Here is a 72089-nt window from a genome sequence, read left to right as displayed (position 1 = left end):
ACTTTGATAATATCGACTCCAATATTCTCAAAAGTTAATATTTTTATTTAAAGTTTAGCACACACTGCTACTGCCTATGCATGTTGCTATATTCAATACGAATATTTAGGTTCTGTTATAGGAACGTCTGTAGCGCAACGTTATATGCTGTGTATAAGTGCATGCATCACGAAGACTGCCTGTTCTGCTGCAGAGAATGATAAGAAAACAAATGTATCTACAATGAAAGATGAAGGCATGTAATATTTTTCCCAGTCAACAACAAAGATGTATTATTCATTTAATAGAAAATTAGACGGTGTCCAAGTTCGTATTCTTTTATCGTTAAAATTTATAAAATTCTAAAACAAATCAAGAAAGTACAAGACTGGTTCAACTTTAGGTTGTTGTAACACTAATCTTAGACAATACATGCTGTACCAAGCAAATTATATGTCAGTCAGTGTTGTAAAAAAACATTTGCTGAAATAATCAAACCTGATCCGTCAAATCGTTGTCTTTCTGTGTGTTTTTCAATCTAAGTTTAGCACACATACTCATAAACAAATAATGTCTTCATTGTCAAATTGTCGAAGATCTTAAATCTGTTTTTATATCATATTGAACCTTCGTTTTCCCCTAAGTGTTGATCAGTCTTTATTTTGAACTCTCCCTTCTACAAATATAAATGTCTTGCAAATAATTTATCTCCGCTTTTAGCCTTATCATCTATTTATTGTTTATTTCTGTCAATGTATTGACATCAACAGTTTTGACATTCTGTGGGTGGAATTTACTTGATTTTCGGTTGTTTTTCTGTTATCTGATGAAAATATAGCTTAGAAAAAATTTAGACTATCACACAAGCTGTTTTTAATGGAATACTTCTGAAATTTACTCCCACTTAGTTTTGAGTCCTAAAATAGTCAAAGCCATGTTGTACGGAAGGCAACTCTTGATATTCATATCACTATAGACATCGTTTTTTTTAAACTGACGCATGGGAATGCACAAAAAACAAAACTTTAAGAAAATTCCCATGTTTCACTTTCCATTAACATTTAAGCTATGCTTGAGAAAGTTATCGTGAGTGTAAAAGATTCAAAAATTTGAGAATTTGTTTTAATCTGTCCAGTAAAAAATAAAGTAATGGTTTTTCTTTTTTAAATATGTCAAGTGGTGCAACAGTTATAGCCAAAATATACGCTTCTATTCTGTTCAAAATTAACACCACGTAGAAACATTTTATTCCACATTTCATCACATTGTATTTGCTAACCTAAGAGTAAAATCTGTCATTTAAAACGTTTTTGGTGAATATGAAGTTTGATTTCTTGAAAAGGTATTTCAGTTTAGTCACATTTATCTGGTACATGAAGTAGTGACCAAATTTTCAGTATCTCAGTTAAATTTATTTTTGGGAAAACCACGAAAAACGTCGAAGCTATTTGGGCTACATATTTATCCCTTTCCAAACTAAGCATATATCAATAATTTAAATTCATTCTGATGGTTACATACCATTTCCAACGTGGCACGAAAAATATACAATTACAGTAAATAACATTAAGGTCAAGTTACAGTAAATGAACGCCGTATAGCGGATTCCGCGAAATATTGCGACGTTTTGTACGAGTTACGTCCCTTAGACAAGATTTTGCAATGTTGCAACCAGCGATTTCTGACGAGACAACGGTAAATTTGTTGGGAAGTATGCATCTTATCAGAGAAATAACTGGTTTGCTTAAATTAAAGATGAAGAAATGTTAGAGGATTTTGAAAATGAGTACGAAAATAATCATGAAGACGATCTTCAAATTGAAAATCGGGAACCCGACTGGCGTCAGGAACTTAACCAGGATAATGAATTAAAGACTTAGGGTGCTAGAACTTTGATATCTAGCTATAGCCGACCAGTTGGAAAAGTATAAAAACTGTAACTCCACACTATTTCTTCATAATTGTGTAGAGGAAAAGCAGTGTGGTCTCGGGAGTATACTTTATTTAGTATGCCAAAACTGTCCCTACAGAAACCCTATATTCACTGGGAAAGGATATTGTCCTGCAGAAAATAAGAAGTGGATGCTAGTTTGGGACATTAATACTAAACTTAGTCTTGGGAAAATTACCACACTTTTTGGAACAAGTAAACATATTCTAAAGTTAAAGAAAAGAAAATGAACCACATAAAATTCTCAGCTGCGTCAGTCAGTGAACAAAAGACACAAAACCATTTTATATTTACGTTAACCTTCTTCACGGTTTCAACAATCATTTAATATTTTTACACCACAATTTTTTAGATTATAACACATAAATAATAAATAAAAGTGATGTTTTACAATCATTGGGATCATCTCTACATTTAGTATTTTAACGTTTTTTGTAATGGAGTTTTCTTTCACGTCCGCAGTTTTGTGGAAAGTTTTGAAGCTAAAAATAGAACAAAAATACTTAAATAGACACATGTATAAATAGTATATAGTTTGAAGAGTTATACATGATATATTTTTTAATAAAACAACATTCAGCGGATCCCAAAAGGATTTTCCTAGTGTTGGTTCCTATGGTTGTCTTCTCAAAGGAAAATGTTATATATATGATTAAAACATTAACTTAAAAAATCATATACCCTCAAAGTTGCATGTCAAATATGGAATAGAACTGTTCTCAATTCAATTTAACTCATAAAACTTCAAAGGTCGAAAATAAGATTATATCGATCATGTCGATATCATACGGAAGCCTATAGGGGACCTACAAAAAATAATATTATATCGTTATCTCAATGTATTTATCGTTATTTCGATATAATTAAATCGTTATCTCGATATATTTATATCGTTATCTCGATATATTTATTTCGTTATCTCGATATAATTATATCGTTATCTCCATATATTTATTTCGTTATCGTTATCTCGATATAATTATATCGTTATCTCGATAATTATATCGTTATCTCAATATTAATATCGTTATATCGATATAATTATATCGTTATCTCTATATATTTATTTCGTTATCTCTATATAATTATGTCATCTTTATCTCGATATTTATATAATTAAGGTGGGGTGGGGTTATTGCACCTTTTTTGCAAATAACTCAAAAACTTATACATATATCAAAACTCTAGCAGAGAGTAAAATTGATTAGTACATAATTGTCTGTATCTGCCAAAATTTAAGTTTAGGTTGATCGGAAAACTTATTAAAGAGCTATGGGCCTTTAATTGCAATTTTTTTCAAATCTTCATCTTAGTTTTGACAATATCTTGAAAGTCGTTAAAGCTAGAGCCTTTTTTAGTTTTTCATCAATATTCCAAAGTATTTCCAGTTTACAATTATCTTACTCCTCTAGGTCACAGACTAAGGTTCCCTGTTTACAGAAATGTCATCTATCCAGGAGCAAAAGAAAGCTATCAAAGTCCTCTTTAACCTTTATTTAACATTGAGTTTAAAAGAAATACATAGTTCCCTATGCATAATGATAAGTGCATACAATATCAAAAAAATATAAATGCATGATAATTACATAAAGGCTTTCATTGGTAGTAGATATGGAAATATAGAAGCAGTAATTTTGAAAATTTAGGCAAAATGTATTTCTTATTCTTACAGAAGTATATAAATATATGCAGTGTTGTATATGTATATATATTTTAAAATACGTCTAATCATCAGCCCAACAATGTTAGGTCTGTTAATTTGCTCTCGCTAATTTTTTGTTCTTCCCTCGCCAGGATTCGAACTCATGCTCCTGAGATATCGTGGCACCAAATCGCCTTGCACTATACCCGACGCGCTAGACCACCCGGCCACCTAGGCTCTACAATAATAAAGCTTTCGGTGGCCGGATGTTACTTTTCCTCGTCGTATATTTTAAAATATATATACATATACAACACTGCATATATCTATATGCTTCTTGTAGAGTTAGAAATACATTTCGCCTAACTATTCAAAATTACTGTTTCTAATTTGTTTATATCGATCAAATCAAATCCATTCAATTCAAATTTTTAGATTAAAAGCAAGAGTCTTAGTTTAAATTGGAAATTGTTCATATCATTGAGAGCTACAATAAAGTCTTGTCGGCAAAACTTTCAGATTTTGCTTCTCTTAAAATACCCAAATTTGCAGATTTTCGCTTATTTTTGCTTATTTATTGAAAACTAAAGGCCCCAGGTTTGCTTGAACACTTTTTTTATTTTATAATATACACAAGGTCAGTAACTCGACAAATCAAGAATATGGTCTTCGTTTTCTCGTTGTATTTTATTATTGTATAATTAAATTGAGAATGGAAATGGGGAATGTGTCAAAGAGATAACAACCCGACCAAAGAGCAGTAAACAACTGAAGGCCACCAATGTGTCTTCAATACAGCGAGAAAATCCCGCACCCGGAGGAGTGTATCAGGTGGCCCCTAAAAAAAATGTATACTAGTTCAGTGATAATGGACGTCATACTAAACTCCGAAATATATAAAAGAAACTTAAATTAAAAATCATACAAGACTAGCAAAGGCCAGAAGCTCCTGAATTGGGACAGGCGCAAAAATGAGGCGGGATTAAACGATGTTTTGTGAGTTCTCAACCCTCCCCCTATACCTTTAGCCAATGTAGAAAAAACAAACACACAGCAATACACACAGTAAAACACAGTTTAAAAGAAGTCCGAGTCCGATGTCAGAATAGGTAACAAAAAAAACTAAACAAAATGACAATGATACATAAACTAACAAAGGAATACTAGCAGTTACTGACATGCCAGCTCCAGACCTCAATTAAATTGTCTGGATCAATATCTTAAAATTTTCAAAGGTGTATATCATTTTCTTTAAAACGAGCCATAAACCGACATTTTACATGTAATAATAAAAAAGTTATGCAATGAAATATTTCATAATTTGAACCTATTTACCGAGGTCGGATAACTATCGGTCAGCGCCGGCTAACACATCTGGGGGATTAGTCGAACATTCTTCATTTTGCGCGCCTCAGATGGATGCCAAACTTTGAAAGACATTTAACAGGCTTATTGTTTTTTTTTGCGCTGGCAGTTTGATCCGCTTGCTTGATATGTCAATTTCTGTTTACATTGATTGATGTTTGCTTAACGTCCAGTCGCAAATACTTCATGCATCATCAGGACGAAAAGAAGAAAGCGACAGACCAGGGAAGCCGATCGAACTGCCGGTGCAAAAATGTAATGTCGTTAAAGTTTTGTATCAATCTGTAGCTGACGCGAAAATGCGTAGAACTGTCGATTTTCAATATAGGTCTCAGACACGCTTGAAATAGTATATATATCTGTAATATACACGAGGTCGGACAACTATCGGGGAGCGTTTGCTAACCTACTGGAGGATCAATCGACAGTTACAGTAACTCCTAACGACAAAACTATTGTATTTATATTTTCCTGTGTACATTTTTTTTATTACAAAAACGCCAACGTCCCAGGAAAGAGTTGTCTTATTAATTCACTTACTACATCTCATTTATTACGACCTCGTGTATATTAAAGATATATATGTAATGTTAAATAAAGGTTAGAATGGACTTTGTTAGCTTTCTATTGCCCCTGTATAGATGGGATTTTTGTAAACCGGGAACCTTAATTTGTTACCTGGACGACTAAGTTAATTGTAAACAGGAAATATTTTGTAATAATAATAATAAAAAAGAGGCTCTAGCTTTTCAAAATATTGTCAAAATTATAAAAAAATGAGGAAAATTGCAAATAAAGGGCCATAGCTCTGAAACGAATTTTCCGATCAACTTGAACTTAAATTTCGACAGAGGCAGATCATAATGTACTGATCAATTTTACTCTCTGCTAGATTTTGATATCTGTATAAGTTTTTGAATTATTTGCAAAAAGGTGCCATAACCCCACCTTAACTATATAATTATATCGAGATAACGAAATAAATATATCAATATAACGATATTATTATATCGAGATAACGAAATAAATATATCGATATAACGATATAAATAATGAGGTAACGATATACATATATCGAGATAATGATTTATTTATATCGAAATAACGATATATATATATTGAGATAACGATATAATACTATTTTTTTGTAGGTCCTCTATGGGCTTCCGTAATATCATACTACTATAGTATTCTACTATAAAAATAAATATAAGAACAAGACGATGTGATATGAATGCCAATGAGACAACTCTCCACAAGAGACCAATATACACAGAAATTAACAACCGGTCACCGTACGGCCTTCATGCACATACACTTTCAGTACACAAAGTGAAATGAAAGTCACGTGGGGATTCGGTGCTTCAATAAGACAGCAACCAAACATCAACATCAGGCCACACAAAGGAAAGGGAAAAGACATCTGGTGATATACGTTTGTGCATACGTACTTTAACAACAAACAAGTGTTCTTGTCATGTCTCAGCCTTCGTATGATTGGTTTTTTTTTAACTATTTTGGTAGGCATATAAAATATATATATGTACAGTGGAGATCACTTCTAACCTCTCATTAGAACTGTCAGAATAATCTGTCATAGAACTGTTCTAAACTGTCCTAGAACAGTTCTAGGTAGAACTGACTAAATCAGTTCTAGGTAGAACTGTCAGGATCAGTTCTAGGGTAGAACTGTCTAAAACTGTTCTAGGTAGAACTGTCCAAATCAGTTCTAACCGTAGAACTGTCAGCAGAACTGACTAAATCAGTCAGGACTGTAGAACAGTTCTAAATGACGTCACTGCAGTACGGGCATCTTAGAATTTAGAAAAAAATCAGTTCCAATATTACTTTACTGTATAATAGCCGATTTTCTATATTTTTACTGATCAAACGTTACATGTAACATTACAAATATCGAAGCGGATAGAAAGGTTATCCAACTCATCGGAGAAATATTTTTATATGATTGCATATAAACATCATGGTTTACCTTACTTCGTTCCCCGTTTTTAACAGTCTCTTCCTAAATATAACTCTGCATTAAATAGGAATCATTCACGACTTTTCACGCGTGGCGGCGCTGCGGTTCCATAAGTGGTTACTTGAACTCTTCAATCACGTAAAACGCTTGCATCTGTATTTACAACGTAAACAATGGCATCCGATGATTACATCACCTTGTCTGTTCCAGAACTAACGTTACGTGGAGCTGTCACAAGAGACAGAATTATAGATCTTATAGAAAGGTAAACGATGTATTTAAAAAATATTGAGATTTCTTCTATTATATAAAGCGGAAACGCCGCTACAGTACATGGCCAAAAAGATTTCGTCACCTACATTTTTGGGCTATATATTTCATATAAAAACACGTTTATTGGAGGCATTTATGGTTGTATTTTTACAAATAATGTGTTGAAAAACGCTGAATTGTATATAAAGAGTATTTGTTTGTTTTGTCATAGCTCTGTCGTCAGTTGTTTTTATTTTCTCCTGATGTGAACACACGTACTATTTTTTACAATTCAATTTGGTTGAAATATAAATATATAGCAAGATTGTTTATACTAGACAATAATATTTATGTTTATCTCAGAAGATAAAGGAAAATAAACAAATAATTATTCTGCTGTTGGTACCAAGTTGCATAAAATCAAATCAGAAATGTCCCCTAAATAATCTTTTGAAATGCAATTTTATATGAAATATTTAGTGTGAAATACCAAGTGACAAATACATGTACACCAAGTTAGAAAAAAAAAACAAAAAAAAACCCACTGAACTTATAAATAGTCATGAATGTATAATTAAACTTTCTAGGATACATTTAAATGATTTTGTATAATAATAATTAAAAATAGGGGTTCTATACAGATATTACATGAAATGTGATATAGACCATGCAGACTGGGCAAGGGAAAATTAAATTTAAGTTGTTATACACTGGGACTATTATACTAGTAGTATAATAGTCCCAGTTATATATAAACAATTTATTACTTTTAAAAATGGGACAATTACACAAGGAAAGTATTAAATCCTCCCAATACCACTTTTAAACAAGACATGATTCTACATTTTTAAGCTTTAAATCTTTTAATATGTCTCAGCTTCATCAACTTAAAAAAAAAAACACTGTAAAAAAAATATAAAGGCCCTTCTCTGCAAACTTTTTACATATAACATGATGGGGCCATTTTTGGAAATTTTAAAAGATATGTACATCTATAGTGAAGTTTTATTTGTAATTCAAGTTCAAACAAGGAATTATTTAAATATGGAATAATTTCAAATTCTGCAAAATTGATTAGAAAATAATTATGAAAACTAACCCAATTAAATATTTTTAAAACTTAGAAATGTGGTCCCTATAGTTCTACGTCCTTTTTTGAATCCTATCTGTTCTTGGCAGATAATCTTATAAGATTCTAAATAGTTTTCTAAACTATCATACTCTAGAAAAAAATGTTCCTAAACTAGTAAAAAGGGTTATACCTCTGTTGTTTGAAGGGCTATTAAAACATCTTCCTTTGAATATGGGTTAAATAAATTTTCTCCCCAATAAGACCTTCTTGCTAGAGAGAAAATTTTATTAATTTTTAAGAAAAAAGTAGTGTTTCATATACATTCAGCATACAAGAATTTTTCAAAATTTTATTATTTATACCATTAAATCCACTTGATATCTTGTTTTTCAAATATTTCATGGCAAGCAGAAACCTCCTTTGTAATCCTAACATTTTGATCTATGTAATAGTACTTTAAAAAATCTTTACCTACATGTTTAAAAAAAATTCAAACCATTCCTTAGCTTGTTTAATTAAACTTTGGCTGGAACATGCATTAAATATTTGTCACTGGACATTAAGATTCCAACAATCCATCAATATATTTGAACTTGAATTATTGATTTCTTTCCTTTTTGTCTTGCCTTGACAGAGTCCAAAAGCAAGACAAAGCATATATTAGGTATGCTGTTTTCAGCGTCATCAACAATGTATAAATTAGTAAAGTAATATAAAATAGTGAAATATTGCAGACATTTTCTACTGGTAGATATTTGTAACCATGAAAGACAATATATTCATTATACAGTTTTCATGATTAATCGCACAGGCACTTGTCTCAGAAAAAAATTCCTTATACCTTAATATAACACGTGTTATATTAAGGCATATAGGAAATTTTTTTCTGTGACAAGTGCCTGTGATTAATCGCTAGCCCTTCAGGCCAGGCCAGATACATTTTTTGTAAGTATAGATAATTGTTAATGTGTCAATCCTAGTCAGGAGCCTTTAATCTAGTAGTTATAGTTGGTTAATTTCTGATATACAATGTATATACATATATATTTGTTTTTTTATTGTCTTATTTTATAATTTAAAATCAAGCCATTAGTTTTCTTGTTTGAATTTTCTTTCATTTTTGAATGTTGTGACCTTTGTAGCTGACTAATACAATGTGATTTTTTCTTGACTGTATTTTATTTGATATTTTGTCTTTTTTTTATCTTTTGTAGAATCAATTAGAAGAGCCAAAATGTATAAGCTTAGGTTCAAAACATTCTGGAGGAGCAGATTGTGTGAAGGTATTTATCCTTTTATAGCCTCAATCTATATCACAAAAATGTATTTGTGTTAAGACCAAGTAAAGGTTACAGGACCTAATCTCAGTTGGGAAAATGGTACTGTACAGTTTTATTTTAGTACTGGTGAACTCTACCGTTACAGACTCGTATGATAATAATACACCTGAAACTCCACAGATGTACGTGCATATCGAATAGCTATGAATATTCCTTCCGAATCCAGCCACACTGATTAGATTTCGCTTTTCAATATAAATTTGTATGAAACCAGCCTGGATTAAAATAAAATTTTCTTGTGTAATTTGGTGAAATTTAAATTATCTCCACTAGTTTACTCACTAAACAACAGGACTAATTTGTTAACATTTTCTTTACAGAAGCCAGCAGAAGTAAAGAGAAATAAAAAGAATGGAACAAAAGAAAAATTGAAAAATAACAGTGAAATGACAAAATTAAATAAAATTTTTGCATTTCTTATTGTTGTTATCTTGTGTATTGTTGACCAAGACAGCAAAGAAAACTATCGAAAAGCTGTTCAGACAGAAAATGACAGATGCTACACATGATCAAACAAAAGATAAAAAAACACTTCTAAGAAAAAAATTTGTTCAATGCTGGACCAAATGAAATGCATGAGGATATTTATAATCTGAAAAAATTAATACCTCTATGTAAGTGAAACAAATTATGCGGTATGGGCTTTGCTCATTGTTGAAGGCTGTACGGTGACCTATAGTTGTAATTATTTCTGTGTCATTTGGTCTCTTGTGGGGAGTTGTCTCATTGGCAATCATACCACATCTTCTTTTTCATATGTGTTCAGTGCAAAATACAAAAAAATGGACTATTCAATAAAATTGATATCTAAGACAGGAAATATTGGGGTTTGTCAATGAGACATCAACCCGACAAAAATAGCCAAAATATATGTAGATTAAGCCGGCATCAACAGCATGCAGAAAAATGTAAAAGGAGATGTGGGGTAAAGATCAGTATGATGGCAGTTGTTTTCTCAAATGTGGATCCAGGATTTTGAATCTAGATAAAGTGATCCCCCCCCCCACTCCACTCTGAAGTAACTGTATTAAAACAAAGTCAATGTAGGACTTTCTTTGAGATATTATTGTGTCTGGGAGACACAATTGATGCCCCCGTAGATGCAAAGTGTTATTTTAAAATAACTATAACATTTAACCGCTTATACCCCAAAAATGACAAAGTTCAACTACATTGTATCTCCCAAAAGACCAAATATTAATAAAAATCAAAACCCTGACCACATGCACATCTTCAATATATGTACAAACAGACAGCAAAGTGAAAACTTCCTAGAATTCTAACTGTAGGAGGAGTTATGCTGAATAACTATATACCCATAATGGGACGGACGGACAAACAGACAGAAGGACAGACAGGTGTAAAATAATATACCCCCTCCCAAGACTTTCAGTTGCGGGGGCATAAAAAGGGGTCATCATACCCCAAACTAGACAAAGTTTTGAGAGTAATAAAAAAATCTGGATTAACCATAAATGTAGCTCCATAAGGGCCATAAAGGCACCCCACTCCTAAATCTGTCTCTGATATTAAACATTGTTTATGCGTACTGTTGTACGTTTGTTTTTGCTACATTGGCTAGAGGTATAGGGGGAGGGTTGAGATCTCAAAAAACATGTTTAACCCCGCCGCATTTTTGCGCCTGTCCCAAGTCAGGAGCATCTGGCCTTTGTTAGTCTTGTATCATTTTTAATTTTAGTTTCTTGTGTATAATTTGGAGTTTAGTATGACGTCCATTATCACTGAAATAATATACATCTTTGTTTAGGTGCCAGCTGAAGGACGCGGGAGTTTCTCGCTGCATTGAAGACCCATTGGTGCATGGCCTTCGGCTGTTGCCTGCCTTATGGTCGGGTTGTTGTCTCTTTGACACATTCCCCATTTCCATTCTCAATTATATTCTGAATTTTTATAAAAGTACTTGAAAGATTATGTTAGAAAACATTTTTATAAAGATATTTCGTATAACATTTAAATGATTTTTTTTAACGATTTTTTGAGAATATGAAGATGATTAAAACATTTTGTTAAAAAATATTTTTTGAACTTTTTCAAAACATTTTATCCTGCAGAAATGAATTTTTATATCTTTTTAAAATGTTTCAGGGATATTTGATTACCAAACACATTCAAATCATTTATAAGACATTTTACAAACATTGTCGTCAAAATTTAGTAACATTTTAATGATGTTTTAAAAGTATCATGAAAATGTTTTGAAAATATTTTTAACGCCATACATTTTTGCATGAGTTTGATATTTTTCTACAATATTTTTTCAACATTTTCTTTTTTTTTTGGTGCTAACTGGGAAAGCAGTGGTGAAACACCCCCCATTAGAACAAATAATAAAATCAATTGCATGTAAATCCATTTCATCTTTTATGCATATTTATTTACAATGTATTTTTATGAGATTAGAAAGAACACAGCAAACATAGATAATTCTGGAACCAAGTTGAATTATAAGTTTCCACGTGGAATTACATGTTTCAGATTTTTTATTTCCCTGCCACAGCGAAGGAGGGGCATTAAGTTTTACCCTTGTGTAACTTTTAGACAATACAAGGACTATTTTAATGTGAATTCGGTTGGACGACACTTTTCTATCACAAACTACTTTCTTCTGATCTAGTTGGAATTTCATCAAAATTCAGTAACATTTTAATGATGTTTTAAAAGTATCATGAAAATGTTTTGAAAATATTTTTAACGCCATACATTTTTGCATGAGTTTGATATTTTTCTACAATATTTTTTCAACATTTTCTATTGTTTTTTTTGTGCTAACTGGGAAAGCAGTGGTGAAACAGCACCACATTAGAACAAATAATAAAATCAATTGCATGTAAATCCATTTCATCTTTTATGCATATTTATTTACAATGTATTTTTATGAGATTAGAAAGAACACAGCAAACATAGATAATTCTGGAACCAAGTTGAATTAGAAGTTTCCACGTGGAATTACATGTTTCAGATTTTTTATTCTCCTGCCACAGCGAAGGAGGGGCATTAAGTTTTACCCTTGTGTAACTTTAACACAATACAAGGACTCTTTTAATGTGAATTCGGTTGGACGACACTTTTCTATCACAAACTACTTTCTTCTGATCTAGTTGGAATTTCCCTTTCAGAAAAGTTTGTGTGTTAATATAAGGAACTTTCTTGGCTAGTAAATAAATCCTGTTCCATAATTCCACTATTTGCCATTTGTTGTTACCTTTGTCAAATTTTTTTTTAACATCTGGTTCTGACAGAAGTATTGATCCTCGCACTTGCAGCCACTTGGATTTTAACCATGAATTCATTTCAAACATAAAGATGTATCCCATCCATCACTTCATGGTTGGGTAAAAAGTCTGTTATCCATAATGGCTTCTGAAATATTAAAACAGGAAACCACAAAGCATCATGTTATTTAATAAACTGCAGGTTCAGAAATTTTTCTTATCATTCATAAAGGACAAGCGTTTAATGCGGGTATGTGTGTGATGTTTTTTTTCTCACAAAAATACTCTTGATTTCCAACTTTGAAGAATTAAAAAAAATTGTTCACACAGCTTTTGCCATAAGTTAAATGTAAATTTCTTAGAAAATTCAGACTTTATTGCGACAAACAAATAAAAAAATTATGCCCATGTGTAAAATGGTTTTTTTTAGAATGCAATATAGGAATTGTCATATTTCCCAATATATGTAGTTCTCTTCCTTTCATGCATTGTTTTGTCAGGGAAATATGTGATAGCCTCTTTATTTTGTGTAGATTTTAATTGTAAAATAAAGATGTATAATTATGTAAATGTTAAATAAAACTACAAAACATATTGTCTTTTCTAAATTTTGATTACATTGAAACGTTTCCATACATTATTGACGTATTGTTGAATATTCATGATTATTTGGAATTCAAATAATCTGATTGGTTGGTTTGAAGTTTTAGCGCTAAGTAGTGAGTTTCTTTGTTTGAGTAAGAAGGACTAATGGATTCGAAATGGACAGACGTTTATGTCCAGTAGCCATTGAAATAGTTTGAGAATTGATATTGAACAGTCAGAATTGTATTAAATGACAGACTTGACATTTTGACAATTTGTAAGCTGTTGTATAGAAATTCACTGTATGATTTACCAGTATGAACGCTTGAAATGGTTTGTGCCATAACAGTAACTACCTTGCTCCACAAGTTGGTAAGGATTAGTAATATGCTATTAGAATTATAATGTATTTTTGTTTAAATGGGTTGAATTAACTACGAAGTATGTTAAGCACATAGTTTTGGTATAGAGTTATTTCCCTTGTTTTAGGATGCTTTTAATATTCGCTTAAAATATCAATGTTGTTAATCTGAACATTTGAATATTACATGAAAAGACATTAATACTATGATTTGATGATTGAACATAATATTTGTTCTCATTATGTTCATAACTTAATTGTATTTTTGAAGTGCAATGTTTTGTATAATACCATTAAATGTAATGTTAGAATATTATACTTATAATGTGTATTACAGTATTATTGTTCTGTAAAATTCTTATAACTTTATCATTGATATTACAGGGTGTTTTACGTTACTGATAAATAAATATCCTGAACCCTAGCAAGCGACTTGAGTCTTATTTAAAGCCCAAAAGTCAGCTATTACAAATATATTTCACTTGCTATAATTAAGTGCACAACATAATTATTATTTCTTATTTACAATGCAAACAAAGGTAAAAGGGTGAAAAAATGTGAAGACTAGTAAAAAACTTACAAAGTGTGAGGACTAGGAAAAAACTTACAAAGTGTGAGGACTAGGAAAAAACTTACAAAGTGTGAGGACTAGGAAAAAACTTACAAAGTGTGAGGGTATATTTGAAGAATAAAATACATCCCTGTGTCATCCCCCTATTTTAATAAATAATAACCTGTCAAATTATTGGGCTGTTTAATCGAGAAAAAATAAAACAAAGAGGTTTAATAATGTACTAAATATAAGAAAAATATAAATACATAATAACCTAATCCTGTTGTTATATAATCTCCTGGCATGACATGGTTATCAGCTGGTTATGGCAAACTTGGTCGACTTTTACGCCGGGTTTCCCTAGAAGGCTAGATATTTTTGATGGGTGGATCAACTCTCTTGATGCCTTCTCTCCATTTCAAAAGAATTTCATGGTCTTTTGGGAATCTGTGGTCCCCCTTCAGAATAATTGCAGCCGGGGACACAACAATTTTGAAGCTTAGTTTGGTGAAATTAGCGAGTGTCGATTGTGGTTACTAGAGGGTGGTAAAGGGTTATTTTCGTGCAACGTGATCGCCGTTTTTTATTTCACGTTCAACGTGTTTTTACTTTTTTATTTAACGTTCAGTCGTGCAAGACAGGTGCCTCGTTCAACGTGTTCTGCTTATTTAATTTAACGTGCATCGTGGTTTTCAAATGCTTATTTTGCGTGCTCGGTATTTTTCAAATAAAATTTAAATACTTGGCAGGGATCGTCAAGAAATACTTTTTTAAAAGCCGTAAACCATTTACATCATAAATGTGTATACTAAATCGGGGAAAACATGTAAAACAGAGAGTTAATATATACAAGAAGGCAGTGACTCAGTCAAATAAGGTTCACAACAGTCTTTATTTTTCGTGCAACGTTCATGACAGAAATTATTTTACGTTCAACGTGAAACTATGTCTTATTTCACGTTTTTTCCGTTCAAAGCACCCCCCCCCCCCCCTTTTACCACCCTCTTACTAATGTAAACATGTGCAACGTAATGCGATTCAAGCGTCCAAGTGATTAAAACGTTTCCGACAACCACTTATGGAACACCAGCAACGTCTACAGGAAGAAATATTACGAATGATCCCTATTCATGGAATTTTAATCGTAATTTACCTTAATTTTGTTTGCCTTGGATTTACATTCATGATTTAAGATTCTTTTTTGACAAATGTTCAAACGAAAATTGTACAGTGGATGAATTATGGGATATTAATGAAATACGTGTTGTATAAGTATGTACATTTGCACCATCTCGTCAATTTAGACAGACTTATCCATATTAAACGATTATAAATGATATCTTGGAGTCTGGGACGTCAGAAAAATATACTCGATCTGAACATGAATGAATCATTTGCCCCTGGACGAAAATAGGCTACACACAAAATCAATCATTCTTCTTTGCCTTCTTCAAAATATATTAACAGTATACCATTCCAAGAGGAAAACTTCTCATACATGTACTTTTCATTTTAAAGTATATGAATCAGTCATGCAGGAAAATATATACTGTTCCCAGAGTCATGTGAGTGTTGGATGATGCTGTTAAATAGTTTTGTTTAAAACAACAAACCATCACGAACCACTGACTTTAGTGACAGTTCATTATTATGGATACAGCATGTACAGAGAGGAAATAATGGCACTCTAAATTAATGTGGACAAACTTTTGTAGTCATGGTAGTCATTGTGTTCCAAAGTTGGTGTCATCTTTATCATACGATCCGTCCTGACATAGAAATATTTTTGGTTTACAATGAGGCCATATGTATTTACATGATAAAGTGTAAACATGTTCAGTTTTGGTTGATGCGGTCAAATACTTTTGTTAAAACGACTCAGTCTGATATATCGAAAGTACTGAAATTTGTTTACGATTCAATATTTTGAATAAAAAGAGGACATGCTGGTACTCTAAATTGATGTGGAATTTTTTTTGTAGTCAATGTGTTCCAATATTGCTGTCATTTGAATCATACAATCCATCGTGATATGAAACTATAAGTGATTTACTATGCGGCTATATATATATATTAAGATTTACATAATAAAGTGCAAATATGGTCAGTTTTGGTTGATGCTGTCACATGTGGTCAGTTTTGGTTGATGCTGTCAAATATGGTCAGTTTTGGTTGATGCGGACAAATAATTTTGTTATATGAGTCAGTCTGAGATATCAAAATTACTGAAATTAGTTTACGATTCAAAATTTTGAATAAAAAGAGGACATGCTGGCACTATAAACTGATGCGAGCATAATTTTGTAGTCAGTGTTTTCCAATATTGCTGTCATTTGTATTATACAATCCATCCTGATATAAAAAAAAATAGGTGATTTACTTTGCGGCTATTAAGATTTACATAATAAAGTGTAAATATGGTCAGTTTTGGTTGATGCGGACAAATAATTTTGTTATACCAGTCTGTCTGAGGTATGAAAATTACTGATATTTGTTTATGATGCAATATTTTGAATAAAAAGAGGACATGCTGGCACTCTCAATTGATGCAAACAAAATTTGGCAGTCATTGTGTTCCAATATTGCTATCATTTGTATTATACAATCCATCCTTGCATAAAAATATCACATAAAAAAGAGCAAATATGGTCAGTTTTGGTTGATGCGGTTAAATATGGTCAGTTTTGTTTGATGCTGTCAAATATGGTCAGTTTTGGTTGATGCGGACAAATAATTTTGTTACATGAGTCAGTCTGAGGTATAAAAACTACTGGTATTTGTTTCCAATGCAATATTTTGAATAAAAAGAGGAAATGCTGGCACTCTCAATTGATGCGAAAAAAAATTTGTGGTCATTGATTTCCAATATTGCGGTTATTTGTATACTACAGTCCCTCTTGACCTAATATTATAACTGAATTACTGTGCAGCTATATAGATTTACATAAAAAGCAAATATGATCAGTTTTGGTTGATGCGGACAAAAAATTTTGTTACACGAGTCAGTCTGAGGTATGAAAACTACTGATATTTGTTTCTGATGCAATATTTTGAATAAAAAGAGGAAATGCTGGCACTCGCAATTGATGCGAAAAAAAATTGTGGTCATTGATTTCCAATAGTGTTGTTATTTGTATACTACAGTCCCTCTTGACATAAAATTATAACTGAATTACTGTGCAGCTACATAGATTTACATAAAAAAAAGCAAATATGGTCAGTTTTGGTTGATGCGGTCAAAAGATTTTATTACACGAGTCAGTCTGAGGTATGAAAACTACTGATATTTGTTTACGATTCAATATTTTGAATAAAAAGAGGACATGCTGGCACTATAAATTTATGCAAACAAAATTTTGTGGTCATTGTTTTCCAATATTGCTGTAACTTGTATATTACAGTCCCTCTTGACCTAAAATTATAACTGAATTACTGTGCAGCTATATAGATTTGCAGAAAAAAAGAGCAAATAATGTCAGTTTAGGTTGATGCGGTCAAAAGATTTTTGTTAAACGGGTCCGTCCAAGGTATGAAAACTACTCGTAAACAGATATCATATTTGTTTACGATTCAATATTTTGAATAAAAAGAGGACATGCTGGTACTATAAATTGATGCAAACAAAATTTGAAGTCATTGTTTTCCAATATAATTGCTGTCATTTGTACAATCCATCCTTGCCTAAAAATATAACTGTATCTCTGCAGTGTGCGGCTACATGTATATATATTTACATAATGAAGAGCAAATATGGTCAGTTTAAGTTTAATTTAAAAACATATTTATTTATAATAGTGGATTGGGAAAGAAGTTATTACATTTGGTTAATGAGGTCAAATAATTTTGTTATACGAGTCATCCTGACTCCCGGAATGACAAATGTAAAACAATTCAAATGATAAAACTAACGACCTAATTTATGTACAAAAAATGAACGAAAAACAAATAATTTATGTAACACATCAACAAAAGAAAATCACTGAATTACAGGCTCCTGACTTGGAACAGGCACATTCATGCAGAATATGGCGGGGTTAAACATGTTGTCTTGATTAAAAATCTGAAATAAGACCGGCAAAATAGCAAAACTCTATATAAATCGCTATTTTGCCGAAGCCTTATATTTAAGACAAAGAGTTCTTAAAACTTATAAATCAATTCTAGCCGTAGAATTTATAAATCAATTCTAGCCGTAGAATTTATAAATCAATTCTAACCGTAGAACTGTTCTAGTCGTAGAACTGTTCAAGAAGTAGAACTGACCAAAGATTTGGTCAGTTCTAGGTAGAACTGTCTAAAACTGTTCTAGGGTAGAACTGTCAGGATCAGTTCTAGGTAGAACTGACCAAATCAGTTCTAGGTTAGAACTGTTCTAGCTAGAACTGTCTAAAAGGTGTCAGGCTGACAGTTCTACTTACTGTCCTAGAACAGTTCTCCTGACAGATTCTGACAGATTTAATGAGAGGTTAGAAGTGATCTCCACTGTACCTCTGTACCTACGGACTTCAATAGTAGACAAGTGTTTATGTCATGTCTCAACCTCCGTATGTTTTGTCTCCTTGGAATTTTTGTACGCATATACAAATATAAAAACTCACTGTGTATTCCATTTCTCTATAGTTGAAATAAAATTTGTTCTTTGGGGAAGATTTAAGAAAGTGTTAATGTTGATCTTTAATGGCTATCCTAGTTAAAAGCGAAATCGGGGAAATAAACGGGCAAAAGATATAACCAGGAGAGTCTAGTATTTGATTTCTTGGTGTCAAATACGACGCACATAATGCCGTTGGGGATGCTCAATCATTACAGCGATTAGTAGAATATCAGTCTCGCTTGCCGCTGAGAAAATAGCACCACAATCATTCTCAATGGAATATGTTTCACAGTCCGTCAGACAGTAGAATTCGACTAATAAGTGAATGACTTCGTTCACTTTACTGGCGTCAGTTTTATCAAAAGAAATGGTACGAAACATGGTTAAATCTGGACTGGATCAGCGTCACTTAACATTGGCATTTGCACGTGAAGGGTCTGATGGTGTTGCCAATCTCCTCTCTGAACTTTTTTTTGGTAAAACCCAGAGTCACAAAAGACGGAAAAATTATAGCTTCAATTGCATCTTTTATTGAATCAGGATATAAGAATGATTTCGTTTTGATGTTATTACTATCTTTGGATTCGTATACTTACAAAGTTCTTTCGTCTGAAATAAGTAATTAGTTTATACATGTATATTTATATTGAACATAGCGTATTTTTTACAACTGTTATAATTTCATTTAAAATACGCGTCCATAAAAGAGGCTATGATTGTGGTTTACAAAATACAGAATAATGGGCAAAAAGTGCCGAATAAAAGACAAAAACAATACTGAAAATTGAGAAAAATAGGCTAAAAAATAAAGAATAGAAAATAATGGGGTCACCGTGCTAAAATATAAAGAATAGAGAATAATGGTAATACAAAATAAAGAATTAATAAATGAAGGATCCTTATGATAAAAAGAACCTACCAAAATGTTTGCTTGAAGTTTAAACACATCACGCATAATTAATACCAAGCACGTTGGAAATTTATACCATGATAATTTGACGTTATGTAATATATATGACGACGTCACGATTTTTTATGTTTCTTTTTTGCCCAAATGTTGAGGTTGCGTCGCTTCTACAGGGAAAACGAAGTCCGTGACCATATCTTTTTTTTACATCATTTAATCATTTAATTTGTTAGACAAAGAGGAAGAAAATATTAGATGTACTGAGTTACATGATTTATGCAGGAAACCGAAAAGTGTAGAAGAAAAATAAGGATTTTCCCTATATATCAATGTAATTTAGTACCCTCTAGGACCATTTTAAACATGGCTTTTTCTCGAAAACGAAGTCGGTGACATATACTTTTTTTTTTAACATTTTTCTATGTACATTTTCAATATCTAATCGAGTACTAAATTAAAAAAAAATCTATGTACTGGTCATTTACTGATCCTTGACCTTAAATATGAAGCATATGCTTCTGTTTTCGATAAACATATAAATACCCTATAAGTTCACATCAAACGCCAGGTAAAAAAATTCACATACAGTATCTATTGGAACGCCTGGAGTGTACAACTGACTAAATTTTACCAGTCTTTAATGTAACCCTTAAAATTGTTTTTCTGACCTTGGATATTCTATAATTGATCAAATATTAATGCTTAAAACGTCAGAAAAAAAATGATGTGGCAGGATATACATGTGCATTCCCCCACTGATTTTTTATGAACCTGCACAACATTTCAAAACTATAGTCTTTGACTATAATAATGTCAATGTCAGTTTTTCAATTAGTGTTCTTTTACGCTTTTTGTCTAAGGCATTACTAAGAATCAAGTACAAGTTTTGTTATCATGTGTTCCAAATCATAAGTGTTAAGGTCAAGTTACAGTAAATTGGCTATGTCACAGATTTGGCTTAAATTTTGCATACAACTTTGACTCGTTGTTTCATTTAATTATGAATATTGTATTTAATAGCTGGAAGTACGTCATTCTGGATTTACCTGCATAGCTATCTATGATGAGTTTTGGTTTCACTTTTTTATCTGTCGATGCTGATTTTTTTCTCTTTCAACATTCATTAAATAGTAGTACTTTCCCAATTTTGTTTCTGATATCGTTTAAGTGTATTGAATTCTTTCGCGGTTAATTTCATACCGCAGAAATTTTTTTTACAGTGAAATAATATTGCCTTTTTATTTTAACCAGTTAGATAATTCAGTTGTGAATAATTTTATTTACTTTGTAAAATAAGTTTTGCCTTAAACTAAAACCTTGTGATTCCAAGCTACATTTTCCATTTTAGGTTTGGTAGGACCGTGTCTCTTCTGACCTAATCACAAAATTCTCTACCTAATCTGTAGTTCAAGAAATCGAGATCATACATCGCACTTGAATTCACTCCCGTAAACAATATATCAATACTTTGTTACAGAAGTGCAAAACTATATAGCTGCAAGTAAAATTTCGCCACTGGTATACATATATGTGTATCTGGATGTTAAACCAAGTAAGGTAAGGGGAGTGTTAAACGCAGGCTACCATGTTCAACTCCACAACATTCTATATATGCATCTCCGAAATTAACGCAGTGTTGATTTACTGATAATCAAATATCATATATCGATTATGAAGACAAATTAAAGTAACAAACAAAACTGAGAGAATTGCATGAACTACAATAAGAGCGAGACCGGATGCTTCAACAGCTTCGATTGCATTGCATACATTCCTGTAAGATACCTATACTACAAATACTGCTGTCTTTACATTGTTACATAAGAATCGACAATATTACAAAATTTTACAATTACAGGTAAAATGTTACCGATTATTCACATGTGTATAACACCGAAATAAAGACACAAGTTCTTTACAGATATTCAAATTTCATCAATCGATAAAGAAGACAAATACAAGTGACAAACAAAAACTGAGGGAATTGCATAAACTCCAATATGAGCTGCACGGAATGCATCGACAAGGTAAGCGTCTCTTGCTTTTCATGCATTCTTTTAAGAAACCTATACACCACATGCTGCTGTCTTTACATTTTTACAATAGAATTGACAATCCATAACGGTTACCCAAACCATGATGGCGTCCGTAAAACCAAGATGATAATCAATCAAAATCATGATTTGATTTTGTTTTTATTGATACATACTATTAAACACCCCAGCATTTGTATCGGAAAAAGGCATTCTTATTTTGTTGAACATCAGGATGAAAATTCCTCTTTTCATAAAAATGCGAAGCTACAGGTAAATTTCGGATTGATTGTTCGACAAGATCTTTTTAACTTACAAGGTCAAACTTTAAAAGTTGTCTAACACTACTAGAAATTGAAAGTTAAAGAGTCCAAATCGTATATTCTTAGAATATTTTGTAAAAATTGTAACTTCGTGCATAAGAATAAAATACAATTCAGCGCTACATGATTTTGCATCGATGAACGTCGTTATAATTAACCAAAAAGAATTAATCTGTTACATGTACCAAATGAAAAATACAGTTTTACAACCAACTGATTTTTTATTTTGGTTGACGATGTCCTCCTCAAACATTTTTTTGGGAAATACATGTTTACTTCAATTTCAAAATCTGTCAAAATTGCGGTTTTGGGCTATTTTCTGGAGTTAATAATTTTGTGATCTCTTTAGAAATAAGCCATACTATTTAAAGAACCTTTAAGTACAAATATTCGGCTGTAATATGATAGGACTGAAGGATTTTTTGAAAATTGCCCAACTGTGTAATAAATGCTGCATGTTCTGGGGAAACTGATCCTAGATCGTTCCTTACAAATACAAAATCATTTAAAAATTGGATCATTAAACACAATATTCAGTTTAAAACTAGCTTAGACACTACACTCATCGGAATTAACTGCTATTAAACCTATGATTTGAAGAAATTAAGTAATTGTTACGAATTGTATAGTCCCCATCGCTCCTCCGAGTCCTACCCATATATATGGAAAGAGAAAAAGATACCTATTCTGTGACAATGAATACACAGAAAAATTAAACAAAAAGAGTAAATATAAACATATAGAAAAGGTAGACATCAAAAACAAAAATAAGGTAAACATCCAACAACAGAAAAAGTTAACATCTAAAAACAGAAAAGGTAAACATCAAAATACAAAAAAGGTAAACATCAAAATACAGAAAAACATGGAAAAGGTAAACATCAAAATACAGGAAGGGTGAGCATCAAAATACAAAGAAGGTAATCATTAAAATACAGGAAGGGTGAACATCAAAATACAAAGACGGTAATCATCAAAATACAGGAAGGGTGAACATCAAAATACAAAGAAGGTAATCATCAAAATACGAAACAGGTAAACATAGTTAACAATAAAATATGAAAAGGTAAACCACATTATACAGAAAAGGTTAGTTATACATATGTATAGATTTACATAAATACATGTATACAAAATAAATACAGAGACAATTTAAATGAATATACAAATAGCGTAAATATAGATAGTATTTACATTAATGAAAAGAGAGAGTTAACATATTTAAAAGAACATAAATATAATACAAAGGTTAACATAGATATAGAGCGGACGTAAACATCAATACACTGAGAAGGTTAACATAAGTATACAATTATACAAGTGAGCAAACATACATACATTAAGTGAACAAAGATTGGCAAAAACAGATGGATAAAAAAGATTACAGAAAACATATGATATTATATCCATGCGTCCATTTGTTTCTGGAAAAATTTTCATCACATATGCTCGAGAAAAAATGATGGAAGCAAAAGCACTTAAAGTCAGAGAACTATTATAATGACATACATTATGTATTTGTTGTGTCATGTTTGGTTTCTGTTTATGTTAAATGGCAACTGTAACATGAATATAAAGGATATTCGATCGTATAAGATAAAGAAATTGAAATGTTGAGTGATATTGAAAAAGGGTAGTTATCAGACAAAATTCACAATAAAACACCGACCATTCATCTTTTGTTTGTGTACTTTTAGTATTTTTTTAAGACACATGATTTTAAGATTCTAAATATGTTGTTGTCTTTCGTTCCACTTTAGGCCATCATTTATTGATTTTGAAACCTCTTTGCTTTGCTTTCATTACAATTCTTACAACAAAAGTCATACACAGTATAGTACAGACCAATATTATGTAGATAACTAAGGTATAGTTTGGTTGGTCACGTTCTTGTCTGTTTTCTGAAGCATAAAATGTAGCCATATATCAAAACAATTGATCTTTGACATCACGTTTTGTCCTATTACCTTGAGCAAAGGGGAACTAAATCATCGAATATATTATCATTAAGTACGCCAAACGCGATTATTGTCTACATGAACTCACCAGTGGCGCTTGAATAAAAACATTTGTAAAGCTAAATAAAATACGAAGTTGAACATTTCATGTTGGTCAATATATTGGTTTAAACAATCTCCTTACTACAGAATTTATGTGATCATAATGGACCTAAACAGCCTGATTTGTTTGATATTCTCGTTTGAATTGTTTTACACTTTTATAGCTTACTATGCAGTAAGAGTTTGCTCGTTGTTAAAAGCTGTACGGTGATCTATAGTTGTTCATTTCTATGTCTTGTGGTCTCTGGTGGAGATTTGTCTCATTGGTAATCATATCACATATTTTTGTATATTGACATTATAGGAGTGCCTGTGAAAATAAGAGATTTTAAGATGAGAATTTCGGTTATCTGATTTAGTGCCGAAGAAATGATCTTCAAGTATTCAAAAACGCTGCTCCTCTTAGTTATATAAATTGGGATACTGAAATCAATAACTATTTCTCGTTATAAACGAATTGGATTAGAATAAGTTTTCCTCCTACTCCCGAGCATAGTTGTGTGACACTGAAGAAATTTATTCTCTTTTGTGATATGTATTTTGCATAGATTTTCAGAATTTGCTGCTTGCTTCTAATGATTGAAATTTTTTTCACCTAATGAAAACGGGATTGGTTATATTACATGACTGCCATTTTTTGCATGGTGTCAATGAATAAAACACTATATATTTTGTGCGTACGAAGCACTTTTCTGTATGTTTTTGAAGAAGGACACATTTTCTCAATAACAATCCATACCTTGCAATGCACACATTTCTCCAACAAAACCTTCATGGCAAGTGCATGTCCCGGAAACAGAATCACAGTCCGCGTGTACTGAACAATTACATGATGTATTGCAGTTGTCTCCATACATATCGTTTGGACATTCTATGGGTGTTAAAAATAAAACATAAACAATTCAAAATTCAGATAAATGATGAATTGTAATATTAACAGTATTTGTATGTATCGTTAATCATACCAATGGAGCAGAAGCTCCTAACCCTTTAAGAGCTAATGAGTTCATATCTGGTTTTTTTTTGGTTTTTTTGTGTTGGTTCGTATTGCTCAATATTTAATATTTTATAGAGTGTTTTATGAATTGCTATTAGTCAGTTCGTCCTTTTCTTTCGTTCATTGTTTTGTCTGTTTTCCTCGACTTGTGCGATTGATTGACCCGTAGGAAGGTTCTCTAATTAGACCTTTTTTATGTTACCGGGTTCTGTTCTGCTATTTACTTGTTAGTGGGGTTTTCAAATTTGTTACATTTGTAGTAGTATGATTAAACTTTTTAAAAAATGAGTAAATAAAATCAATTCTTTTAGGATCATGATTACTTCACTATATAACTATGAATGAAATGACGATAACACATGATACAAAAATGAACAAAAATGAACACTTGTCACGTTCTCCATTCAAACTATGTTATAGTTTTGTCAAACGTAGCAATGAAAATATCTTCATTGTCAATGCGGCAATTTGTCGACATGAATTGTAAGATAACTAAATATTAACCACAATGTATTAAACCCTAACCTTTATTGTTGTCTAGCAGTGTATGGCTGTTTATCACGACTCTGCATCAATGGTAAAAACCATCACGGGTTGATTTTACCTTTGTGTCGAATTCATTTAGTTTTTGTTCAATTCATTCATTAACTAAGTTTGGCTTAGTTAATCATTGACCAAAATGATAAAAATAAATATATTGATCAACAGTATTAAAGCTTTGCATTTTACTTCACTTACTGTGAAGTTATTGCTTTTAGTCTGATACTTTGCACTGCTTTTTGTTTTATCAAGGGTCTGTTTTATCATGAATTAATATACTAAATCTCTTTGCCCATTTCATCAACAAAGAACGTGTTTCATACTTTGAGGATACCGTGAAAGGTGTCCCATTGCTGGAGGTGTAGGGATAAAAGGTTGTGATAATTTCATTCGTCAGATAATTCATTTTAGTTGTACGTATTCATTATGTGATTGTAATATAAACGGTACATATTTTACTGCTTGTTTATCAAAATCATTTTATTGTCAACGCGAATTATTGGCCCTTTTCATAGTCTACGTATTTCCTAACAAGTTATATAACATTACATCTTGGTGAGCCTTGTAATTGTCTTGATATTTGCATTACATCTTTTTTTAGCAGTGATATTATTGAGCATTTTGCTTGTTCGATAAATTTGCCTGATAATATTTATAATAGCCGAAATTACCTTGCAGACGTGCTTGCAAAGAATCTAGCGAAGAATCCCCTTTTAAATGAAGAGAATTAACATAACAAATTTCAAGTGCCCTAAACCCTTTTCTGTGTTAACCTTCATCAAGAACGCTCGAAATCGAACATTTGAAAGCTAATGACGTGTAAATATATGAAAATGTAGCAGCTATTTGACTTATAAAGGTTTACTTTTATAAATTTTGACTTGGATGGAGAGTTGTCTCATTGGCACTCATACCACATCTTCTTATATCTATATATTACCAAAAGAAACCAAAAAAGAATAGCAAAATTTTGTTTCGCTCAACTTTGCCTGATAGAGTTGGAACCTAATTGTTTTACGATAATTTCTTAATTTTGAACGCTTTCCATTCAGGTATGATCTATAATTGTTGAGTATTGGGATCCATGTCTTTACTAATATAACTTAGTTGCTGGGTTGCTGTCTGGTCAATATCCCAAGAAATAATTTTAATGATATTGAATTAAATGTAACAAAACGAAATAATGGTTATACATGTACAGCGAAAATACGAAGAAAAAGAATACACATGGTATCTATGATGAGTTTATGTATTATTGAATTTGGAATTTAACCCCAATATTTTGCAAGTTGTGTCTGTTTCATAATTTACACATTATTTATTTACCTTGTATACAGTATGTTCCGTGCCAGCCTGCTGAGCAACTACAGGTTCCTGTTATGGAGTCACAGCTATTCGCATGCACACAAACGCATTTATTTTCACATCTGTTACCAAAGTGACCATTCGGACAATCTTAACAATGACATGGTAACAGTATAAATTAGGTTATTATATGGCTTACATTATATGAGATAATGTTTTATACAATTTGACAGATTATAAACAATATTAAAAAAGTTACATTATTATGAGTTTTAGTGACCAAAATGACACAGACCGTATGACTTATAACTCCTTGTGCATTAAGATTATTAATACTGTATTAATGCAATATAAGGACTTTTTGGATTGCTTAAGTTAAGGCCTAAAAGTAATAATGAGAGAAATATATTAACTTTCTAGAATATTTCCTTTGTAATCAACCCTATCAAGCGTGGTCAAATTTTTGTCTATTCTCATAATAACGCTTCATGCTTTCATGCCGCTTCATGTGGTTTGATGCTGTTCCAGTAGATATTAACCTACCAAAAAAGCGGAATACGCCAAAAAAAAAAAAAAAAAATGGCGGCTGAGAAAATATATGTTTACCTATTTGTAAGTTTTTGTGGAACACACTATAATTTTGATTATCGGTAAATTGATTATTTTTCCTTTGATGTGTACTCGGTGATAATGTCAATATCAATGGACGGGACTTAATAAAACCATTGTTGTGTCAGTTCGCAATGGACATGCGCGAATGCACCGCATAAGGAACTACATTCATAAAAAACGCACGAGTATTTTTTTTTGTGAATGAAATATTTTTCATTGTTTAAATAAAATTAGTTTAGCTTTTCAAACGATTTTGTATAAATTGTGTGAAAATGTGAATAGAGGAAAATTTACGAATAATCCCGTATCATTGATAGCCTGTTCGTTCAATCTAAAGTGTTACAACTCATAATAAGACACGACACATAAAAAGTTACCCAAAAGGGGGCGCTATCACACGAGAGAAGCTAAAAACAAAATAATAGAATATACACACATTTGATATATTTTTAGGACTATCATATAAAAATGAGGAAATGAGACCAAAGACCAAATAAGAGATCTTATTACAGGTTACCAAAGGGCCTTCAAGGTTTCTTATTTCTGGTCCGGGTTGAAAAATAAATGACATAGATTTGAAAAAAAATATGAAAAGCGAAAGTAAACGGACTAAAGATGAGTTGTGTCCGTTCAACTGTTTGAAATAATTATGAGGTCGACATTAAGTGAGCTTTGATATAAACTACAGACTCGTTACCTACACCTGAAAAATGTAAGTGTTAGCTGCCTACACAGTGATTTTCTAAAACGAATGTGATCGTCTTCATGATTAACGCTTAGCGTATACTGACAAGGTAAATGTGATTTTTAAACAAATTATCCAGCCGATTATAAGCAAGTAAATGCCAGTTGAATTTCAAAAACAATGACAAGTCTGTTATGTGAAAAAAAAAGAAATTTGACCTACCGGTATGTAACCATTATATTCTTCATTGTTTTAGGCATGTTCAAAGCAGAAATAATGAAACTCATGCAAAAAATATTCATTTTCAATACTTTCAGCAAGAGAACGCTATGTTTACTGCACGGTGACAAATTTTCAAATCACGCAATGCAGCCTGTGACGTCAATTGTGATTTGCCGTGAATCGACGCGATAAAGTAATTCGTTGGCTTATTTTTCAATTATTATTGTGATTTTCATATTTTTTTCGTAATAACCCATAAAGAGAATGAAGGACTTTTTTGTTTTTAAATTGACTTTTTCACGGTAAAGTCAGTATCAAAAACAAAATGTCCTTTATTCTATATATAAAACACCAATAGTTATTCCCAAATTTCTGATAAATGAAGTAGAGTTAGAAATTGTTTTCAAAGTAAGAACATTCATTAAATATGACAAACAAATGAAAAGAAGTGTTACATCTGATAAATACAAGCACTAAGGCAACTTTTCTTGTTCGTTTTTTTTTTTTTGCTATTTGATCAACTTCAGAATTTAGTTGGAATGCTTATTATAATTTGTAATCATGAAAACAATACAGGTATGCATGTTCCACATTTCCCGTACGGCAAATTATTTCAACTCTATGACTATATGACTGATATGTGTGCGAATAGAATAATGAAAAGTGTGATAATCAAACAAAAACATATCATTTGTTATACCTTGTATACAATCTGGACCTGTCAATCCTGCTTTACAGACGCAACCATTTACCGGGTCACATTTCATATTTCCTGAACAGTTACACATCTCTTTACACAGGAATCCAAAGTGATTAGCTAAACATGGAACCTTACAATCTTTCCCAAATGTCCCTGGACTGCACTCTGAACGAGAAGATAGAGAACGACAATAGAGAATAGAAAACTCATATCTTAATATATGTTAGATATTGCTCAGTCTTTAGTTTTCTATGTTCTGTTTCGTATGCTGTTGTTTGTCTTTTGGTATTTTTTTTGTCCATGACGTTGTCAGATTATTACCTTTGGTATCCTAGGCCTCATTTTTAGTAAACTTGAAGTTAGACAAATTTATCAACATCAAGATTTATAGAGTTTTATGGTTCACATGGATATATACATTTGCATTCTCTTCCTGTTTGTAACAATATACATACTTCCTCCTTCTTTACATACCTAGGACAGTGCAAGTGATCATGACAATAGGAAAGATTCGTGTAATCCAATTGTAACTCTGAAATCTCACAAATTGGTGTCGCTGTTTCTGTTTAATTTTTTTTTTGTCATGCATCAATTTGAGTTCAAATTTAGTTTATTTGTTTTTTTGTTGAATCATTCACAGCCTGTCTTGACCTTAATTTAAGGAGAAGTGTAGTAATCATTACATGTTAATAAGACAGCAATATATGTATGTTTGTTGGTGTTAACACCACTTTTACTGACCTTTGCTATATTATGGTGGTCAGTTTTGATTTGTGTAGGGAGCTGAAATAAATCATCGACCTTGACTAAGATCACAGACAATCATAATCAATAAAGATGAGAGTCGAATATACTTCGCAACGACCGGTGTTTGAAATCACAACCTCTGATTTTACAGATGAGTAGTATGACTCCTCGGTCACCGAAGTAGAATTTTTTGTAGGTTTTTGTAGTTGTGAGAACACTAGTTATACGTAATAACGCCTTTCTCTGCATACCATCTTATAAAGTACGAAGTCATGAACCTCAAATTATCCATATTCACATCATTATTTAGAATAATTATTCGGCATGTTCGATGCTGGATTAAATGCTAAATGGTAACCTTAAACTAAATATTCAATTTTGTTTAAAATTATTTCATTTTGCACCAATGACGACATCTTCTTCACATCACTTTGTCTACCTTTACATCTGCCATCATCTTCAAAGTAATTAGGACAACACTCAACTACGAACTGTTGCTGAGTAACTTCGAGCTGTTCACTGAAATAAGAGTTAACTTTATTTGTAAGAAAAATGATATTTCAATTTAAAAAAAAACATAATTTTAAAGGGCATTAGCTATTAGATATAAAAACAAAATCGAAATATGATTTTTTTGTTTGTTCAATCATTGATAAAAGTGAAATAATGAAATAATAATTCGCTTTTAATAGCCAGTTTAGTTCAATTTTGTTCAAATAAGCTAACAAACATCTCTGCTGCATTATTCACTTGCAAGTGAATATTTCGACCTCATTGAATCCTTATTCATGTGACCTTCAATTAACCCATTAGCTAGTGATTGGTTACGTATGTATAAATCGTGTTCAGCCATTAAAAAGAAAAGAATGTCAACATTGATTGTGAAACAAAGCTGAACCATTTCGTTGACGGATTCGATCCACAAAAAAAAACATTCTGATACAGGTAAAAGCGATGATTAACTTATTTTTTGAACCTATAACATGAAATCAAACAGACCTAGAAAAGTCCAAATGCACGGGATCGCTGTCTATTTATGGTTATGTTTATGTTTATATTGGGTTATATGACCGTCGGCAGTCTTCGGAGGTCATCTCGATGATTATTTAGATGGCGTCAAGACTAAAATAACACGAAATGCTGAAATATATATTATCGAGTTCATGTGTTGTTAATTGTTTTTTAAGACTGATTGTAATTTGGATATACGTTTTTGTATGTAATAAATCAAATATGAGAATTTGATTCATATCGGTGAACATGAATTTGACAACTAATGCCCCTTTTAATAATATTTCTCTAATGGTAATCGTAATTGATAACTGTAACCAATCCGTTTCAATTGTTCGCCGACCGTCGCGAAATTCAATTAGGAAATCGTCTTTGGGATATATCGCAATTAACAAAATATATATATTATTCTTTTGTGCTTCAGGATTTGATCTCTGTACAGATTGTGCTGGGCATTGTGCAAACAAATTGTCGACAAAGATATCAGAATACAGAATACATGGATTCTCAAACAGATTTTAAATACTTTGAGATTGCTTCAGTAACAGCAACCACTATACTATGTACAATAGTGGAAATTATTTGTATTTTTGTAATATGTTTTACATGTCATAGTATATTATATAATTGATTTAACCTTTCAACTACTAGTGTTTTGATTGTAGAACCACTGATAAGTCCTGTGTAGACGAAACGCGTCTGGCCTTAACATGTATAGACCTTGTGTATTTGATGATATTTACATCCTCTAATTCTTAGACACTGGTGGACGTTTCGTCAACCCAATTGCCGGCACGCACTGATGTGCTGGCAAGACAAATAACATTGACACGTCATTTTTTGTATGCTTAAAACACTTTCTGCTTATAAACATTTCAAATAATTCGAAGTAACATTTTTCTAACCCTAGGATAGATTGGCTTATCCAAATTTTGCGCAACTTTTTAAAATGTTGGGTTTTAAATGCTCTACAGGAATTGGATGGTTGATCTACTCACGAATTTAGTTCAGAGCTAATAAGTCCTGCATATACGAAACACTGTTTGGCGAACATTATAATAAGCAGCGTATAAACAAACGGAACAAATCCATGCTATATAAATAGTATTCTATTTTTGATGTATTATCTATGCCTTGTAAGTAGTATAAAATTACGGGAATATGAGGAATTGCATTTTTCAAAATATTAAAAATCTGCGAAAGTGTAGGTAGTAGGAATAAACATTCATTTCCTTGACTTATGGACATATGAAGATTTGATCACGGTTAATAAGATCTTGAAATCGACTTTTCTGTGACTCACATTTCTCTAAGGCAAGGGCTACAACTGTACGGCATAAACAGGCCTATGTTGAGAGCAAGATGTTTTGTTCCTTGCCATACACAATAGTAAATAAACTTAGCTATCCATAGTTTGATACAGTGGTATAGAATATGTTATGCACACAAACAACAGTGTTAAAATAGCTAACAAACTATAACCGGTTTCCTCTGTTTAATGTTAAATATACCGTGTTTGCTTATAGTATTTGATATATTGCCGAATAATGATGTCTACCTCCTGGTGTAGATGTGCAAACACAAAAAAAAAGAAAATAATATTTTTACTTTGAAATATGAAGTCGGCACAAGATATGAACGATTCCATAAGTATCTCTACCACCAAATGATGTATATCAAGGGCGTATGAACGGGTACAGAGAACACTGTTCCCAGATAGGAAACAAAGTGATTAAAAATTCATTTATACATTACGGTCTAAATTTAACAGATGAATTTGATAGTTTAACTATAGAAATAGTTAAGATATCATATCTTGATTTGTATGTAGTACATCAGTGTAATTCTTTCGAATAACAGTATTTATTGCAAACACCATATACAGCTTACCTTATTTCAACTTTCCTGACACATGCGTTTAAATCATTTGTTTTCAACGAGTAGCATGATGTAATTCCAAGATATGCACAAAATAGGTAGAAATGTTTTCTCATGGTAAGATTAAGCAATGTTCATTTTATATATATCGATAAGTTAAAGTATTGATATTTTGAAAAATATAAATACAAGGATACTTGATCTAAATTGATATTTCCTCATTTGATATTTCCCCTATAAAAATATTAAAGCAAAAACAAAATCGTCTTCCTATTATTATTCTCACGTTTTTTTCATTTATTCATAATAAACCACATCGAATCTACTGTTGCCTATAATTTAGATACAAACATATTCTTTAAACAAATCGGGTTAATTGGTACACAGATCACTGAAAACCTGCAAACGTTCAATACAAAATACCAGTTTTTCACATCATGTGCGTGAATACTAGACAGTTTATGTGATTCAGAATGCTTGGTTAGGAAGAAAAAAACATTGTAGACTTTGTCTAAAGAAATATTTAGATCACCTAAAAGGTATCACTCACTAAAGTCGGAGTCCAAATTATGTACTAGTTCATAGCAACTTTTTGGCGGTTTTTATTTTTTCTGTATATGCTTTTTATCAATTGTTTTATATTTCACGCAAACAATCATGTGTTTTTGTAGTTATTATACAAGTCGTATATGTATAGATTTTACCACTGCATCGAGTGTGATACAATATTTTCCCACTCGAGACAGTTAAATTTTCAAATTTAATACGCGAGGCTCGCAGGGCATTTTAAATATTTATAATTTAACTGTCAAGAGTGGATAAATACCGTATTGCACGAGATATGGTGGTGGAATCAGTTTCTCTAATGAATTTTAGACGATATGCAAACAATTTCGAATGATCTGCAAAAAGATAAGTTCTTTATATGTGACATCATCAGGCATGGTCGCCTTTTTTCATGACGTCACAATAGGAATTTCAGAGAAAAGCAAGAAAACTTGACGTCATAATAGAATTTTGACCAATGAAGACTTAAGATCAAACGAACCACACGTTGATTAAAAAGAATAATCAAAAGGTTAGGAAAAGAATGAATCGGGTAAGAATTATAAAAATCGTATTCTTGCTGTTAAAAATAAAATATTTCACATGTATTAGTAGAGCCTCACAGTTTACACAGGAAGCTGTTACTCACTAACCAATATTTCAATATTTTATTACATCTCATAAAACCAGGCAAAGGATATTATGTTTACTACCGAAAGTAAATGGTCGGCATCAACTTTATACCTTTTCCTCGATATTGTAACTGATGAACAACTTCAAACGTTATTCTAAGACAAGGGATGATTTTAACTTTCGAATAGTCAACTTCCAATTTCTCCGCAGTAACATATCCCATGTTCCATCGTGTTGCGTTTACACATCTCAGTTCATATGTAATGTTCGTGCATGTTTAAATTATATGGACGTAATTAACAGGGGCGTGCTCCAAACACACAAACTGCTCCATGACTTATGAGGAAGTACGACTGAAATCAACCCTGCATAAGTTTTACGGTCACCATCACGAATTGATTCACGGATACGGTGTGACATGTTTTGACAGTCTTAGATTTTTATATTTTAGATACCAATATAGTCGTCTGATCTGATTGTGTCCTTTTTCTGATTGTGACATTTTGACCTAGTGTGTATTCGCATGGTGAGTGATGCATGCGTCGCAGGAGACAATTACCCTAGCGACACACCCGGTCTCGCCCCTTTTGAGTTCAAGTAACTCCCTCAGTAACTTTCGAATAGTCAACTTCCCATTTCTCCGCAGTAACATATCCCATGTTCCATCGTGTTGCGTTTACACATCTCAGTTCATATGTAATGTTCGTGCATGTTTAAATTATATGGACGTAATTAACAGGGGCGTGCTCCAAACACACAAACTGCTCCATGACTTATGAGGAAGTACGACTGAAATCAACCCTGCATAAGTTTTACGGTCACCATCACGAATTGATTCACGGATACGGTGTGACATGTTTTGACAGTCTTATATTTTTAGATACCAATATAGTCGTCTGATCTGATTGTGTCCTTTTTCTGATTGTGACATTTTGACCTAGTGTGAATTCGCATGGTGAGTGATGCATGCGTCGCAGGAGACAATTACCCTGGCGACACACCCGGTCTCGCCCCTTTTGAGTTCAAGTAACTCCCTCAATATTTGTATGTTGCTTTGATATGTCTCCTTTAAATCGAGTTAAGGTGGATCGGGACTATTCGACTGCGCATAATTTCACGCATGAATTACCATGCACACGAAAAGTTCGTGTCGCAAATTCACTATTATTTTTTTTAATATTTTGATTGCTTTTAAATGTTAAATCATTGTACTTTTTTCACTAAAAAATTATTATCGTTATTATGTGTATCTGTGAAAGACTCAAAATGACATTTCACTCAATTTCACCATTTTCCCGCCAAATTTTGGGTTTTAAGGCAAAATATTTTTTTTTCCTTATCGGTGACCTATGTTTTTTATTTGCTCATTCTTTCAAGCTATATTTCAGCTTTTTATATTACAGTTTTGGACCAAGTGTCACAGAACGTTTTTTTGATATTCCGATAAAAATATGTCAACACCTCTATTTTCCCTATCATTTCATTGAAAAACGGTCCCTTTTACATACCTCTTTTAGAGTAATATTTTGAGCTTAAATGGTCCGGGACCCCTATTTTTTTTCGAACAATTTGATTCACTCTCTGTAAAGATTAAAATAACAAAAAATACGGCACTTCTGACAGAAACTTCGAGTAGGCCCGAGCCACCTTAAGGGATTTAAACATTTGTCAAGCGTATGGGAATTTGATTGCTTATTAATAGGCTTATTGTTGTAGTTACGCAGACAAACTTTTGGCCTTGACTGTTTTGATGCACAATCCTGAGTTTAATGAGATAAATTAATAAATAAAAGTGCATCAAAAATACGTTGCAACAAATAAAAACCGACACCACCTCCTCCTTTCTCGTAAAGAAAACACAAACAAGAACAGAATAAAAACAGACGGAAAATAATTATAGCAAAACAAAAAGAAAAGAAGTAAAAAAAAAGAAACACAAATAGACAGAAGAAAACACCCTCATAACTTAAAAAAGAAAGGAACTATCATTAACAAACATTATCATTGAATTGGTTTAAGATATTTTTGGCTCTTAAATTTTAAAATTTTTGAGTTCCAAATGTTTTATCTACTGTCTCCTATTGATAACACATACGATGAACACAGTTAATTTACATTAAAAGACAATAAATTGGAGTCAACAACACGAGTCCACTAAAAAAGGATATGCTAAGGTCATAATGAGGGGCCCCATATACTACATTATTATTGAATTTCAATTTACAGAAAATGATATTCGACAAAAAAAAAAATGGAACGTATTTCCTTTTTTCTTATAAACAATTGTATGTCAATGGCTGAATTCCGCTTGTATTCAGGAAGGTTGGAAACAAAACAGCACATGTTTGATTTAATATTTTTTTTTCGCGTTAGAAGGTCTTTAAGCTACAAAATTTAAATGCTGGTTTTCGAAATTTGTTTTGATACATTGTGTTCTTCCTATATATTAATATTGTACAAACATGACTGTATAAAGTCTGTTTGACATCATATGACGCATAGACAAACAACAAATTAAGTCCATTCAAACAAAAAGCACTGAGTACAAACAATCGACTTAAATAAAAAGATCAAAAATATACAATTACGTAGGACCTCTTTCCAGGGGGACAATGTGAACCCCCATAATTTCAACTGCTTGGAAAGAAAATTTGTATATTTCTAGCACAAAATAAGCATGAAATATGAATACCATTGTATGTTAACCTAAAGTGCATAGTAGATGTGTGTTAAACGTCAATGATGAAAGTTTAGTTATTTATTTTCTGATAATGAGTTGATCTGGTTATTTTTTATTAATGTGATTTTCAAGACGTTTGGCAGATTACCGGTTCATTTATTAGTGTTTTGTCTTTGCTGTTGAAAAGGCATGTCCAGAAATAATGCCATTGCTTTTTGTTTTCGTTTTTATCAAATTTTATTCGTTCTGTCAATTTTCTCTTTGTAGTCTTTTCATATTTTCAAACGATTAATTACGTAAATATCATCATCTACCTTTTGAGTGAAGTCAACTAAATATACTTTAAATCCATAAAAAATCCGACGATCCAACGTATTTACATCAATTTAAACTTAATAAACTAAGTTGTTTGCCTACTTCCATAACAGTAATGTAGAAAAGATAAAGCAAAAAAGCAACTACATATCTTGTGATAAATAAACGTGTATTAGCTTTATTATGATTATTCTCAGTAATATTTTATAGAACCAATTATTCAGTGTTATATTTAATAGTTCTTATTCAGTTGAGTATCATATTTTAACACGAGCTATCTTTTGTGTTTAGTTGGATACAATTACTTAAACTATCTAGTGCAGTCACGAAAAGTAAATTTTTTTTCGGAAAACATAAATCGGTATATATCGAAGATGGTGTATGATGGATAAAAAAGTACTATAATTACATAAAAGGATTTGAAGAATTCCTAGTTTTAAATCACAGCTCAGATAAACAATTTAGCTATTTTTTCAAGAACTAAAATTAGAAGATAAACGGATTTAAGCTATTTATTCAAAGAACTTAATGAATTCCCTGTTGGAGTTAAAATATGATAGAAAACATTTACTGAACATGCATGGGACAGTTATCAGGATTGAATGTTTCAAGTGAAAATACTCAGTTCATAACCAGAGAGATACAATAACAGAACCAAATATAATATTTGATTGTCCAGAGCGTTAAAAATTATAGTTCTTTCATAACAAAGGAAATGTTCCATCTAGTAGGTACTTTGTCTATTTTATGATTGACTATACAGTTTTGGGTATGATATAGTTTTGATTAAAGGCCGATCGTCGACCTATTTTTGTAACATTCATGTCCTGTAATCCATGGTTGATACTTGCCGCATTTTTAAACATACCCATCTTCTTATTATTAGAATCATACAAACTATGGATTTATGAGTTTTAACATCGGCAACATGAACGGAATCAGTGAAACAAGTATTTGCTATCGTCAATCATTCCTACTGTAAAGCAATATAAAGAGTTTAATTTCATCAAGATTGAATAATAACACACTGAAATGGAATATAACTATAAGGCGACAATACTACAGAAATATCATCTTTTAAAAAAACATTTGGCCTTGTCCGATTCTATTTATCCATATATCTTAAATTTCCATGATTGAACTGTTGTCATCGATATTTTATGAATTTCGACATAAGTTTGTACAATCATATTGGCATTAATACCGACTGGGTTTTGGAAAGATTGATATCTTCTATTTCACAATACAAGTCTTCTTCTTCAAATGGATGTTGCAAGGCTGATACTGTTGTTTCTATTTTAAACGATTCGGTCTGAGCGTTTTCTCTGTGGGTTGATGATCTTCGTTGTGCCTTCCGGCGTGTAATCTTTGGTTTTGTAGCATTCTTTTTTGGTTTCTGTACTTTACGACATAGTGCTTCTTTAGCTTTCAAGGTCATCGTTACAACACAGACCAAACCAATAACAGCAGCAGCCATCATTATGTAAATCATAACTGTACCATTTGATTCATTAACGTCTCCATCTGAATTCGGATCTTCTTTCTCGCCTGAAACATCAACAAGATCAAAATCAACAACTTGATTAAATGTAAACACGTATACCTTTTAAAATGAATAAAATGTGTATGATTGATATTATCCAGGTGTTTTTCATAGATTTGTATCAATCAGCATGTTTCTTTAATGGGTAAGTATGATGTAACTATATCTGATACGTGGAGTGGTAAATCTGTATACTTTCATTGGCCCCTAATACATTTATAATCCAAATGCTTTATTTCAATATCACTGGTTCTCCACAAGTGTCCATGATCAAACCTAGTATGATTTTGTAGAACCGTGGTGGTCTTTATTCTCAAATTGTATTCCATAAGTTTTAGTTCACCTATATATTTTAGCTTAATCTGGTTAATGATTTGTCTTTTTCTCTTGTTTTTGGAAAAAGTACCACAAGTTGATCTCTGTTATGAGTATCCTGACAATGGTGATTTTTTTTTAAATAATTTGGATTTGATTGCAAACTACACCAAATGTCTTTGTTGTGATATTTTGTTTACTTTTTAGACATTCCAACAATCTAGGTACCAAAGAGTATATATGTGAAGAACAACAAGACAATATAAGTTTCACTCAAAAAAACAAACTTCTTCATATCTGATACTTTAAACTAACTTAATATGTCGCGAGTGATTTATTGTTGCGAGTTTTGCGACTAGAAAAATAACGTTAATATGCAATGTCGCGCCCATGTCAAACGTTGGTCTTCTCTGAATCAATACACGAACAAAGATAAAAATAAAAAAGCTTAAAATCTTTGGAACAAAATATCCGCGGAAATAAGTGGGTTTACAAATTCTTTCCCTGTTGTCAGTCTTTGTCTCCTTTTTTTCGTTAATGTCATATTCTATGTTTTACCCCATATATATTTATACGACTTTAAAACTTTCCAGTTGAGGAAATAGCAAAAACAGTGAATGTGAATATATATCGGAACCTTGTTGTATAATCTTGTCTTCTACTAGAATCAGATTTGCACTTACTGCACTTTCCGTTTATGACATCGCATGTTACGTCATTTGAACAGTCACAAGTTCCATTGCAATCCTTTCCAAATTTTCCAAATGGGCATTCTACAAGAAATTCTGATATCATATAATGAATATCTTTCAACACGGTTAATGCAGTATTTTGTTTATCAAATCCTTGCATATTTATCTCGTGTGCAGACTATTTTGTTTTTATTTTTCCTCTTTGAGTAAATCTATTCTTTCTATTAAACTAAAAGTTATAATTATATTTAGATGTGACTTTAATTCGTTTTTTAAATAACATTTTTATATGTCATTAACGATGTTTCCCTTGATTTCATTTTATTATTATTTGTTACATTCTGCAGTTAAATCGTTAAACGTGGCTATAACGTGTTATCAGAAAAAGTTAGTATCGACCTCAGTCGATACAACTAATAAGTTTTGGAGTCAGAGGATATTGACTGTTGATTTTTGTTTTTGTGTATAGGTAATATATACATTTATTCCTAGTCTAGATATAACACTTGTACTTGTATAAAGATATTGTAAATGTTGCTTGACTTAATTTCCGAATGCAAGAAATAAAGCTATTAAACGAATATTTTGGAACAAAGAAGTACATTTGTCCATTATTTTATTTACCCTTTGTGCAGTGATCTCCAAACCATCCTGCAGGACACAAGCAAACCCCAGTTACCGGATCACACTTAGCGTCTTGTGCACAGAAACATTCCTCATAACAGTTCACGCCGTATCTTCCAGTTGGACAAACTTCAAATAAAATAATCACACTGTTAATAAATATAAATTATGAAAACATTATTAAGGAATATATATATAAGGTGATGTATATCCTCGTATTCAAAGTAGATCAAATGCCATAATAGAAACATACAGACTTGAACCGAACATTTAGCTCTCATTAATAAGTTTATATAAAGTATAAGATATGTATTAAAAGGTATGGTAAATTGGACAATGAGACAACATTCACTTGACACGTACACATGCAAAGAAGTCTAGAATATGAACCAAAAGAAATAAAAATTCAGAAAATATCGTGCAGTCCAGAAAACTTGTGAATAAATGCGATCAAGAATTGCAAAGGTCTGCTATCAATACAAAAGGGCATATTAACAGCAAAGGCATAATTTACGAAAAGTGGTTATGAAAATGAATTACAAGAACAAACAAATGATAGTTATCAAAGGTACTAGGATTATAATTTAATACGCCAGACGCGCGTTTCGTCTACATAAGACTCATTAGTGACGCTCAGATCAAAATAGTTATAAAGCCAAACAAGTACAAAGTTGAAGAGCATTGAGGACCAAAAATTCCAAAAAGTTGTGCCAAATACGGATAAGGTAATCTCTTCCTGGGATACGAAAATCCTTAGTTTTTCGAAATATTCAAAGTTTTGTAACAGGAAATTTATAAAAATGACCATATAATTGATATTCATGTTAACATAGAAGTGCTGACTACTGGGCTGGTGATACCCTCGCGGACGAAACGTCCACCAGCAGTGGCATCGACCCAGTGGTGTAAATAGTTATCAAAGGTACCAGGATTATAATTTAATACGCCAGACGCGCGTTTCGTCTACATAAGACTCATCAGTGACGATCAGATCAAAATAGTTATAAAGCCAAACAAGTACAAAGTTGAAGAGCATTGAGGACCCAAAATTAAAAAAAGTTCAAAGTTTTGTAACAGGAAATTTATAAAAATTACCATATAATTGATATTCATGTCAACACCGAAGTGCTGACTACTGGGTTGGTGATACCCTGGGGGACGAAGTGTACATTTAAAAAAAAAAATAAGGAAACAAAAAGCTAGAATCAATTTATATGACTTGTACAATGAGCGTCATGTATTTATGTCATTACTTCTCGTCATAAGTAGCAATTTAACATTATAACCGCATCGTATTTAAAATGCTTGTTCTATGTATGAAGTATTCAGTTTTGTGTTGAGCAAAACATTATTGGACACGCTGTCTAATGGCATCTGATGGCGTCTTTTCTCTCGTTATGACATTATTCTTTTGAATTTAAAAGTCTTATAATGTATGTCATGAAGTACAACACAAGTAGTGCAGGTTTAGAACAATTTATTTTTGTCTATTTAGAAAAATGTCCTTGTCGTTTTACAACAATGTAAACATATGTCCTAAGGGGTGCCTGCCGACAATTGACATATATGACCTTAGTGCGGTAAATGGTCAACCTTTGAACAGCAACGTTTTTAAAATAGGCGTAGAGACATGTGCAGTTTTTATCCTTACATTGACGTCCTATCTATCGTTATGACGTTTTAGTGCTATTCATTTGAGTTCAATGATCCATATTTATCTAATATTAAATGGAATTCAAGTAGTTCAATTTTGTAGTTGCTTTGAAAAGTTTCTTCACTATTTTTCTACAGGAGACATATATGCGCCTGTCGCCGTCTGCCAACAAGTGACATATACGTAGCAAGCGTGGCAAAAGGATTAAGTATACATTCGGCATATCCAACAGCATCATATTTTGGATGAGCGTACATTTATAAAATACATATCATATGATGGAATTTGTTGGATAAAACTAAACATTTTTATTTTGTTCAGTGTGACTACTAAATATAAACCGTTGGTTTAAAAAATTTGCCTACCATCTTTGCAGAACTTTCCCGTAAATCCTTCATAACAGACACAGCCATGAATTGGATCACATTTCTTGTTACCTGTACAGCTGCACACATGTTTGCACTGCACCCCGTAGTAATTATTCAAACATGTCAGTGAGCAATCCTGACCAAATTTTCCAGGCGGACATGCTGCAGAAATACATTTGTAAACATTAAAACCATCTTGTACTCTGATAAATAAAAACAAAAACAATCTTTAAAAGTGAACATGTTTAAAACCAAAGACCAAACGAAAACGCAAAAAACCATAAAAGCATAAAATCATAAACAATATTAATGATTTTCTTCATTAGTTTAGTATTTTATATTAGTCGATATTGAAAAACTGGCGAATAATATATAATCGAAAATGTCCAAAAAGTGTCCATGATTTTAAAAGATTTTACAAGTAGTATTATTTTGTCGTTTGCACTTTTAATATAAGACTAAATGAAGAACATGAAGAATTTTAGTTTAATTTTACTTAACCAAAATAAAATCTATTTCGAAATCTCATTAAATATTCATTTTCGAAGTCAACGAAAAAATTCATAAAATAACGTTTTGCTATCATAAACAATATCTTTTTGCTTGAACAATCGAATGATTACAGTTGATCTGTATAGATGAAGACAATGATCCTTTATCGATTCTAATATAAATGTATTCCCGACTGATTAAGCCTTCGGGTGATCTAGAATTTGAGATATCGTATAGTCATCCATCGATTGTGGAAGACTTGGTTTTAACTTTTAGATATGTTTTGGTTGGTTGTCTCATTGACATATATAAAACATTTACACTCTCACTACAAATCAGTTTTAAAAAGTCTGAAATGAGCTGTATTTGTACTTGATTGTGCTGATTTTACTCGACCATTCTGAATGAGTATGAAATGTGCTTGATATTGCTCGACACCAATCTAAACCATACTTAGCTGTACTGATTTGTACTCGACCAGGCTGAAACAGTCCTAACCCATTGTTGACCTGTACTTGACCAGTTGTCGACCTGTTTTCAATGGTTTAACAATACTTGATCAAAGGACTTTAAGGTCTGAACCATACTCGACTAAAGTCTGAACCATACTCGACCTTCGTCTGAACCTTACTCGACCAATAAACATCTACTTATCAATCTTTAATGTATAACAATTTCTTTTTTCAACGATAAACCACTTATTTTTACATTGTGTTATTACATAATTATGTGTGATTTTTTTTTTATCGGAAACATCACTTTCTTAAAAGTACCGCTTGGTCAATTTCTAGCCGAGGGAATCAAATCTGGTAAAAAGTAGACTCTAAATAGAAGATATAAAATACATAGATTAGGAAGAGGTAGAGGATTGTTTAGACTTGTATTAATTTGTCGAGAATGGTTCATACTTAGTCATGTATGGTTCAGACTTGGTCGAGTATTGTTCGGACTTGAGTAAAGTATGATTCAAATTCTTTCTAATGGTTAAAAATGGTCAAGTACAGATCGAGTTCAAGATCAGACTTTTGAGCATGGTTTAGACTACAGTCGAGTAACATCAAGTACAATCTAGACCAATTAAGAATGTTCGAGTAAAATTCAATTCAGTACAGTCGAGAACAGAAACTGCCCATTTCAGATTTTTACTGGTTTGTAGTATATGTTCATACGATTAAAAAAAAAAACACACAAGCAATGAACAATATAATTTATGTATGCAACAAGGCAATATTACCTTCACATTGTCTATTCTGGTAAATATAGTCAGGACAACACTCTATATCTAGTTCCTTTTGGGTTACAGACGGATTACTAAAAGAAACACAAAAATCTGCTTAAAAATAAATATCTCAGTGCACATAAGTCAATGATTGTATTTGGCATAACCTTTCGAATTTTTTGGTCCTCAATGCCCGTCAATTTCGATCTTTGTTTTGTCCTTTTTAATTTTTTTTATGTCTTTTGTAGACGAAACGCGCGCCTGGGGTTCAAATTTTTAATCCTGGTATCTATGATGAGCTTATTTGCAGCGCAAGAATGATGGTTTATTACCAACAAAAATGATACTACCAAAGTTTATGTAACAAAAAAAAAAAATAATAAATTGAACTTGAGATGATATTTTATTTGCATTAGCAAAACTACATGTTTGTACTTAAAATAGTCATCAACTGGAATGGAATTTTGCAATCAATCTATTTTGTCTTTACTTGCAGATGTTTTGTCTTAATCTCGATTTACACGACATGTTTGTAAAGCTTAACGTATATATGCTGCTGCTAGATACATTATCGGTAAAGAGAAATTATTAAGGGTACCTAAACTGCAGCATTAGAAAAACAGATATGCCAAGCCGACCATATAATGAACGAATGTCGAAGTATTAACGTGTTACTTAAAAATTATGCACTTATGAAAGACAGAGAAACAGACAGACAGACAGACAGACGGCTGCATATAATGAAAAGCAAAATGGTACACTGTTTATACGGAAAAATAAAGAGAAAGAGGAAACAGTTTTAACATTCCTTTTGAGTTCAAGTATGCTTGAAGAAATGAAAAAAAAAAAAAAAAGACAAACAAACGCAAAAAAATTTAAAAACGTTTAGCCATATGCATGAACAAGCACGCTATCTTTACGACGAAAGAGGAAAAAGGACATACAATTTGCACTCAGGACCAAATACCTAGTAAGTGTTTTTCTTTTAATATTGCGATTCTTTTCATATAAGAATTTATCAAAAAGTAAAATAACAAAAACACCGAACTCCTAGGAAATTTAAATCGGAAAGTCCCTTATCAAATGGCAATATCAAGAACTCAAACACATCAAACGAATGGAAAACAACTGTCATATTCTTGACTTGGTACAGACATTTTCTTATGTAGAAAATGGTGGATTAAACCTGGTTTTATAGCTAGCTAAACCTCTCACTTATATGACAGTCGCATAAAATTCCATTATATTGATAACAATGTGTGATCAAACCAAACAGACGTAATAGGTAAAAATGTCAAAAATAGGGGTACAGCAGTCAACATTGTGTTATAATCTTAATCACTATAAAAACAAACAAATATGTCAACAAAGAAAAACAAAATGGCATATAGACAAAGCACGTAAGCAAAAATGAAAAACAAGAATACAAAATATGACCACATCACAACAACACAATGGCGGGATGCATAAGTACCGAGCCACGCCATAAGGATATTACCAAAAATGGACTAAACAGTAAAGGTTAATAATTTACAAAGACAAATAAAAGAACACTATAACACGTAATTAAGATGATAAACAACGGCATTACCTAGAATCTATACTTCAAGACCATCATATATTATTTGTGAAATTGATACGGAATATTTATCGACAAGGTTTTGGTATCTTCAGATGAACTTTTTTAGAGAAAGGACGAAACGTTCTTTGACATAACTCTAGTTCATCAAACTTCTGATCAGACCCTGGTGACATTTTATAAAGCCTGAGTAGCAGCTGCAAGCTCTTGAATACCGAATGAGTTGAAAAATGTATATCCCATATGCACGTGAAGTTGGTATATGGCTACTAAGGTCGGGTAAATTGATAATTCGAGGTATAAGTATCAACATGAGGATATATAAATGGAACCCAATCAGAAAAGTTTGGATTGTTAATGGAAATAACATCATCAATATATCTGAGTGTGAATTTAAATAATCTGGCTTCTTTGATCTTCCTGTTTTTGACAAGTTTTTGGCAAGTATCTGAAGGAACTCCGACTCATATGAAAATAAGAAGAGGTCGGCAAGGTGAGTTGCACAGTTCGTTTCCATAGGAATGCCGACAATTGGTTGAAAAAGTCTACCTCCAAATTCAACAAATATGTTGTCAATAAGAAACTCCAGCATACTGATCACTTGTTCCTCTGTGTAGCATGTTTTACCTTTTTGTTTACTATTCACAAAATATGCCGTATGGTATCCCAAAGTAATAAATTTATAGCGTATGCTACCATTTTTTTATTGAAAAGCATTGTGGATTATTTCTTTTAGACGATTTCATATTGGGAATGGTGGTATACAAGGTTGAAAAATCAAAAGTTTTGATTGAATTAATTTCAGAGAAAGATCGAGATTTAAAATTATCCAGAAGTTCTTTAGAGTTTTTAGAATCCACATATGGTTAATACCATTACGCGAGTAAACAGTTTCACAGTATTTCTGAAGACCAAATTCCACTGCGGACAGAATTTTTTGTTAATCTAATGGACAATTCCTTTTTAGAACATGCAAATGAGTCGACAATGTACCGTTGTTTGTATGGAATTTTGTGAAGCTTAGGTATCCAATACAAACAAGGTGTCCTCATATTTGCTGTTCAATGTAATGTTCATTGAAGCCATGAAGCACTTATGATTTGCCAAAATCTCATTCTTGTCAAATGATATGTTTTTGTATGTGAGATTACCTGAGTGCTCATTTATTCCTAATTCTTTTACAAGACACTCGTAGTAGTACGAATTACATACAAAGACAATACTATTTGAAGCTTTGTCCGCAGGAACAACAACATATTTATCGTGAAGAGATGATAGACATTTCACAGCTTCTTTGTCTTTGAAAACGGACTTTGGTCGATCATTTACACAGTTTCTCAACTTATAAATTCGACGTTTTATCAGAGACCTAATTGTTTTGACCCATTCTGACAAAGTGTCTAGTTCAACTTCTTCTCGTTAAGCCCATGCTCTGGCGTAGTCCTCAATGGAATCCATAATTATTTTAAAGTTATGGTTCCATGTGTTGGGGTTCTCTGAACTTACATGTAGTACCATGATATATCACCTTTCGAAGATGTTCATGTTGAATTATGTTTAGATCCCCAGTAATAACATGGCTAACATGTTTGTCATAAAGCATTGTCAGTTGCAAAATTCTACCTTCTGGGTTGATGTATCGCCTGAGGTTTAGTAAAATGAGGTGTACAATTCCGAAATATGTGTTTAAATGATCTTAACAAGGAACACTACGAGGCAAAAGTTAGGCAAACCAAAGGAGGTTAGAAGCATAGAATATTTGATTTAGATTTAATGTTTTAATCAATATCTTTTACTTCACGCGAATAATATGACAAACATACCTCATCTTAACTGGCTTTGGACAAACATGTGGATCCCCAGTCTTCAGTGTTATGACTATATCAATATAAGCAAACACAAAAAACAAATCAATGTACATAATGACCCTCGAAACTTTCTACATTATCGTTGTTTTGAAGATGCTTTCTGGTTGTCAGATCTGTCGACACTCTTACATACTTGTACCGATCTATGTTGTTATACTACGAATTGTGTCAAACATTATTTCCTCATTGTCCTATGACATTGTTTAAATAATGTATCCGGTCATTGAAATGATTATTATTGTTATTTTTTTTTTTTTCATTATTTAAGTACTATATACAGCTAGTGTGTTCCGGACTAGGACTGTATTTAATTTCAAATGGTTATTGTTATGACGAAACAATCTCCTTTACAGGATAATGAACTCTAGGTAAAATAAAACACTTATATATTTCATACGTCCTAACGGCTTGTTTTTAACTTACCTTTACCTGGAACGCTTAAGCCCACATTATTGATAGCAAAAGATGTACAAGTACCTGAAGACGTGAAGAGCTTGATGGTCAAGTGAAACCTTAGCAGAATAACCAAAATTCATATAAGTTCAGTTGGTTAGTTTGATGAATAATTCTTATAAAGAATGAACAGACACCACCAAAAAAAAACTTGTTTTTCTCATATCTCCTGTGATAACTTTGTCTATTCTTTTCCAGTATATAAAAAATATGCTGAAAAAACTTCATTGTAACTCATTTTGACGCAACGGTTATCTATGCAGTGATGTCTCTTCTGTAAGACTTTTTTTTTTATTATCCTATTAACATTCAAAACTAATTGTCCTGAGCGAACCCAATGAAGTAAATTTACGAATACATCATTTACGCACGTATTCATACAATAGAGTTTAACACTCAAGGTTGGTTTAGCAATGAAAAAGTGACATAATTCACTCATTTGCTTGTTCCTCGTGCACAAAACAATATTTTTACACGGATGATATACATTTTGACATGTATTCATAGAGTGCACCTATGCAAATCATTAAAACAAAATTGTTTTATCATAAACATATAAACTTTATCGAGTTGAAAATCCACAGTTTTATTTAAAATCTTCATTAAGAGGCAATAAAAAATATAAGAAGAGTATGATTTGGTATGTTGGTGTAATCCATTCAATTGTAATATAAATGTTATCAGTTGATTTAACTAATAACATAAAAGATGTTTAAATGAATAGAATCAAGATACCCCCTTCACACCTTGCTGTTACTCATACCACAAATTTTACTTAGACAACTAGTTTCTTTACATTTCACATTGAGAAACCATTTCACTCAAAACAAATGAAGTTTTCGTTAGTGAAGGTCATGTTGATCATTAAATATCTGTTAACATTAATTTTACAATAAATAGTTTAGTTCGGTTTAAATTGTATGCAATTTTTATCTGGTGGTAAACTCAGTAACTTATTTAGATAAAACAATTATTTTTCCTGATCCTAATGTTCTACTGTCGGATTTGTATCTAAAGAATGCATAATAAACAATATCGTTCAAATAATCAGATCAATATTTCAAAGTCTATATTCGAATAGAATTGCGAGCTGACCTGCCGACGGTTTAAGGTTCTCTCCTGGTATTCCGACTTCCTCCGTCAATATCAACTGGCCATCAGATTATAGCAAAGAGCGCCGAAAATGCCGTGAAACACCAATAGCTAATCAATCAATCAAATAATGCCCTTCATACTCTGCAGGTTTTAGTGTGTTAACGATTAAATAGTTTGGATTGTCTGGAAATATTAAATCTGTCCAAATTGACGTATTTACAAATCGAACATATTAACGTAAACATCAAAAACTGTTGAAAAGTATTGCTTATTTGGTAGCAATTTTGAGACAATTAGTTATCAAATCATAATTTTTTATTGATGTTTAAAAATACTTGTTACCGTCAATTGCTAACGTTTCTTGATTTTTTGGGGGAATGTTTTGTTTCATAATGTTTGTGCAAGAATTGTCATATTTATTTACACATACCCCAGACCAAATTTTGCACACACAAATGTTTGAACAATTGAGAAAGAAATGGTAGTAATAGAATCCCCGATGACATACTAAAATGTCAATATACATGGTGTACGCATAAATAACAATTATACTGCTTAAATCGGTGATGGAAAGGACGGTCATTGTGTAAATATGCATAATACATTGTAACACGCAGTAAAGGAGATTTATTTTGCCATTTACTGCAATTTCTGGAAAATGTCTGTTTCAAAACTATTTTTCTCTTTTGCATTTACTATCTTAATATTAAAATGCTACAATTTCGATTTAAAAATTTAGTTTTTCTATGTTTATTTCATTGTTTTGTATTGTTCATTTGGTATGTTAAAGGGGTACATGCCTCACAAAGGTCTTCCTATCATTTGTTACATTAAATTTGAAAAAAAATAATTACAATAACTTAAATAAATACTTTCAATGAAAACATTAAGCTTATACCGAATGAATATATGATACAGTTCGTTTAGTGCTCAGTAACTTTAGTTGTCGTTTTTCTTCGACTTATGGATTTCGATTGCTCTATTCGTCTCCCTATTCCGTGTTTGGAAGTTTATTATAATTATGATGTCATAAACATGTCATAATGGGTAAGTGTCAATATGTACATTGTCAACATTTTTTGTGATAGAATTAAATATGCACAACATCCTACGTGTAAGCATCTCTTACAGCACAAAATTTGTGAGAAAAAACTAAACTTAGCAAGTACCACTAAAAAGTCAACAGATTCTGAAATAACCAAGTTTTGTTTGCATTTGAATCAATTTTGTCTTAACACTGTGAACAGTATGTTTAATTTTTACCCAGTTGCTACATATTCTTAAGATTTTGGATTCTTCTTAACAAATGTTAAACATACTACGTTCTTATCAACATATCCGTAACGTTCTGATTTTGTATCCATATATTGTGAACATTCCGAAGTTTTCTTAACACACTCTCTACATTCTAATTTTTTCTAGATATGATTTAACTGTTTGATAAATCTATGTTCAATTAATTATTTATGCATGTAAAACCAATTTCTTGGTAGAGGGGTCTAAATACAGCACAAACAACATCTTCCAAAAGACACTAAGATGTCTTTTATGTTGTTGTCGCGTTTGAATGCTACGATAGACGGATCGGGGAATATTTTCTTTAGTCTGTTAGATTGATGGAGCATTTAATTTTTTTTTCTTAGAATTGAATGTATATTTGGAAGCGCTTTGGAATACGTTATTACCAAAGGTACTCTGTTGTTTTCTTTTTTTGGTTTGTACTGTAATAGATCATCTCGATTTAAAATGTCGACTTTTTTTAATTGATCTTCAGTTAATAAAATTGAGAATGGAATTTTTATATCCCTATTCTTTCAGGTGCGTTTTTATTTCTTCTCTTCTTATTTGGTAAGTTTCTTCTGTTGAACAAATTCTTTTTACTCGAGTCCAGAAGGTATGGTATTTTTGACAGAATTTGGATGGCTTGACGAAACATGTAGGTACTGGTGTTTATCTGTTGATTTTGTATAAAGATCTGTTTAGTTCTCCGTTTCCTATATATTTTTACAAATACATCAAGAAATTCATTTTTTTCAGTTGAGTAACACATTTCTGTTTGAATTCGCGGATGTATACTATTGGACAGTTCGTGAAATTTTTTTTTAATTCATCTAAACCGTGTTCCCATATTCCCCATATGTCATCAACATATCTCCAATATGAATATGGCTGTAAATTACTGTTTTGAAATAAATTTTCCTCCCATTGTCCGAGGTAGGTACAAGCATAATTCATGCCCAGATGGGAACCGATAGCTGTTCCTTCGGTTTGTAGAAAGTGATATATATATATCTAAAAGGGATAAAACATTTACGAAATGATTTAAATTGTTCTTCCGATCAGGGTTAAACTATAAAGAAATACCTCCTGCTTGGGGCACACTCATTAAAAAGAGCACACCTGGTCAGAGAGTAATAAATTTTACACTACATCCTGTAAAACTTAAATCACAAGGCCTTTTGAATTCACTAGAAAGATAATACACGAGTTCAAAGAAAAAAATCATTTTATTTTTACCTGTAAAACACATGCCATGTCTTTTATTTTAACATAATTTAATTAATCAACCTTAATTTTTACTAAAGCTTTGGAACACAATTTCTTTTTTAAAATGTTTTCAAGGATTGCTTTGGAAGTTCTATAATATTAAATTCTTGGTACTACAAAACAAGGGTGTCATTTTTTAAATATATTGAGTTGCTTTATATACAAAAAAATGTTAACTGCGATATTAAATAAACTCGACTGACACCATAAATTTAGAATGCAGGACAAAAAGTCACGTACAAAAAGTCATAGGACAAAAGGTCACAATTCCGTTCGAGATTAATTTTCTTCAAATAAGAAAACGCTTATTTCTAGAAACATTTTTGTATTTTTCTTGAACTTGTATATATAAAGCAATTTTATAAACAAAAATGTATTCTGAAAAAAATCAATTATGATCAAATATTTGTTAAAAAAAAAATTTGGCAAAGTTGCCTGGTACTTAAATGGCTTCACGGTGCCAAGAAATATATCCTTTTCTGTTTTTTTTTAATTTTTTTTAAGACTTGGAATACATTTATTGAAATCACCTGAATATAATTTACCTTGTATAACCCACGGAATTATACACAAGGGGCTCTGAGTTTACAATGTTCCATCGTCCAGGGATAAACTGTGGACTATATAAAAAAAAAAAAATTTTTCTATGTTTAGCACATAAGTTACATTCTTATTCATTACATAAAGAAATATATCCTAAGCATGATTTAAATTTGATAAATCTTCATTTATCAACGTTTATGAAAAATTTCCTTAACTGTAACATGAATAAATGTAATACAAAGTTATAATTTCAAGATTTTCTGTTATATATTCAAACAATTATAAACAAATTATTTGTGACTTTTTGTCCTGTAACTTTTTGTCATATCAAATGTATGACTTTCTGTCCGTTTACCTAATTTTTTACCAGGCTTAAGTTAGTGTTGACAATTTTCTAGTAACCATAAAATATATCTGAAACATTCAAAAGGTTTTGAGAAGGTCGAGAACAAGTTAAGACTGTCAAGTATGGTTCAGACTACAGTCGAGTAATATCGAGTAAATTTCAGACCAATTCAGATTGGTCGAGTAAAACTCAGAACAGTCGAGTACAGATATAGGCCATTTCACACTTTTACTGGTTTGTAGTGTTATGTTTTGTGATATTTCTTTCCGTAATGAACATGTATGTTGAAAGTAAAGAAAACGGCAGAGAAGAAAATGAAATTAGTGCAATATAAAGACTTACATAGAATAAAATGATATTACATTCTTGAGGTAATTACAGATTACATGTAATTTTTGAGATTGGCATACCAATGTGTTCAAACATAACCTTTATCTTATATGGAGTTCTCAAATCATCAAGATTCTAATTAAGCTGCTTAGACAAACCGCCAAATCCCTGTTTAGTAAATAACACTTAAATGAACACTCATTGCCAAAGATCCTCACAGTATATAAGCATATGTATACGTGTTTGCAGTTAATGTTTTATACATATTAAGGATGTTCGCTCCTCTTGCTTTTGAATTGTTGCCAGATATTCGGAATCCTCTGACTTTATATATATGTAGTGCCATTAACAAATTTTCCCCGCTAACCCCTACTTTTCTTTTTATAATTTTATTACTTGTAGTTTAAAAAGCTATATTTGAAAATCCTATAAAATCCTTGTTATTTTTTCATAATTTTTGAAAGAAAACGGGTGTCGATGTTAAATGTATGAAGAGTCTAGAGAGAATTATTTCCCGCCTAATTTTCAATGGCTTATATCTCGAAAACAAGCACAGGGACCGTTCATTTTTTACTGTTTTTTTTTTTCTTTATTTTTATACCATCAATTTAAAACAGTCTTTTAAAAAGCATGTTATTTTGAAACATAGTAGCGTTAATCCATAAATAAGAAGGTGTTGTATGATTGCCAATGAGACAGCCCTCTTCCAAAGACCCAATTACATAGAGATAAACAACTATAGGTCATCGTACGGCCTTCAAAAATGAGAAAAACACACTAAGGCATCTAGAGATTAAAAAAACTTTATATATGCATTACCGTATACGTTTTTTAGTGTTTTCTTGCAGAAAAAACATATAACAGGATAATCAGACAAAAAACTCTTAAATATGCATTATTTGACGTATATACCACCAACAAAAAGAGTGATCAGAAGTCGTGGTCGGCAGTTAATTTACAGACTGATATAGATATGTATGGGCACACAGACTGTTATTATAAGTGGCATGTTTGTAATCCAAATTGAGGTCCTGAGTTGTACATGCACGGGAACATATAACGCGTTTAACTTACATTTGTAGTTGTGTGCGGTCTCAAACCTTTCACTTGTTGAATCATCGATATCATTAGATGTAGGAAATAATTAGAAAAAAAGAATTTAGAGTTTCGTTTTAAATTCTGTGAACATTTATATGTGATTAAGTAGTTAAGGCAATACCAGATAAATACTTACAAGGTGGTGGCCCTTTACAAAATATTGACCGCAGTAAATAGAGTTGTTGAAGTTATTTGTACGAAAGTAACAATAATGGTAGCGTGGCTTAAGAAAATCGAAAACTATTTTTTATATAAAGTCTTGCATTTAGTACGTTGATATGGTTAAGTTATCTTAAGTGATTGGAAGAGCAACAATCCGTCAAAATTGTAAAGTAACAGTACATGACAGATCGATGTAAAATATCAGTGAAATAGCCTTTAGTAGAGAGATAAGAGTGAATGACAAAATTTAAAAATTTTAATATTTGGAATTATTCTGCACTTTTGCATGATGCCTAGATTTCAAGTGATTCGAAATTAAGCTATGTTAGGTGAATTTTCTACAAATGGATATAGTTAGGAACTTGAGCTATATTTTGCACAAACAAATACCTTTAACTAATCGTTGGTATAGGTTTTTTTAAATATGAAATAACGCTTTGTTGTACTTTTTGTATTTATAATAAACCACAAAGAGTATAAAAAAATATCAAGTTCAATTAATGATTTAGCATTATATTGCATAATCTTTTGAATAAAGAGAGCCCAAGTCATTGCAGCGTCTTACGATTTATTAGATCACATAAAACATGCAAATGTACAGTTTTGAATAAAGCAAATCTTGCATATCCTGCGCTTGTGTACTTGACATTTCATGTAATTAAGAATTCTTGGGAATTCGAACTTGCAAAAGCCCAGATCATTCCTGAATAAAGGCAATAGAAGTATACCGCTGTTCAATAGTCATGAATCGATTAAGCGAAAACAAATCCGGGTCACAAACCAAAACCGAGGGAAACACATCAACTATAAGAGGAAAACAACGGAACAAGAGAATCACTGAACTGCAACAAAAACAAACACCAACATACATAGAAACGGACTATTTGATAACAACTGTCATATTCCTGACTTGAAACAGGACATTTTAAGAACAAATGGTGGGTAATATCTGGTTTAATGGTTAGCCAAACCTCCCGCTTATATTGCAATGTTAAAAATACCACTAAGATGACAACATTACGGTACAGGAATACAGTACAAATAAACGCAAGAACACTCGGGACAGAGAAACGATATCGTTTGTGTGTGAAATATTAAACGTACTTAAACTGCTTGATAACGGAATTGTATAGACAATTCTCTTGGAAACTGCAAAAATACCACAAAGGCAATTACAAAGAGGGAATCTTGAACATTCATAGGTCTGTTCTATGTATCTTTATAAATTCCACCTAAACATTAATAACTTGATCTTCCATCACTGTACCGGATAGCATCATTTTATGAGTGTCCTTTATAACAACGTTACATTGCTGGGTCTGTCAAGTTTTTTCACGAAACCTCTTTTCAACTTATCAACATAAGTTCATCATAAATCAAAGCCAGGCTCCCAAGTTACTGTGAAGTTACCTTCTATAGGGTAGGTAATAATCAGATGTGGAAAATAAAAAGCTCCAGTCAGTGTACCTACAATCTAAGTTGCCTCTTGCAACAATATTAAACATAATCTTCTCTCACGTTTACACCTGTATTCCTTATTCTAAACATTAAGGCAGATTGAGAGAACTAGTCCTTTTTGTTTCGTTTTAAAGAATGATCAACGTGGATACAAATATTTTGTTGAATGAAGAGATAATCGAAATTTTTTGAAAAAAAAACATGATTTTTATTTATCAACAACATAATTGTTACGTTTGGAGGGCGTGTTTTCAACAAACAATCGGTATCTATATGGGAACCAACTGTGTTCCCTTTCCTGTAAACATGCTCCTTTATTCATATGAGAAAGACATAATACAGGAGCTTTTCAAAAAGAATGAAAAGAATCTAGCACTTTATCGCATATTCCCGTTCAACTATATAGATGATGTCCTTTCGGTGTTTGGTGACTAGAAAGAACAAATCTTTTTCCATCGTTTTTTTAAATAACAGATACCGCAGATATAGTTTAGTTTGCCTCATATCTAGACTTTAATATACAAATTAACAACAAGGGTCGGTTGAGAACTTAATTTTACGACAGAAGAGATGTCTTCTGTTTTTTATTCAATTTTGAACTGTCTATTTCCATTCCAGCAGCGCCTGTATGGATCATATATATCCCCCAGTTGATACGACATTCCAGAGCTTATGCTTCCTATCATGATTTCCTTTATAGAGGTTTGTTGCTTACACGGAAGTAGAACTAATAAAAGTTAAAATCATTCTTCTGAAATTTAACGTACAACAACACTAGTTGGTTGACCGTTTTGAAATATCTGTGTCTCAGCTAACCATGGACATGTTTCAATTGTCGAACCTCAATATCGTTTCCTCTTTTTCTCGATTATGGCATCACAAAATGAGACTTTACCATGAGTAATACGACGGATGCCTCTAGAAGTGCAGGATCTGATTACCTTTTCGGAGTACATGAGACCATCGCCGTTTGTTTTTTGTTTTTGTTTTTTGGTTTTTTTTTCTTGGGAGGGAAGGGGGGGGGGGGGGGGTAGGGGGTTTAAGGGTTAGTGTTATTCAGTCTTTAATTTTTATGTAGTGTTTGTGAACTTGTATGTCTTATTTATTAATTTTGCTTGTACAATCGCAAAGTCAGATTCGCTCGACAGAAAAAGTTTCTTGAACGTCCCAATGGTATTTTCAGCTGTTTTTGTATTTGTTACACTACGATGTCACAATCCCTAAAATCATTTGAAGCCTTCATTATGTAGGTAATCAATATTAGGTGCATTGATTTCGATGGAATTTGGTGCTATAGCGTTTTTGTGGTTTTAAATTTGTTTTCTGTTTGTTTGGTTTTTTTATTCATTATTATTTCATAATATTAACAAAATTGTGCTGTTGTCGTCTTTATTTGTGTCCTAGTAATTACATGATTATTTGTGAATATTTTATTCAGTGTTTCAGTTGTTCCGTTGTTTTCCTCTTTTAGTTGATGTGTTTCCCTCGGTTTTAGTTTGTTACCCGGATTTGTTTTTGCTTAATCGAATTATGACTATTGAACAGCGGTATACTACTGTTGCCTTTATTTATTTGTAAAACCATATATATATATAACATCAATATTCACTCTTATATCGGATAAAGAGAGGCGAAAGATACCAAAGGGACATTCAAACTCATAAATGTATATAAAATTGTCCTTATTACAAAGTGGACAGCTAAAGTAAAAATGATGGTCAAGCTTGATTCTCGAGTCATCGTATGTTTTGATGTGTGACTTTATAAATTAAGATTTAAAGGCCGTCAATATTAATTGGTGCGATGGCGAAAATAAGCAAACAAAATATAAAAACAAATATTCATATTCAAAAAGTTGTAAATTACAGAAAACGACAGAAAATCGGAAATATAAATGAATGAATTATGTTATCCCATAATAAAGTTTCAATTAGTTCATATCCAAAAGGTATTCAAAAAGTCAAGTGTAAAGATCTTATAAATGAACTCACCTTAGATACCAGTAGTAAAATCTTGTACGCAAGAGGCGCGTATATAAAAGACTCATCAGTGATACTCAAAAGGCCAAATAAAGTACGAAGTTGAAGAGCATTGAGGAACTAAAATTTCTAACGGTTTTGACAAATACAGCAAATGCTATCTATTTCTTCGGTAGAAAATTGTTAGTATTTTGAAAGACTTTAAGTTAAATAAACAGTCTGAGAAAAAGCATGACGTTGTGTTGTACCGATATACATGTAAATAGTTTCGACAGGTTGTAGGGTCACATGTTTTTATATTTGTAAAGGAATATATATGTAGGTGCTTTGTTTTAATCTGGCAAAAACAAAACTAATGTAAATACCGGTAAAAACAATATCCAAATATAAATATTTAATATCAATTAACGGATAATGATTTTCGATAATCAAATTGGAACGTATTTCCTACTTCCTATTCAACAATTGTAAATAAATGATTGAAATTCGCGTTTTTTATACACTGTAATTTTGTACAATCTTAATTTTTTATACTAAATAAAACTTAATTTTACAAAATTGTTTTGACTAAGGGGTTCATGCTGAAAGTGCGTTTGTTGAATTGGATGTGAAATTTTAAAAAAAAGCATACAATTGCGTCATTTTCAACAAGGGGCTTTGAGGGCAAAACTGAACTAAGTTGTCAATCTATAACCTCAAAACACATAAAAACGACGAACTAGTTACTCTTAAATCGAGGCTAACATAGAAGACTACATCATTAAATGCTTGGAACGTCTTTCTGTGCAATCTAGCTTCCTCCTCCAATTGAAACTGGTCGTCACAAAACAGCCAATAGTACTAAAAGTGGCGTTTAAAACACCAACAATCAAACATCTTGTATGATTAACTTAATTGCAAATAATATATATATATGCTTAATTTTCATGATGTAAAGTTAGGTTCTAATTTTCTGACAATGAGTTCATTTGGTTGAAGATTTTGATAAAATAAGTTGAATGGTATTGGGTTAATCCACAAATCACTTTGATGCGTTAAAATGCCTGTATAGACAAACCAACATCACTCGTTAATTCTATATTGTTCTATTTGTTAAATTAAGTGTTTTGCATTGTTCCCAATTTACCAAATGTATCAATTACTGTAGATACTATAAGGAAAATTCTGAATTGTATCTTCTGATTTACAACTTTACATGCATTAACTATTGTACCATCCGCAAAACAGACGTATGGACGTCAATATTACTTTATCTTTTACACAAAGTTGTAAAATCCCTTCCATAAAAGATCGTTGTTTCAACAATTTAGCAATTACATTTATTTGAGAACAAACATAAGAAAACAACGGTTTTGAAGATAAAATATAACACACGCTTTATTGATTCTACGTGTGACAATTAATGAGGTAAATGAAATTAAGTCTTATGATTTTGCAGCGGGTAAAAATACTTAGATATCGAATGCACGTCACTGTTACATTGGTCTCTTGAGTAACGGCGTCAGAGATACCTCCTATGTGCAACTTAACTAATATTAAGTGTTAATATCTAAACGGATCGTTACTGTCAATTTAAATTAAAACACAATGGATATTAGGATCAACAGTACATAATTAGAAGCCCTACATACTGTGGCTTTATTATTGTTCGTTGGATATCAATTTCGTGGTTTTCAAGGGAAACACGTATATATGTTTAACGAAGAATACATTTTTTTAGGCTGGTATACAGTACAACGAATTCACATATCGACCAAGATAAAAGAAAAATCACAATCCACGAAAACTTGCACAACACAAATACATGAATCATCAGTACTAACATGTAGGATTTGTGAGTCTTAGTATTTGAGATGCTGAGATGAATCAATGAAACAAGTATTCACACAAGTATTGACAAGTGTTTCCTGTTTAATTACCAATGACAATCTTAAATTATTCATATTATAATGCAACCAATTGGTATTTGAATAGGACACAAGGAGCGGGATATAGGTTGATATAAATCACTTTACTTGGACGCAATTGAAGAGATACTTGTTTGATATGAAAATTTATATGATATCACCAGCCCAATAGCCAGAACTTCGGTACTGAAATAAAAATATTGTGTTCTTGAAATTTGCTGGTACAATTTTTGGTTTTAAAAACTCTTCAATTTTTAAAAATATTTTGGATTTGGATTTTCTAATGTTTTGGCCACGTGCATAAATAAAAACAACCACCAATTGTCGAAATACGCATCTGGTGCAGGATAATTGGTACCGTTTATGTTATTATATTGAGAACACAAAACTAGGTTTGATCAGTCCAATATTGGACTTTGGAATTCAAAGTCATGAGAATTATAAATCTATAAAAATAAACAACATTCATTTATTTTGAAGACAATTATCTGTCAGATGTGTTTTTTTGACTTAAATTTAGTTTTGGATAAGAGTTTTGGCTCATAACATATGTTCATGACGAGTAATTTTTATGAGCTGAAATATTCAATTGTACTATCCTTTTTATCAAAGTTTGAAATTAGCTTAATTTTGAAAGGATTAAAGAAATGTAATTATTTTTGTTGTATTAATGTCCAGACTTGTTACAAAAAAAAATGTATCAGCATCTTACCTCCTATGGTTTTATAATTATAAAATTAGCAACTAATATCAGTTTACAAATAGTTTTGGTCGATTAAGTTGTTTCAATCGACATTTTATGAAGTTGAACTAATGTTTGTGCATTTCATATCGATCTGTTTCCAAATCATCGATATCACCTATTTCGCAATATAAATCTGCTTCCATCGGATATTGAAACATGGACGTTTCTGTATCTATAATAGATGATTCAGTCTGAGCGTCCTGTGTTTGTGCTGATTGTAGCCTTCGTTTCGCTTTACGTAGTTCCATGTTTTGTTTTGAGGAGTTCTTTTGACATTTCTTTACATTACGACAGAGTGCATCTTTAACTTTCACGAATATAGCTACCACACATATCAAACCAGTAAGAGCCGCAGCCATCATTATGTAAACGATTACGGTATTTCCTGAAGTCCCATCGACCTTTGCATCTGAAACAACTGTTTTCATAGAAGAGATTTAAATATTTGAAAATGATACATCCTTTTTCTTTCTTTACATGTTTGAAAAAACAACTTCTTTCTTTTATATGAATGTTAACATTTAAAAAGACATCTCTATCGCCTCACTTGAAGAATATGTGAATAAATTGATCCGCAAAACATTAATGTGTCGCGCTCTCCTATAAAACCAATGTCAATATAAAGTGAAATCTATGTCTTCTATTGTAACTTAGGTCTACTACTACGAATTAAATACTTTGCCTAACATGAAAATATGGAAATTGTGTTAATAAAATTTGCTGCTACATTCTCTTCGAAATTATTTAAAATTAAGGAATATATTTCCCTCATGCAAAGTTTTGATTTCTTGCCTGGCTTTGGTTATAATTTGTGTCCTTTCTTGTTTATAAGCTTTTCGTTTTATAATAATTCTTATTTTTCAAAATGTTTTGCCTCGAGCATCAGCGAAGATCCATTTGCCTTTGAAAAGTGCAACGGGTGCTGAAAATTAGTACCGTTAATGTTATGACTACAACTGGGTCGATACCTTTGATGTTGGATAAATCCACCATTTTCTACGTAAGGAAATGCCTGTACCAAGTCAGGAATATGACAGTTGTTTTACATTTGTTTGGTGTGTTTGAGCTTTTGATTTTGACATTTGATAAAAGATTTTCCGTTTTGGATTTTCCTTGGACCTCATTATTTTTTGCATTTTACTTTTTGTTAGTTCTGGTGGGTATCACCAGCCCATGAAAACACGTATATTGTTTTATTAAAACTTGTTGTTACCAAATTTGTGATATTGTTTTAAATTAAGGACTATATCTCCCTCATGCAAATCTCTGATTGTTTTATTGGCTATGGCTATAAGTTTTGAATTTTTTGTTTATAAGCTCGTCATTTATCTTATAAGTTTTTTTTTTGTCTCGAGCTTCACTAAATAGACATTTTTGTCGAAATCTGGTGCAGAACAATTGATACGGTCAATGTTATTACAACTTGAAAAAAATATTTAAATAAAGAGATCTGGTGAGATTGCCAATAAGACAACTATACACCAAAGTGCAAATGAAATCGATGAAGGCAATTATAGGCTTACGTACGGCCTTCAACGACGAGATAAAAAAGACCCATACAACATAGCACGCTATAAGGGGTCCCGACATATAAAATTTTAAACAATTCATTTGAGAAAACTAACAACCTTATTTACAACCAACAATTTACGAAAAACAAATATGACAGACATGAACCAACAACAACCTTTGAAATAGATGCTTCTGACTAGGGACAGGCACTTAAAGAATGTGGCGGGGTTAAACATGTTTGTTAGAGCTGAATTTGTGTCAGTTTTTTGAAATAATGAATACGTCGTTGAGTGTTTTTTACGCATCAACGTTTTCATGATACTTTCATGAAATGAGTACGACAACATGACAGTGATCTCATTTATTTTAGTAAACAAACTAGGTTTGAGGTATGATGTCAAATTGCTTATTAAACACTGTAATTTTAATGTAAATATTCAAGTTGCAGTGTTATTGTACATCTATTTTTCCACTATTATAGCTGACTATACGGTATTAGTTTTGCTCAGTTTTCAAGTCGTGCGTTGACTCAATCCACGTCTGATCGACTCTTGTGTATAGTTGTCTCATTGGCAGTCATATCACATCTTCGTATCTTTATATAAAGGAAAGAACAACATTTGTAGATTTATAGACTCTTCTTTCGTCATTATTTCTACAGTTTATGCTATCCATAAAGTGTTTACTCCCAGATAATCGGACCGTTACCTGGACCGATAAACTATATCTATAGAAATACCTTTCTGTGAATTGCAATCTCCGGATATAACGTCGCAATTATCATGAACTGAGCAGTTACAAATTCCACTGCAATTAATTCCATATTTTCCGGATGGACATTCTACAAAAGGTCAATAATAATATAAAAAATGTATAATTATCTTAATTAGATATAACAAAACTAGACCATTGACTCAGATAAATTTAATTGTTAATAAGTGTCACATGTTCCACCCGTATATTTAAATTACTATAGTTTCATTGATTTTTTTTCAAGCGAGGTAACGTTATTTCTACAGATCTTTAAGTCTCTAAAGGTAAACAAATTTTCAACTGATATCCAATGATCACGAATGACATAACACCGAAGTTTGATTTTTACAGATGGATTGTTAGTTAGAAAACATGGAGTCTTTTTATTTATTATTTTATTTTGTTTATTAAAAACAGTTCTTCATTTGTTCTTCGTATATTACAATTTGATACCGGTACATCTGTAAACATTTTATTTAGTATCATTGCACAAATTTAAAATCAATACCATTGGGCAAATTTTAAGACTGATATGTAATCAATCAATATACTTTCAATATGAATACTTTTAAATCTTAAAGAGTATACCAGTATTAACTTTGCTTTGAGAGTCGATCTACATGACCTACACTCAACAACATAATTTACCCTTTGTGCAATGATCCCCAATCCATCCGTCAGGACACACACAATCCCCATTGGTAGGATCACATGTAGCATCATGTGCACAGAAACATTCTTCATTACAGTTCATTCCGTATGTTCCGGATACACAAACTTCAAAAGAAATAAATCATAATATATTATTGATTTTGTTTTTGTTGCATCTGTCTGCATACATTGGTTTGATCTTCCAAAATCATTATATACTATTGTATGTGTGTTTGTTAACATTGCTTGGTATACACATGTATATAAACTGTTCTACATATAACAGTGATATTAACTGGCCTATTGTGAAAACGGAACAACACAAAAAAATTATTTACCCTTTGAGCAATTATCTCCAAACCATCCTGCAGGACATAAACACTCCCCAGTTACGGGATCACATTGAGCGTCTTGGGCACACATACATTTCTCTGTGCAATTGATACCGTATGTTCCAATTGTACACGCTTGAAAAGATAAAAAATATTGTTTATTAGTAATTTCATGTAAACGAAAACACCATAAACAACAGAAAAAAATATCACACAAAATTATCATACAACTCCGATCCTGAAATACACAGTAGCTATACGAAATAAGTTAACTCTAGTTTTAGCAATATCAATAAGGATGCTTATTACAAATTAATAATTTGCAAGAGAGTTTTATGCGTTGATAATGATGTAACATATGATATATAGCATATCATTTACCAAGATTCCAGTTCGACTGGAATATTTTTCTGTAATTAATAACAATTTACCCACCATATTAAAAAACACCCTCTTTTTAGCATGCTAACGTGCTAACAAGCAAGCTCTTGTCACAATATTTTTTGTTGATTCATACCAAATAATGGATCAATATATTTTCGGCGATTTTTATTTTGCTCGGTCGACACAAAATGTTATAAGAGGACTTTAGTTTAAGATACATGCATTTCTGTTAGTTGTTATTAGCTCTGACCTAGCTGTCAGTAACTGTCAGTAGTCTAAGGTATTTATTTAGTGTCTTTTTTCTTGTGGGGATGTATAAATACCGTGCTACATCCGAACTGTGTTTTTTGTTACTGGTGTTTTTTTTTTTTTATTTCTGCATCCATCTGATGAGTTAAGCCACTTTCAACTAATTGTTAAAGTTTGTTCATGTGTTGTGCTGTTACACCAATGTACCAGGTTAGGGGAGAGTTGGGCGCCCGCAAACATGTTTACCCTTTGTGCCTTTTCCAAGTAGGAAGCCTGTAATTCAGTGGTTATCGTTTGTTGCTTTATATCATATTTGTTTTTTGTTCATTGTTTTGTACATAAATCAAGCCGTTAGTTTTCTTGTTTCAATTGTTTTACATTTGTCTCATCGGGGCTTTTTATAGCTGAAAATGCGGCATAGGTTTTGCTTATTGTTGAAGGCCGTTCAGGGACCTTGATTGATGTACAAAACAATATATGAAAAACAAATATGATATCGATATAATATAATATAACATAAAACCGAGAATCACTGAATAATAAGCTAATGAATGCCTGGACAAAACAAATGTATATCCATTCAAACGAGAAAATCAACAGGATTATTTATGTACAAAACAATAAACGAAAAACAAATATGATATGTTGTAACTGGTGGTAATCCTTGAAATACAGGGTCCTTACAGTTCATTTGAAATGTTTTTATAAAGGTCAAGGTATACATCATTTGTAATTTCAAATAATGTGAAAATTGGAATGCACCGGAAACACTCAGCATTATTATTTACCATGTGTGCAGTAAACTCCAAATGTTTCTATGAAGGCCAATCTATTTGATCTGCACTACATTTAACAATTCAAGGAAATTAAAACACACAACATAACGATTTACCCTTTGTGCAGTGATTTCCAAACCATCCTGCAGGACATAAACAAACCCCAGATACAGGATCACACTCAGCATCATGTGCACAGACACATTCCTTACCACATTGCACACCGTATGTGCCGAATGAACAAGCTTCAAAGGAAATGAATGGAAATGAATTAGAGTCAATCGTTACTTACATCTATAACAAGCAATACCTTCCTCTCAATCGTATGGCGTTTACATATCTCTATTAATATGTTTTGCCCGTTTATGTTCATGTTATACTGACTTTATTTCCAAGGGTAAATCCTTACACAAAAAACTGCCCCAACAGCATTATCAGGAAGAACTATTTAAATCGACACTGCATGAGTATTACAGTCACCATCACGAATGGTTTAGCGATACGATAAATTTGTATCTCAACTCACTAACGACATGTGATTACAGTCTTATTTAGATCTTAAAATTTCTATAATAGAAGTTGTCTGTAGGTTTACCAATTGCGTCCTATTCCGGTTTGTGACATTTTGACTGATTAACATGGCGGGTGATGCATTCATACCATGAGGAGCTTACCCTGTGGTCGCACCCTGTCTATCTTCTTTTGAAGTTCCTTTGGTTTTTATTCGTTATCTTGATTTTATGAGTAATAGATTGATGAGATTTAAACAACAAATACAAAAACATAATCAGACACATCAGAAAATATCCCAACAGGTAACATGTATATCATATTAAAAGGTCATGCAGCTCCGGCGTTTACTCTGAGAACAGAAATTACTTTAAATCGTGCACACCGACATATCTAACATCTAACTACTTTTTAATGTAAGACATATAAAGTAACTGAATTGGGAAATAGCAATACATCTTTGGCCTAATATACGTGTATGTATCATTATATATGTAGTGTCTTGATACTATTAATCTTGTATAGTTTACCTACCATTTGAGCATTGTGGACCTGTAAACCCTATATCACAAATACATCCATGTACTGGGTCACATTTCTGTCCATCTAAACAGTCGCATTTCTGTTTGCACCGAACCCCGTGGTAATTTGGCATACATTCCAACAAACAATCCTGACCCCACTTTCCTGCTGGACACTCTAAAGATTGAAATTTCTAATAATATAACCACTTTTTACTTTCCATTTGAAATGGAAAAAAAAAATATAAGTATAATTTTAATAAAATAATGTAAACAAAACAAAAAAAGAATAAATGACAAATTAAAACAAGGTGATTGTTCAAAAAAAAAACTTTATATTGGTTAAATTCAATTGGAAAATAAATTTAAAAAAAATCATAATTATGAAAATTTTTACTTTTTTAAGAATATAACAGCCGGCAAATAATCTCTTAGACAAAAAGATTGCGTGAATAAATAAAAGAACTTCCATATTTCTGCAAATGCTTATCATCAATTCTAAAAGAATCAACGTTCAAAGGAATTTTTTCACGAAAGTCATAATTTAAAATGATATTTTTTTACCGCCAGTGCTTTTACAACAAGAAGAGGTACGGCTGGGATAAATGGTAATAAAGTCCATTGTGTGATTTAAGTCATTTACAAGGCAAATTGCCAAATAATGATAATTCCGAGATCATCACTCATACAAATTGTCAATCAGTCCTCGCATTCCAACTCGATAGAATTAGTGCTGATATATAAACCTCTCATATGAATTAACATCAATTAAACACTGCAAGTCTTAGAGTGATAAAGCGATTCGAACGAGAGTTTGTCATAGGGAAACACATCCCATCTTCCTAATTTTATACCAACGATCAGACTTCTGGTATAAAGTATTACGTGTACGAAACAGTTGCATTTAACAACTCATTGTGTAATATCATAAAGACAGCTAGAAATATATTTGATAAATAAAAGAATGGTTAAATGTTTTTAAGCTAAAAACAAAAATACCTTGACATTTTCCATCGCGGAAAAAATAATCGGGACAACAATCGAAAATCAGCTGTGTGTTGATTCCAGACGAGTTACTACAACAGAGAAAGTTCATTATTTAACAACTCAGCATAATATTTCAATTAACTACCTGTAAGTGAGATAAAGACATGTGCTTTTTGGGCTTAAAGACTTTTTTCCTGGCGGAGTATGAATACTTATATAAGCATCCATGTTAAAAAAAAATATGAATACATCATGGTTTCGGAAAGCAACCTTTTCATTCAGTATGACAATAAACATATTTCATCTACCGTTGACCAAAATCGTATGATAATTTTATGTCTGTTGCAAGTCAGTTGTCAATGTCCCTACAATTTGAACTTGCCTAAAGTACAATTTTACTTCTTTATTATACCATTGATTTAAAAAAAAAGCAGTAAACAGATTCTACAGTAACATAAAACAGCCGTTTTGCAAATATTATTATCTTACTTTTGTTATTATATACATAAACTGTTGTTTAGATTCGAGCAACTAATAGAGTGTTTGCATAAAATCGTCAAAGAGAAACGAAAGAAAGTAGTGTTTAAGAAAAGTTAAGAACAGTTTTGTGGCGAATTATGCTGACAGTATAGTGATAGAGAAGCGAAAGAAATAAGTGTTCAAGAAAAGTTAAGAACAGTTTTTTGGCAAATTATGCTGACAGTACGGTGGTACATAGCGAAAGATAGTAGTGTTCAAGAAAAGTTAAGAACAGTTTTTTATGGCAAACTTCGCTGACAGTACGGTGGTAAATAGCAAAAGATAGTAGTGTTCAAGAAAAGTTAAGAACAGTTTTTTTATGGCAAATTGTGCTGACAGTATGATGGTAGAGAAGCGAAAGATAGTAGTGTTCAAGAAAAGTTAAGAACAGTTTTTTATGGCAAACTATGCTGACAGTACGGTGGTAAATAGCGAAAGATAGTAGTGTTCAAGAAAAGTTAAGAACAGTTTTTTATGGCAGACTATGCTGACTGTACGGTGGTAAATAGCGAAAGATAGTTGAGTTCAAGAAAAGTAAAGAACAGTTTTTTAATGGCAAATTGTGCTGACAGTATGGTGGTAGAGAAGCGAAAGATAGTAGTGTTCAAGAAAAGTTAAGAACAGGTTTTTTTGGCAAATTATGATGACATTACGGTGGTAAATAGCGAAAGATATCAAAGGCACATTAAAACTCATAAATCAAAATTAAACTGACAAATGCAGAAAAAGAAAAACGACAAACAACAGTATACAAAACACAACATAGAAAACTAAAGACTAAGGAAACCGAAACCCGTCAAAAACCGGGGTGATCTCAGATGCTCCGGAAGGGTAAGTAGATCCTACTTCACGTGTGACACACGTCGTGTTGCTCATGTATAGAACTTTTCACTGAACGTTACCCAACCAACATTTGATTATTTAATCAAATGTAGAATATCTTTTAAACGACAATACAAAATTGGTATCAACTGGACAATTATGCAAAACAAAATCCATCAATGATGTTAGTGTTGTAATTTTGTACGCAAGACGCGCGTTTCGTCTACAACAGATTCATCAGTGACGCTCGAATCAAAATATTTACAAGGCCAAATAAAGTACAAAGTTGAATAACATTGAGAACCCACAATGCCGACACTTTCACCAAAGTGATCTAAACTAATCTTTTCCTGTTTAGACAATCCTTAATATTTCGAAAAGTTCAAAGTTTTGTGAAGATTTATAAAAACAACCGATTAAAAAAACCGTGCATAAAATAGGCCGTTGCTTATCTCGTTTGAATGGGTTTACATTTGTCATTTCGGGGCCTTTTTATAGCTGACTATCCGGTATGGGTTTCGCTCATTGTTGAAGGCTGTACTGTGACCTATAGTTGTCAACTTCAATGTAATTTGGTCTCTGATGGAGAGTTGTCTCATCGGCAATTATACCACATATTCTTACTTTTATATATAATGAGACTTGTGTAAGAATAATGACAACTATCTCATTTTGAATAATATAAACGCATGCTATTAGCAGTCTGAATCAAATGGTATCCAAAAATCGAGATTGGTTTATTTCGCAGGTGCCAATACAATATTTATATACAACGCTATACATGTGCTTCACGTTTTATTTTCGGCCATTGGTTATTGTCGATATTAGACAAATTCGATAAAGCAAAAATTGGAAAATGAATGAAAGCATTAAAAAATTATATATACTGCACATTGCTTATTGTGGCACATATTATTTATTTCAACAGATCAATGAATAACAGATACCAGTAGAAATTAACGTGTTGTGTGAAATTGCATAGAACGATAATTTTTATAGAAATATTCTTTTAGTCAATCATCATTTACCACGAGTAAAAATAAGCTAAGCACAAATGAAGTAGTTCATTAATAAAATTAGATGATTGTTGATTTTTGAAACAAAATGTTTTTGTTAGAGATTGAAGTCCTGATTTAGCTGGGAACACCAATGTCTAATCAATTGGTTACCCCAATATGCATTTACATAATGTTAATTGACTTTTTTAATATTTTATTTGTGAGAACAGGAAAATAACATATTTATAATTTTACAATTAAACTCATTTTTATATAAAGTAAACATAGTCATATCAATGTAAATCGCTGAAGTACCTTTCAAACCTTTACATGATATATAAATTAATAAATTATTTAGAAACTTCCATCTCCCTCAGGCAAAGTTGATCTGAGATGAATTTGGCTATGTTTCGAAATTCCGTTTTGTTTATAAAGCTCTACGCGTAGTTAGGTGTTATACATCCCTTGCGTACGAAATGTTTGGGTTTTGACGTTCTTGATGAAGATAAATCCAGAAAAGTGCTTCGAATGTATGACATTAATAAAGTGTTGTGTTTATTCCTTAAGACACAAATCATAGATCTACACGTACTTATAGTGTCTGAAAGCTAGTTCCATGCCAATTACATCTAAAAAGAAAACTATGTATCCAAGACAAAATATCATTCAGTATAATTTAATGGATTTAGTGTTAAGACGTCATAAACAGTATAGGAAAACATGACATTGTGCAATGCCAAAGTAAAGACAAGATGTAAAATCATAAACGATAATAACTGTATAGCAATACATAGTATCATTGTGATATATGATTGTAATGATGATGGATGGCCGTTTGAAGTCCAGCAGCAAATTAAAAAGCATATTTAGGACGTGAAAATGATAATGCAATATGAATATCAACCTTGATACGGAATTTTAATTTGCAAGTTCGCAAGGTGACATTCGTAAAGAAGACTTGTCAACCTATTTATTACTTACGACACATTATTCAAACTCCTAGCCGTCCAGTGTTTATTCTTCCTTCTCATTGCCGAGTGCTAGACTGACACACAGGAACTATTAATTTTACCGTCTTTTATTTGACTCAGCATGGGTTCGAACCGACGACCTCCTTCACTCGAAGTTTGCACGCCAACAAGACCCACCGAGACGGGGGATATTAAAGACATTGCAATCCAATCTGCATCTTTTCAATACATGATTATGTAGAATTCAGACGAATAACAGACATCTACATACAAGTGAACCAGAATAAATACACCGCAAGGTCTTAACAAAAAACCTGAAGATAAATTGTTGATTGTTGTTCGCTGTACATATAGTGACAAATAGTTCATTTATATAAGAGCAAAATAATAAAAACAAACATTCAGGACAAACTTTCATATGAATGCAAGGAATGTACTTTTATTTTCAGTTGAGTTAAACAGCCTTTGTCCAAAATATATGTAAATGTGAACTTTACATAACAATTTAACTTTTAAGAATGTAGTATGCAATTTATTATATTATGAAGAGAATGTGCATAACACAACGATAACAAATATATTTTTGACCTTATATAATTAATAGATCTTATATTTTGGCGACACTGACAATATCTTCAAGGGTTTATCTTCATCAAAACACCTTCTTGCCGATATAGCCCAATACATAAGGTTGTAAAAACACAGAAGCAGCACAATCGTAAACCGATAAGAAAACAGGAAGAACATATACTTTGCTTCTTCTTCTTTTAGAACAATAACTCTTTTATGTCCGAATTATTACAAAACTTTTTACAAAATATTTTTTTTAAATGTTCATATCAAAGTATTTTCACTACCAAAGCTTTTCCAATGGTGTTGATAGTGCATTTTAAATCTTCGAGGAGTAACCGTCTATATACAGGCAGTTCTTTCTAAGAGTACATGCGATAAATCTAATTGCTTTTTGGATGCACAGTGTGAACAAAAAATCATCAAAAACATGTTATTAAAACTAAAAGATTTTCAAAAATAAATTTTGATTTTAGGGGATTAACTTACCTTGTAGTTACTTTCCGTGGACAAATATTTGGATCTGTTGCCACCATTGTTACGACACCATTAACGCAAGCAAGTAAAAGTAAAGCAGTGAGGTGCATAATGAACCAGAAAGGATCTACATTGTGCGTGTTTTGCATATACTTGCTGGTTTTCCGTTACGTAGAGACACGCTCAAATATTTTTAGAACAATGACTTTATTCAACGAATTTCTTTAAACATTATTTCCTTATTGTGTTTTTGTATTGTTATAAAAGAAATATCCGGTCATTTAGATGACTGTTTTCCGCTTTTAAAATATTCCTATATTATAAACCACTTTGAAGTTCAAGGCCTTTAATATACATTTAATTGAATTTAAACGGACGCTGTTTGAACTTATAACATTTGAAAACAATATTTGGTGTACGAAACATCACATGTCTTCTATTGCAGCAAAAATATATCAGCAAAATACTCAGAAGTGGACTATTGGATGAGTATTATTAGATATGATAAAGAGACATTAAATAAGAAGAGAGGTTTAAATAGAATAAGATTGTATTATTAGATATGATAAAGAGACATTAAATAAGAAGAGAGGTTTAAATAAGATTGTTATTCTTTCCTATTTCATAGTTGCCATTCAATGTATTTAGATTTAGAAGCATAAAGTAAACCGTAAACGCGAGGACAAGAACATATTTGCACCTTCTATGTTTATATCTTTTTTCAAATTATAGCCTGGCCAAGTGCAGCAGTAACTGTTTATCCTTTTTTTATTTTAACAGGTTCGTTGTATTTAATTTTTAGACGTGTAATATATTTGTTTTCTTTCTTACAACTAGTTTGTGAATCAACATTGTTATGCAGAACGCTCTTTTCCTATTCATATATTCAATCTCGCGTGAAGTTATCTTACATTTATCTCCATGTGCCCGTCTTAGTC

At 31.8% G+C, this 72089-nt stretch overlaps 2 protein-coding genes across 2 annotated transcripts; both read right to left on the bottom strand.

Moving 5' to 3' along the window:
* Positions 1 to 37254: 37254 nt before the first annotated feature.
* On the bottom strand, positions 37255 to 47604 carry LOC127711226 (multiple epidermal growth factor-like domains protein 10). The gene is made up of 6 exons (XM_052217218.1): positions 47412 to 47604; positions 44025 to 44101; positions 42296 to 42460; positions 40277 to 40405; positions 39644 to 39733; positions 37255 to 38650 (listed from the first exon to the last, which is right to left on the bottom strand). The coding sequence occupies exons 1-6, from the start codon at positions 47507 to 47509 to the stop codon at positions 38289 to 38291; spliced, it is 921 nt and encodes a 306-aa protein (XP_052073178.1). The 5' UTR covers positions 47510 to 47604; the 3' UTR covers positions 37255 to 38288.
* Positions 47605 to 57316: 9712 nt separating this feature from the next.
* On the bottom strand, positions 57317 to 71336 carry LOC127711222 (protein draper-like). Its single transcript, XM_052217215.1, has 8 exons — positions 71164 to 71336; positions 66807 to 66883; positions 65821 to 65985; positions 64893 to 65021; positions 63374 to 63502; positions 63033 to 63161; positions 62371 to 62472; positions 57317 to 60537 (listed from the first exon to the last, which is right to left on the bottom strand). Exons 1-8 carry the CDS (start codon positions 71298 to 71300, stop codon positions 60185 to 60187), a joined length of 1221 nt encoding a protein of 406 aa, XP_052073175.1. The 5' UTR covers positions 71301 to 71336; the 3' UTR covers positions 57317 to 60184.
* Positions 71337 to 72089: the final 753 nt, after the last annotated feature.

The sequence above is a fragment of the Mytilus californianus genome, unplaced genomic scaffold (genome assembly GCF_021869535.1).
Source record: "Mytilus californianus isolate M0D057914Y unplaced genomic scaffold, xbMytCali1.0.p SCAF_8, whole genome shotgun sequence".
In the NCBI taxonomy this organism is placed as follows: Eukaryota; Metazoa; Mollusca; class Bivalvia; order Mytilida; family Mytilidae; genus Mytilus; species Mytilus californianus.
The sequence above is the reverse complement of the archived record's forward strand: the minus strand, read 5'-3'. Positions and strand labels throughout refer to the sequence as shown.

Coding starts and splice junctions, on each gene's coding strand:
- LOC127711226 (XM_052217218.1), bottom strand. CDS start 47,509: ATGTACATTGATTTGTTTTTTGTGTTTGCTTATATTGATATAGTCATA. Junction 42,461..44,024: donor CCAGAATAGACAATGTGAAG/GTAATATTGCCT, acceptor GTATTTCTGCAG/CATGTCCGCCTGGAAAATTT. Junction 39,734..40,276: donor TGGAGATCACTGCACAAAGG/GTAAATAAAATA, acceptor AATTTCTTGTAG/AATGCCCATTTGGAAAATTT.
- LOC127711222 (XM_052217215.1), bottom strand. CDS start 71,300: ATGCAAAACACGCACAATGTAGATCCTTTCTGGTTCATTATGCACCTC. Junction 63,503..64,892: donor TGGAAATCACTGCACAAAGG/GTAAATCGTTAT, acceptor TATCTTTTCAAG/CGTGTACAATTGGAACATAC. Junction 63,162..63,373: donor TGGAGATAATTGCTCAAAGG/GTAAATAATTTT, acceptor TTTCTTTTGAAG/TTTGTGTATCCGGAACATAC.